General features: G+C 40.0%; 4 protein-coding genes across 6 annotated transcripts in view; all 4 read right to left on the bottom strand.

Annotated features, from left to right (window-relative positions):
- pde9ac (phosphodiesterase 9ac) overlaps positions 1-9,926 on the bottom strand; it is a 23,115-nt gene extending 13,189 nt beyond the window's left edge. Inside the window, exons 1-16 of the mRNA XM_078245251.1 lie at positions 9,028-9,926; positions 8,362-8,439; positions 7,970-8,013; positions 7,724-7,778; positions 7,372-7,442; positions 7,130-7,217; positions 6,954-7,032; positions 6,770-6,844; positions 6,581-6,667; positions 6,376-6,480; positions 6,059-6,141; positions 5,624-5,780; positions 5,312-5,425; positions 4,918-5,022; positions 4,646-4,774; positions 4,464-4,559 (exon numbers count right to left, since the gene is read on the bottom strand). Coding sequence (XP_078101377.1) covers positions 4,464-4,559; positions 4,646-4,774; positions 4,918-5,022; positions 5,312-5,425; positions 5,624-5,780; positions 6,059-6,141; positions 6,376-6,480; positions 6,581-6,667; positions 6,770-6,844; positions 6,954-7,032; positions 7,130-7,217; positions 7,372-7,442; positions 7,724-7,778; positions 7,970-8,013; positions 8,362-8,439; positions 9,028-9,305 — 1,644 coding nt within the window. The 5' untranslated portion in view covers positions 9,306-9,926. The remainder of the gene's footprint in view (positions 1-4,463; positions 4,560-4,645; positions 4,775-4,917; positions 5,023-5,311; positions 5,426-5,623; positions 5,781-6,058; positions 6,142-6,375; positions 6,481-6,580; positions 6,668-6,769; positions 6,845-6,953; positions 7,033-7,129; positions 7,218-7,371; positions 7,443-7,723; positions 7,779-7,969; positions 8,014-8,361; positions 8,440-9,027) is intronic.
- Positions 9,927-16,156: 6,230 nt separating this feature from the next.
- hepacama (hepatic and glial cell adhesion molecule a) lies at positions 16,157-24,653 on the bottom strand. The gene is made up of 7 exons (XM_078243815.1): positions 24,425-24,653; positions 20,303-20,650; positions 19,605-19,886; positions 18,252-18,342; positions 17,922-17,989; positions 17,676-17,746; positions 16,157-16,983 (listed from the first exon to the last, which is right to left on the bottom strand). Exons 1-7 carry the CDS (start codon positions 24,519-24,521, stop codon positions 16,621-16,623), a joined length of 1,320 nt encoding a protein of 439 aa, XP_078099941.1. The 5' UTR covers positions 24,522-24,653; the 3' UTR covers positions 16,157-16,620.
- A 4,926-nt stretch (positions 24,654-29,579) lies between these two features.
- On the bottom strand, positions 29,580-33,757 carry nrgnb (neurogranin (protein kinase C substrate, RC3) b). 2 transcript variants are annotated; one of them, XM_078243797.1, is made up of 3 exons: positions 33,584-33,757; positions 31,945-32,146; positions 29,580-30,557 (listed from the first exon to the last, which is right to left on the bottom strand). In XM_078243797.1, the coding sequence occupies exons 1-3, from the start codon at positions 33,596-33,598 to the stop codon at positions 30,502-30,504; spliced, it is 273 nt and encodes a 90-aa protein (XP_078099923.1). In that variant the 5' UTR covers positions 33,599-33,757; the 3' UTR covers positions 29,580-30,501. The 2 variants fall into 2 exon arrangements, with proteins under 2 accessions (XP_078099923.1, XP_078099929.1); XM_078243803.1 differs by having other exon boundaries at positions 31,991-32,146.
- Positions 33,758-40,187: 6,430 nt separating this feature from the next.
- Positions 40,188-43,643, bottom strand: LOC144512826 (uncharacterized). Of its 2 annotated transcripts, none has more exons than XM_078243778.1 (10): positions 43,505-43,643; positions 43,036-43,341; positions 42,842-42,895; positions 42,683-42,718; positions 42,465-42,605; positions 42,316-42,340; positions 42,171-42,211; positions 42,032-42,082; positions 41,801-41,913; positions 40,188-40,514 (listed from the first exon to the last, which is right to left on the bottom strand). In XM_078243778.1, the coding sequence occupies exons 1-10, from the start codon at positions 43,623-43,625 to the stop codon at positions 40,383-40,385; spliced, it is 1,020 nt and encodes a 339-aa protein (XP_078099904.1). In that variant the 5' UTR covers positions 43,626-43,643; the 3' UTR covers positions 40,188-40,382. The 2 variants fall into 2 exon arrangements, with proteins under 2 accessions (XP_078099904.1, XP_078099913.1); XM_078243787.1 differs by having other exon boundaries at positions 42,465-42,581.
- Positions 43,644-72,089: the final 28,446 nt, after the last annotated feature.

Genomic DNA, 72,089 nt, shown 5'->3' with positions numbered 1-72,089 from the left:
TACCTAATTTTGACATGCACAAACAAATAGTCTTTGGTGATTCATATTGTGTGCTACTCTGTGTTATTAATATGATTTCATCAGAGTTATGCAGGTGGTTTTCAGTGTGTGTGAGGTGAGGCCAACAGGTGAGGCAATAATTGCTCTGGAGTTATTGGCAACATGTTATAACACAGTAATAAAATCACTGTGGAGTAGCTGGAGGAAAACCACCCAGGTCTGATATGACTCAAAGGGAAGCTGTGGAGAGAGAAAGAGAGAGAGAGAGAGAGAGAGAGAGAGAGAGAGGGGGGGGGGCGTGGAGCGGGCTGAGATAAGTGGCACCTTTGGGTGGTACAGAACTGGATAACTAGTCATATTTCAACACGTTTCTAGCCCTTAAGTCTAAAATGGGACGATAAAGTATGTATAGATCATGCATTGTTACAGGTGGGGTCGTATAAAGCACCAGTCTTATGTCAAAAGGGAGAGGAAGTGAGTGAGGATGTGAAACAACAGAAATTAGTCTTTTTTTCAGGTGAAGTTATTAACTAAATCCAAAAATGTGAAATGTTACCACATTGATCGAAATATGCACTTGCTGTGGTGTGCTGTGACCTCTATGCAGTAACAGCTAGTAATCAACAGTAATATGACAATACAATCTTAACTACAGAGTTATTATGTAACTTTTTCCCGGATCTGGATATCACATTCTCTTTGTCAGAGACAAGAGGTTGCTTCATTGTAATGATGATGGATCTGCTGACAAGCAAGCATTGAGCATTTCAAAATGGATGAAAAGTGCAATGGATGAAATCATAACAGCTACTGAGCTCGCATGGCAACAGAAACATTCTCATGACATCTAAGCCATCTGGTGATGAAGATTGTGTGATACGACTGAAAGCTCCAGAGAGAGTTAGTTGAGATTATTTTGTCAAACTACTATTTCCAAGGTCAGGAAGGAAATTTGATCCACAGTGATACGTAACAAGTCACGTGAGAGATATAAAAAGCACAAATGAGGGGGTAATTTATGTCCATTAGTTGTGTAATAATTACAGCATTTTAACAGATATTTTCCCTTTTTGAAGTGCTCAGTCAGCAGGTCATTTTTTCACTTTACCAATGCTTCAACTCAAAGACAACTTGCTTCACTATGTGTGATCATTGTAAAGTTCATATCAGGCTTATTTAAATTATCCAAGTGTATTTTACTGTAAACTTTTCCTCTAACAAACTTTGGTCAACAATTGTTGTTTTTAAATATTTTCTATTAGATAAAGTGACTGACTTTAAACAGTCTGAAGACACTCCGTTAGGAAATGTTTGTTGTCTTACCTTTATATAGAAGGACTCACAGTATGTATCCTTTTTTAGGACACATTGTGTAACACCTTGGACATGTGCCACTATGTGGCTTTATTTGATTGAAAAGTGTTGAATGTAAGATAATAAAGATTTATGATGGTTTAATAAGGTGCACCAGATCAATCAAAAAAGGATTGCTACAGTGAGGTTAAAACATTCAGCTTTGGTGCATTTCATTCTTCTACTAAAAACAATTTGGAAAAAACTATCAAAAAATCAATAAATAAAATATCAATTATGTGGAAAAATTGTGGAAAATATTACTATTCTGTAGCCATTATATATGTATATTTTTTAAATTAATGGTTATTAATCTTAAAATACTGTAGCTTTGTTTTTGAAGAAATGTGTCCTTCACTATTGAGATGAAATAAAGTAAATAAATAAAATGAAATAAAAAACGTAAGTAGAGAGAACAACATAAACACCATACTATACAAAGAGGTCAGCAGGTCGCTCTCTGTTACATCCAGTGCAAAAGTCTAAGTCAAAGGTCAAGATTCCACCTTGACGCCTAAGTTTAGTTCATTATGTAGCCAAGCAGTCTCTTTTCTCTCCCTTCTGATCCTGATCCATCCGCCAACACAGCCGAACGTCTTCACCGAGGCCTCACTCGCATGTTTTAAAGTCTTTCCTGAGTGTAATCACAAAAGAAGACCCCTGCAATGAAAAAAGAGCTTAGATTAGGTAGAGAGAAACAGCACGGTGTTAAGGAGGAAAGCTGAAACTAAAACTAGGTTTAAAAACAAGAGAGCTGTGCCTATCAGCACAAACCAAGCTTGACCACCAACAATTTGGGTGGTCATCTTCCACCACAGATGAAGGCTATTGAACTGAACTTGCCTTAGAGAGCTGTGAGTGAGAACTGGCCTCCCTGTGTGGAAAGTCAGAACGTACTCATATGGTGTTTAAGATGAAAACAAATGAGCAACAACTTCACCACTTTGTTTTCAGCTGTGACAACAGCAACATGAATGGAGACGTATTCTGTGATGACATTACAGGAATCAAAAAGAATCAAAAATATGCTTATGTTTCTTACTTTTAAGCTATTGAACTTTTTGTTCTTACTTTTTTCTTTGTCGGCAGTTTAACTTCTATACAGCCTCGCTCTTGCCAATAATTTCTCATGCTGAACCAATTTAGCTTGAGCCGACTAAATGGGATGACCCCCTTGGTTTTCCTTTTTGTGAGTAAAATAATATAAACAAATTTAAAAGGCGAATCCAAAGTGGTGAAAGTGCTGCACATTCCTAAAGGTGTGGCTTTTGTAGATAGAGTTCAGAACAGAGGAGAGTTGCTGTGCAGAGAGGCCAGAGAGAGGCAGGGACAGAGCGCACTCATGACACTAACACTAAAGTAAAACCAAGGAGTCAGTAAAGTAAGTAAAAGCAACTTACACAGATACCATTGCACTCACTCACTGCAGAGCTTACTTCTTCTTCCCGCCTAATGACATATTTTCAGTTTTTTTCTTCTGTGCCTCATTGAACAAAAGACACACCTTTATGTTAGCAAGGGGTTTGTGTGTGTGTGTGTGTGTGTGTGTGTGTGTGTGTGTGTGTGTGTGTGTGTGTGCGAGACCTCATGTGACACAAATTTCATAACTGATAATTGAGTGTTTGGTAGCTCCAGGTGAAAAGCTTAAATGACACTGTGTTGATTGACTTGGATTTGTTTTCTACTTGCCTCCTCCTCACAGCAGGAAACCTGTATTGCTGCCATTTTTTTTTAGACCCTTACACTTTGATGACCGTGAGTACCTTCAAGGCTAGACTGACAGTGTACTACAAACCAAATTTAATTTAGAAAGGTTTTGATTGTGATCGCTGCATGTGTGTGCAGGCTCAAACCATTCCTATTCCTAACATTGTTCCCTGCATCCCCTGAGGTCACAATATGACATGTTCGCTATATGATTGTTGCCATAAAAATATCATAATAACTAAACGTAATATTCTGATATTGTTCTAATTTTGATAAAACCAAAAAGTAAGTATTGTATTCAAATAATTATTCCTGACATTGTTTATGGAGCAAAAAAAAAATTGTCGTTTTCGGAAATACGCTTATTTATGGAGCCCCTCCATAGGGGGAGAAAGAAGTAGATTTGTAGAAAAAAAAAGATAAATACTGTACTTTTTGTGTTCTCCTGAAAAACTTTTTCAGGTTGAGAAAAAAAAAAAGAAGAAAAAAGTCAATGTACTTCTAGGTCAGTTCGGCACCATGGAAACAACCACAACAATGGAACACACACACCCGTTGGAGAGGTTCATAAAACAGAAACCCCAGCGCTGGGGGGTCACAGTGTTGTTTTTTTTTATCCCAACTTGAAAAAGTTTTGATGGAACGCAAAAGTTTCTCGGGAGAATGCAAAAGTATTTCTCTTTTTTTTTCTACTTTATCTATTTTGTTTCTCCCCATCCCCACGTAGGTGCTCCATATTCATTTGCTTTCTGGCAGTTATTTCTTGGCTGGGACCAGTAACTTTCTGGAGTCTCTGCTGGAGGGCGTCGTATGCTCTACAGATTGTAAAGCGTTTGAGGCAAATTTGTGATTTGTAATTTTGGGCTATATAAATAAAATTGAACTTGATTTGATTTGCCTGCAACTGGTCAGAGCCAAGAAAGTATAGAGAGCCAAGACATATTACACTAAGTGTATTAAATAAGCATATTTCCCAAAATATCAAACTATTCCTTTAAATAATCATTTTTTCCTGTCAATTTTTTTCACATTGTGAAACATCTCTTACTAACAGAAACACTGATATTTCAACTCTCACTACAGTCTTACAATATCCAGACAATTACATGTAATAGCCACAGTAGACGGCAGGTAAATAAGAGGAGGTCAGAGAAAGTGTATGCATTGGAATAGCGTGTGTGTGTGTCTATACATGTGTGCTTGTATGTGTATGTGTTAGCAATCTGGCTCATATCACATCTCCATCACAGACTCTAGCTTTGCTACTCAACACCTACATTTTGATGTTATGTTACAAAGATAGATAGATAGATAGATAGATAGATAGATAGATAGATAGATAGATAGATAGATAGATGGATAGATGATTAGAATGGAATAGAATAACATAGAATAGGTTCTACCTCTGTCATAGCATCATCAATCTGTTTCAGCTCCTCATAGTGGTCACGAGAGTCTCTTAAAGGTTGAACCATGATCTCCTCAATCTGAGGGAAAAGCTGTTGGACACCACAGTGAGAGCAAAACTTGTTAATCAGTGAGTGTGTTTGTAAAGGAACACATCTGTACAAACACATGATCCTACCTTCATGACAGTCTCAAACATTGGGATGAGGACAAACTTGATGAATCCAATCTGAGCAGTGGGTTTGGTGACTTTATCTCTGTCCATGAAGGGAGCCACAGGGAGACCCTCAGACTTCTCCCTGTCACTCTGGGAAGCACATCCGTGGGAATATTGTCATTTAGCTATTGATTACAATGTAAAAAAAAAAAGTCTACATCTTGAGTTGACATGATGGATTTTGATAATGGATTTCCAAGAGTTATGTTACGTAAAGCTTAAGTTGAGGTCACCTGCATGAAGTACTCCTCCAGTAGGCAGTCCACCCATGGCTCAGCTACCTCAGTTGGCCTCACTTCGTTGGAAATGTCACAGCACTTGATTAAAACCATCTTCAGCTGAAGACACACGCACATGTACACAAACATACATGCAGCACATAAAAAAACACAGGATAAAGAAGCCTTTTCATCATCAGCACACATACAGCATCTACGGTATTTCTGTGACAACTTTCCCAATTACACTAATACAATCCATTTGGCCTCTGCTGATCACAGCACACTCATCAGCTAAAGGCCTGCATGACCGGCATCAGCTAGGTCATGTGTTGCATGTGCAGTACGGTAAACAGCTGATGTCAGGTGGAGTTGCAACATGATCTTATAAGGCATAATGTATACATACACATGTCACATGCTCTTCGTTGGTGAAATCAAAGTTGTCCACTTTTTGCTTAAAGGAGTCTAGTATCTCCCCGTGTCTGGCCATGTCGGTGGCCAGAATGAGGGTGATAATTGTCTGGAAATATAAGAACAAAACCAAAAGTCTGCTAGAAGATAGTTACATGACAATTGCTCACATTTAAAAAACAGAATAGTCTTCAGAAGAAGAATTAATCAATAATGTATATGTGAATATGTTACAAGACTGTGCAGGATTAAGATGAAACCTAGCATGCTTGTCATGAATAGTGAGGGTTTTACATGTGCATCTCACCTGTCGGATCTGTTTGAAGGCCTCAGGATCCACATTTGCAAAAATATTGCACTCAGGAAGAGAAAGGATCTGGAAGGCCACAGCACAGTGATGGTTCTCCAGCGGAGATATGTCATTGTAGCGCACTGCCAGCTCTGTGTGGGCATTGATTTGGTACCTGGTAGATGGATGACCAAGGTGAATGGATGGATTGATAGTATATTCCCATGAAGCTTCCCTGAAAAGATTGGTCCTTGCCCACCCAAAACTCCAACCAGAAACAACATGATAATCTGAACCAGTGTGTTTACATACCTGAACTCTCTCCATGCTGAACTAGTTTCACAGTTCATTGACAAAAGTGTTGTGCAGATGATGTCAAAACATACTGGGGTCAACGGGCATCTGCAGTGCTACATCTTTCAACACACCTACAGACGGAATAGGGAGTCTTACGTGTTGTTGTAGCCAGGGTGGTCCAGGTCATGACACACTGCAGCTGTCATTAGAATGCCCATATCTGTGAGAGTCAGCTTCTCCTGCACAACATAAATATAAATGTATAAGTATATAAGTGTTTAAGTATAAATGATTACAGATTGTCAAAAAAATGGCAAAATGTCTAGTCTTGGTCGGTATTTCAAACAAAAAAACGACTTGTAACACACACACACACACACACACACACACACACACACACACACACACACACACACACACACACACACACACACACACACACACACACACACACACACACACACGGACCATACCTGTAGGTTGCAGAGGTGAATCATGCCATACATCATCTGACTAACGCAGAAGCAGTGGCGAAAGTTGTGGAAAGGGTTGCTACGGTAGTTCTCCTGAATCGCCAACTAGAAGAGAATTATTCATTCAGCGACTGAACCAAAAATATTTCCAGCCTTGTACCATTTGAAAACAGTTTTGTAATGCCCTTTATTGCTCTAACTATACCAGCCAGCGTTTGAGTGTGATGGGGTTCATGTTGAATTCCTTCACCAGTCCCAAGTCATGGTACATATATTCCAAACAACTTAGCATCTGCAGTCACAAAGGAAGGGAAAACACATTCAGACCTCAGACACGTGGCTAACATAGAAAGGAAATGGCCTATTGAGTTCTGGAGCAGCAATGCCAACAAACCTCGTTATGTTCCCAGTGCCAGACATCGAATGTTGGCTTCTTGAGCGCCTCAACAGTCTCCTGAGACAGTGTGTACTGTATATGCCAAATAAACAACGCCATCAAAACTTCAAAAGAGGCTGTAGAGATCAATGAAATTAGCTTTGTCCAAAAGTAATGCAAGTAATAGTCCCAGTGGACATACCTTTGGGTAATTAGGGACATCTCGTCTAGGGGTTACCTTCTTCCCATCGTCAAAGTTGTATTTGCATGGACAGTTTACTCTGAATTTAAAAGGAAAGACATCCCAAAAAAGTTAAGTTCAAATTAATTTAACATGATTCTGTTGACATCTGTGAGTAAGATGGTCTAATGTCTAACCTGCCACCACCTCTTGAAGTCATCTCATCTCGTAGTTTTTTGAGATCATTTTTACACTTCTCAATCTCCACCACCTTCAAGCCCTCCACTGAAGCAAGATGACAAGAGGTATCACAGTTTGGCTTCAGCGCAGTTTAGCTGCATTTCATGTTTTATTTACATCTCAGGTTGTATTGCATTGGAAAAGAATTTTCTGGGGGACTCTTTTCTTTAAACTACCTACTATAAAATGAACCACTTACATTCCACTCTCTTCTCCAGCATTGCTAGCCTGTTGGTGACCTCAGTCTTCAACTCGTTGATGCGAAAGGCTCTGTGAGAGGAAAAAATAGAAAATGATAAGAGACTGACACATATTTCACATGGTCCATTGGTCATAATGAAAAAAATAAAACTGGAATGGGGCCTAAAAAATAAATGACAAAGGTGAAAGAACTGATTTAACTTGCCTCTACGGGTTGAAGCTCGTATTACCATAAGTACCTAGTGTCAGGTATGTGAGTTATGTGTCAGAGGGTGGGTGTGTGTTTGGGGGTGAGGGGATTGGGGGGGCAGGCTTCAGCCATGACATAATATAAACAACTGAGATGTTACCTGCTGAACTGATCAGCCACCTGGGACAATACGTTCTGAAACATGTCCTCCTTCTCTGCAGACATAAATGCAATCCTGATAAATCATTATGTTAATAAGTTTGGTATTTTCAAGCTCATTGTTACTTTCACAGTAGATGTGTTGCTGTTGATGCATGAATGTGTGTGTGTGTGTGTGTGTGTGTGTGTGTGTGTGTTAGTGTGTGTGTAGCGTGAAAGGGAAATGAAGCTGTTGCTGATAGCTTACCTCCAAGTTGACCAGTAGACAGAGGAACAACTTTATACAGAAAGCTGTGAAAAAAATCAGTGGAGCAGTAATTATTCCTAATTCATGGCATCAGCCTAATAATTTCTTCATATTGTTCTTATTTCCAAATATTGATCAGTCTGACCACAACGTTCATTAAGTAGCTGTTGAAGAAGCTGTTGTGTAGAAAACTCCGTAGCAGCTACTAAAAGAACCCTATGCTGAGATTGTTTTGTTAGCTACTGTTTCCAAGGTAAAACAATCTTTAAATCTTGACCTCGATTTTTAGAGTTTTTGTAAAAATGAAAATACATTTAGAAAAAGGATGACATAAGTAAAATGTAAAAATGTGATTTCTATACAAAAACAATATGATAATTCTGGTATGTTACTTTGGAGAGTTGGTGGGCATGGTTGGATCTATGGAGACCAAGGCTCCTTCTGGGTCCACCATCATGATGGCAGTGTTCCTGCAGTGAGAGGAAAATTAAGTAGATATACAGTGAGTTTTATTCACTCTCCTTAATATTTTTTTCTCAAACTAGAAAGTCTTTTGAAAATGTGGACTTTTTTTGCCCAGGGAGACTGTTAAATAGTGTTAGGGTTAAACAGAAATGATCCATACATTGTGTATACACAGAATGTTTGCTTTACAAAAAACTGTGTACATTTGACCTTGAATGTGTTTTTTCTTACAGTATGTTGAGTCAGTAAAGACTTGCTTGGCTTGCTGAATGAAAGAGAAAGAAGGCCAAATGGATGAAAAATGCATGTATGTATTTTCTTTCTTCAATAAAAGCAAAACAGAACTAAAGATAGACGGCGACTCCATATTACATTTATCATTTATCATTGTCTGCTTTGATGTGTATGGCTAATGCAGTGTGTCTGCCTGCCTATTGCATGCACATGCTCGTGTTCATGGCTGCTTTATGCTGCTTTGTGATAGTTCTAAGGTTTAAGGGCCATTTTCAAGTATACCAAGAGAGCCAGATAGGGAGTGGTGTGATCTACATGTGAAAAAAATAATTGAACAGTGAGAAAACAAAACAACAAACCTGGGAATGTGAGATGAGGAACACAGAAGCTCCTTGATGTCACAGGGGCTGCAGTGCCGACTGAACACCACCTGTGAGGTAAATGCATTTTGTATAAATTCATGTGATGGAAATGATGGCAGAAGACCACTACTATGTACATTGGATGAACATAGTAGTGGTAGCATGTTTAGGAGAAACCCTCTTCTGTGGCCCACATATCCAACACAATGCAATCTGTGTCTACATGGTTTCACAAGGCACACCTGCACACAGACAGCTGCTGTGGTTTTTGACATATGGGAACATAGAGTAAGCAGTCAGCAGAGAGACCAATGAGAGAAAGAAAAAGACAGCTGGAGTGTTGGTGTTCATGGAGCTATTGAAGATAGCAACAGTATCCATGCCTGTCATATAACCAGTCCAGTTTATAAAACTTAGTACAGTACATGCATAGAGATTACAAAATCTGTCTGTGGAGGGTTGATAGCAAAGAATGGGCGTGTAAACTGCGTGCAAAAACTGTGATCTCCCATCTTGAAGGGAGCAGGTGTAGCAGACAAACATTCAGCCTCAGGCTGTGGGCTCGGGGCTCTTGAACAGACATGTGTCATCGCCAGCTCTCTACTTGAAGCACTCTGCATCACCAGATCAACAAGTGTTTCATTTATCTGGCAGCATGTTTGCAACGCAGAAACATGAAACTCGAGGCTTACACCATTTGCCACGACTGTTTGAATGATTGCCGTTAAGACTAAAACTCAATGAACTAAATCAGTGCTACACTTTATTTTGCATTCTGTTTTTTTCTTTTCTTTTGTTTATCACCACTGTGTTTTGGCTTAATTGCTGCTTCTATAAAATGAAGCGTAAGGCAATAATCTAAATCCATATTTTCATTCATATACAACAGAGGTGTAAGGCAGCAGAAAAGAATGCTGCTGTGTGTAAGCTGTTAACAACAGGTGTTGTTTAAAGTTGGTTTTATAATTAAACCCATTATTAAATTCTCAATGTCTTATTGTAAAATTAAATAAATAAAAATGTAAATTTAGTGGATGAGTCCCAACTGCATGAATTTAAACATACTTTGGAATGTATTGCCAAAACATTAATTCAAGTATTTTTCATTGATTGATTTATTTGACTACAGTTAGATACCTAATGCCTAAAGATACTGTTCACGGTTTACAGTCAACATTTTTGGGTCATATTAAATCTATATTTGTTTGCATTTATTACCAATCCTATTTACAGTATATGACCAGTTTGCTGGCAAAAATACAATATGATAATATATATATATATATATATATATATATATATATATATATATATATATATATATATATACAGTGTTGGGAGTAACGCGTTACAAAAGTAACGCAATTACAGTAATGTATTCCTTTTTGTTGTAACGCAGTAATATAACGCATTACTAATTACATTTCAGTAATATTATACTCGTTACAATCTCAGTAACGCGAGTTACAACGCATTTAACGCCACATTTAGTGGTGCATTGTTTTTTTAAGAATTCACCAACACCGCGACACATTTCTTCACAGGAAAAAAAAAGCTGTATTATTTTCCTGTCGCTGTATACGATGGTTGAGATGACTGCAGAGACGGATACATTTGCGAGATGGATATTATTTTCAGGAGTTATTACGCTGCGTTGAAGTGAGCTGTCCTGTTTCTGTTCCCGTGGTCAGAGCCAGAACCAGAGACGGTACGGACAGCATGTATGTCCCAACAGGTGACGGTACGTCAGCGGCTGACAGATATAAACATGTCGGGAATTAATGTTGAGGCTTGCTACTCGTAAACATCATTGCATTTTATCAGCCGTGGAGAGTAACTATGCCTGTAGTGGAATGGCTTCGAATGACGACCAAAAACGCTTGTCTTTTACTGTGACCATTTACAGTTTTACAAACAAAAAAGTGAACAACTTGAGCCTGACGGACATGCTGCATCTCAGTAAGCTAGCAAGAGTAGGCTACACAACAGACAACTTCCGTGTAGCCTACTTCAAAATAAAAGCACTTCCTGTGACGGTTCGCAATAAAACTAAATTACTGTTAAATAAGGTTGTGTACCTTCTCCCAAATCAGCTGTAAATCAAGTACTGTAAATAATGTAAATAGTGAGTTTTAATCACACTATAATTGAACATTTCCTTTAGAGTGTTTTAAACTAAACAACATGAATTTCTTATTTAAGTGCTATAATCAAACATTTTACAACAATGCCATACTTTTAATTGAGTATTTTCATTTTCTCCTACTTGCCTATTGTACGTTTTACTTATGTATTTTTATAGCTTTAGTTACTTTGCATATTTATTTTAATTATACAAAATATGAATAATCTATGATGTATTAAAGTGGATAAAGAGGAGACTTTATTGATCCGGTGGTGAAATTCACAAGCTAGCTGCCAAACAAACTTCCCCTGTTATTTTGGTGAAAGTAACTCAAAAGTAATGCAAAAGTAGTGTAACGCATTACAATTCAGAGACAGTAATATTGTAATATAACTAATTGCTCTCAAATGACAGCCACTAGTAATCTATAATGTATTACATTTTGGAAGTAACTTGCCCAACACTGTATATATATATATATATATATATATATATATATATATATATATATATATATATATATATATATATATATATATAGTCAAACCAGCTCATTTCACACCGCATATATTTATTTATATTTGTTATATTTGTAACAAACAGGGGAGACTGTACATAATTTTACAATGTTAATAAACAAAAAACCCAGAAATACAGCCTTTTCACTGGAATTAGACCCACCTTTTGCACTTTCCCATCCACATCCAGGTAAATGGTTTTAGGGGCATAGGAGGAGGAGCTGGAACCCATGTTGACCTCCTTCTCCCTTCTCAAACGCCCGCAAAGATTCTGTCTCGAAGCCCTGATCGACAAACCTGATGAGCCATTAGAGATACTGGAGATATTAGATATATAGATATTCTTTTCTGTTATTTCGTGCAGAAACAGCTGAGTGTACCGTGAATGCCTTATAAAAACAGTAAATCATGACAAAAGAAGATAACAAAACATCAGCAACAGGTCCGTAACACATTTCTGTCAAATGTCTGTCATTTCATTTCAAATGACATAGTTCTCAAGTTTTTGCTGTTGCCATTCTCAAGTTTAAAAGAAAGAAAAAACAAATACAAATATAAAGGAAACCCAAAAAATTACCATGACAAATGTATAAAACAAAGTTTCACAATTCAATTAAATAGTAAGACGTTTTCTTTCAATGTAAAACAAAAAACATTTTCATCATACAATTATACAGTTTAAATAAATCACAGTCAAATTAATTGAACAAATGCAAGAGCACTCACAGTGTCAGCGATGCAGCTTTCCCTGTGGATATGAAAGGTAATGTCCCAGGTGCTGAGGATGCAGCTGACTCACATGAAGACACACAAATGCACATACACAAAGGGAGAGCTACAGGGGGGAGAGAGAAAGAGAGGATGTGAGTGATAGAGAAGATGAGAAAGGGGATGTGTAAGGGAGTAAGAGGGATATGGAGTAGTACGAAGATAACTGGCCCTCTTACTGGTTGCCAGGGGACAGTTACTATGGAAAAAAAAAAAAAGACAACCCTAATGTGTTAATTGTGTAGGGCTTTTACGTGCGCTGGTCACACACTTCTTTTCTGCATAGTCTGATTCACTGTGTCATATAGGGGGGGAAATACACCAAAGCATTACATCTTCATCAAATACTGAACATTACTTGTTAACTACACAGCTATCTGATTGAAACCTGGCTAAATAAATATATTTTACGCATGTGTTCTGTTGAATACAGCAATTATTACTGGCCTAAAAGGCACGCAGGCACAAAACATTGATTTTAGCACCCAACAATGGATGGAAAATTATATCATATCGGGGGGGGGGGGACCTCATTTCAAGCAATGCTTTGTTTTTCCTGTCAACCACTGAGTTGCATGAGTGCTGAATTGTATATACATGTGTGAATGTGTTTTATGTTGCACATGGCCTCCACCAAGAAGGTTAAGGTTTTAGTTTGGTTTGTTTGTTAGTTTTTTTGGTTTGTTTGTCTGTCAGCATGATAACTACTGGCCTGATTTTTTACTTAATTTGGTGGGAGGGTGTAGCATGGGCCAAGGAAGACCGAATTCAATTTTGGAGTATATCCGAAGCATGGGGCGGATATACAAATTATTTTTCACTTTTTGTTAACATTGCGAGCTAGAGCATTTGTGCTGCATTCATGTGGTGTCGGAATAATTGAAAAAATTTGTTCCCCACTGGGAAAATTCATACTGCATCAACATTCGAGTGCCCTTCTACAAACATAGTTTCATATGGATTTGTGTTTGTTTTAGGTGTGTGTGTGTGTGTGTGTGTGTGTGTGTGTGTGTGTGTGTGTGTGTGTGTGTGTTACCCTCCCCAGTCCACTCACCCACTTGTTGAGAACAGGTCTAGCAGATGGTTTTGTCAGACAAGTTCACTATAGCACTTGAGAAGATTTCGAAGTGAGGAATGACTTTTCTTTATGCATTTCATTTCATGTCATGTTGATTCTTCTTATTTTTATAGCCTAAAATCGCAACATCTCCCTCCATTTGTCTTGGGGGGCTTTATAATATGTAGCCTTCAACATTTGTCTTGATAACCTCGATTTGGATAAGGAAAACAGATGTATTGAGAAAAAAGAAAGACACCTTAGGAGGGGCAACAGAGGAGGGATCCCTCAACATCAGTGTGGAAGAAGTAATCTGGCCCATATAACTAATCTATTAATATATATTACAATAAAGTAATAATAATGATACTGGTGCATCAGTGTGTAAGAAGTGTTTTTCCTGTTGGAGCTTTTTTTAAACATGTTATATGCAGTTAGACAAGTATTAAAATACAGTGGTTCTCACCCTAGGGGTCGTTCTCCCTCCTGTGACACTAGATGAATGTAAAGGGTCGATAGATGACTAATGAAGTAGAAAAGAAGACTAAACTAAGGTACACAAATTTATATTTGTAATTATTTTGTATTTGGGTGTTTCTTCTGATCTTTGCTTTTTTTGTTGTGAAATATAGGACAATTTGACTTAAAACAGATATTTAAATGAAACTCTCTGAGGCGTTAAAAAAGGAAATGTCTCTTTGGTGGAACTGACAACAACTCATAGACATCTGAAACGTGACAAGGAACCCCAACTTTAAAAGATTGGGATCCACAGGTTTAATATTTAACAAGGCATTGCATTTCACATAATTATTATATGTTTTAATGTTTCAAAGTTCTAATCTGAAAAGTAACAAGCAACTATAGCTCTGAAATAAATGCAGTGTAGTAAAAAAGTGCAATATTTGCCTCTGAAATGTAGGAGAGTTAACATAAAAATACCCAAGCAAAGTGCATGACAGACAGTCAGACAGACAGACAGACAGTCAGACAGACAGACGGACAGACAGACGGACGGACAGACAGTCAGACAGAAGTAGCAATTGTAGAGTTGTAATATGGAAAAAAACTAATTGACAACATTAAATACATTAAGTAAAAGTACATAACATGTAATAAGCAAATATTAAGTGTTATAAGTTTTAAGAATTTTGGGGAAAAGGGATAGTAAGTAAAGACTGTGGATCAGAGAAGACACTGGTAGGACTCTTTTGTCCATTTCTTCTGTCCATTGAGCCAAATAAAGTAATGACTACTGCAGGTCGTGACACAAGACACACTAGATACAAGCTTTCCAACAATAAAGTCACCCTCCTATTCTGGGAAATTCATCACACATCAACAGGCTGGTATGAACAAGAACATTAGATGCAAGGCTCGACGAGGCAATAAAAGGAAAAAATTCATTAGAGATGCAGAGCATCATACATCAACTCTATTTAAGTCATAGGACACCTACTCTCCACACGCTTTCAGATACACAGAAACATGTGCTGTATGCATACAGATGTGATGATCCTGCTCCCCAGAGTCCAATTATTGCCTAGGCTTCCAAGCTCCTCTGCCACTCTGGAAGAGAGGTGGAACATGATAGGACAGACTGCATGGCTAATAAAACCATGACATCAAAACAGATTAAAAGCAATTTCCAAGCTCAATAAAAATCACCCACTATCATTTTCTGAGTAAATTTCATTTTCCATTTACTGTAAGGCACAAGCGATTATGCACATGTTTATGTGCTTGGTCTGTGCTTGTGTGTGCCCGCGATGCTGTATGTGTATTCATGAGTCTGTGTGCCAAGGAATAAATTGTTTTTCAAAAAGAACAAAGACGGCAAAACACAGATCAAAACAGGCGGATCTGATTTGCAACCACAAGACTCATCACACCTTCAGTACCGGAAGATACATTTCAGGATAAAAGCAATAAATCCTATCATGCAGATCTTAATGACAAAAGATGTGCAGCTGGACCTCTGAGGGGAACACATTGTCCTGATAATAGTAATCGACCAGGCCACTTTGTGCGTGCGTCTTTGTGCGCATTAGTACACCCTTTCACAAGTTTGTACCTCACAATCATTCAGTACTTCTTTTTATGCTTCCTGACAGTGTTTCTTGTGCAGTTGAAAAAAAGAACAACATGCAATATATTGGGGATAAAATAAACCCCATATTAAGTAATCATTACTCTAATGCATGGATTTCCAGGAACAGGTTTTCCATAATTAGTTAGTCAACCAGTTGAGCATGGATGTTGCTTTAGGTAAAGCAAAAGAGCAAAACACAAAATATACTCCAACATGGCATATGTCAACTGCTACATTTTATGGATTAAAAGTGGTAAAGGTAAAAAAAAAAATATAGAGTTAAATCTCTTCCTTACAAGTGTGCATTGAAATACAGTAGTTAAAGAAATGTGTGGGCGACACCTAATGTACTAGAAAGGAATTACGCTCACACTCAAGGATGGCAGAACTCATTCAGCTCCTCACAAAGACAAAAGAAAAGTTAAAGCATTTCTACTTTGTGGTATTACTTTGTTGAAACACTGATTAAAATACAATACAGTTCAGCCTAAAATGAATGGTTTTGTAGCAGAGTTGTGGTGAAATGTTTTTTACATAATTGATGACAAACTACAAAGTATTTAAACTTTTTTTATTACCTTAGGTTATACGATGACCTAATGTTGAATAAGAATACACTTTGTGGTTTAATTGTTTAAAAAAAAAAAATAAACCTGACCCAAAACTATTAACTTACATATGTACAGGTATTATCAAAAGTTCCCAGGGAAATTCAGAGTTCATCATGAAGCAAAACATATACCAGAGCTGGACATTCTTTACTGTCTCAGCATCATATACATTATATACTACATGCTGGTAGACAGAATATCATTTTTCATATGACAAGATAAAAGACTACAGAAATATTGTGCATAGCCGTAGAGAAATAAATGATAAATAATGGCATATGAAGAATTAGCTGAAAGTGAACTTATCTCTTAACCTAGTGCCTCAAATCCATTATCCTCGTGGATGGGTGAAACAGAAGACCAACAAACTACACATGTACTTTACATATCACAGAATGAAAACGTACATTAAGCCGTTGTCACTTCTGTGATGGACAGTGAGTCTGATCACAAGGGTCAAGACACTCTGCCTCTACAGGCAGGTGGCTAGTTGGGATGCCTACTGGTGGACGGGCTTTTCTAATCGGGCTGAAACTGCGTGGAGATGAACAAGGAGAGTGAGCAGGGGAGCGGACTGGGCGCAGGGGAGGACCTGGAAGGGGTTGTGGGAGAGGCTGTGCCAGTGGAGATGGGCAGCGGGGGTATCTGCGTGGGGCAGACCAGATAGGCAGCTCAGTTCTGTTGGAGGAGGGGGGAAGCACTGGAGCATAGGTAGCAGGGATATTCATTTCTGATTGGACGGCAACATTGCCAGAACATTCTTCCGAACGCTCCATAGTCTCCTGAAACAAGATGAAGATACACGGGTTACAATCATCATCAGCTGTGGGTTTCTCTATGATTCTCATTTTAATGAAGCCATAAGTTGTAAAACATTTAAACTGGTGCTCTGTGGATGTTGGTCCTGAAATATCGCAACAATTCATCAATTGCCATGACATTTTGTAGACAGACATTCATGATCCAACAGCAGGTTGGCATTTTTGATTTTAAGGAAATATTTTATTCTATATTCTATTGGATGCATCAGCACAATGTGATTGCAGCCATTAGTGGTACCCAGAGGATGAATCCTGAATGACTTTTGTGATCCCCTGATTTTTACACTTTTCCATGACATTTGGTACAGACAAATGTGCCTCTCCGGATGAATTGCAAAAACTTTGATGATTGTAGGACTTCGACTTCTTACATTTTTTATGACGGCATTTTCATCTACCTCAGCTGTACTTTGTGTTTATTGCAAACTGGCAAATGATAGCATGCTAACATGAGTAACTATAATAGCGAACATGGTATACATGTTACCATTGTTATTGTGTTAGCTCAAAGTACTGCTGTGCCTACAGTAAGTACAGCCTCACAGAGCTGCTAACATGGCTGTAGACTAAAGTATTGTTTTATTGTAAAGCTTTCAATGGCTCATATAATTTAGATGCTAGATGGAAATTTTGGTCATAAAAGTTTAACTTACATCTTCATTGAGAACATAAAGAGGCATGGGACTCCTTCGGCCAAGTGTAGTTGGTTTGGGAACAACATCAACTGCAAAACATATATATTTATTTTAGTATTGTTTGATATTCTACTGCCTAGTAAACACTTTAATGTGCAAAATTATTCTTGGGTATTGTGTGACATGTTTTAAAAGTTAAAACATTATTATATATATATATATTGTTTTAACTTTTAAAGATGTGTAACTGTAATTGTTGCTCACCATCATGGCCATGTTCACTCTGCTCCAAATAGATGGGAGCTCTTTGGGGGACAGGTCGATGTTTCTTTCTAAAGCAGGAAAAAAACCACATGGTAGTTAATAAAAGCTACAGGTCACTGAGTTTATTACTTTTTCACCAATTTGTCAGTGTATAGTGACACTTTTGAGCTACTTGAGATTCTAGTCACATGTCAAGTGCCATATCAAAGCCAATGAGAGAGGGAGGGAGAGAGAGGAAGTAAAAGAGAGAGAGAGAGAGAGAGAGAGAGAGAGAGAGAGAGAGAGAGATGAGGGGGGAAAAGAGGACAGAGAAGAAAGAGTAGCTCTCACTTGGATGGTTTCCAACAGGCACACACTGTCACCAGGGTGATTAGGAGGAATATGCCCCCGGTGGACAGGATGATGTATAGCGAGCTTCGTCCTAAACCAGAGTGATATACAGAGGTAGACAAAGACACAAAGGAAGAAAGAAGGAAAAAAAGAAAGAAAGTGGGAGAGGTTTGTGTCAATAACAGCAGGGCAATGGAGTTTCTCTCTCACTGAACTGCTTTGTACCTTTGCTTCACATATAACTTCAGAGCTTAACAAATATATTGCATGCAAAACGTCATGCCAATCTATTCCTGTTTTTCTCTTTGATAGTGGAAAAGTAAAGTTTACAGGATTAGATGAAGTTGTGTCTTTACTGGTATAAATGTGTCAATTTGGAACATCCTTTTTTCTTTCAAACTATGCATTTATGGAACAGGCATAACATTCTTTTGTTATTGTTTTATTACTCTTTTTTACTCACTTTACATTGCTTGCCAAATCTTTTAAGTGTGCTGGCATGAATAAGGTGCAGTGAAGTAGCACAATAGGGTAGTCTCTTTGAGACTTTGTGCCGTGCTGCTACGCATACAGAGGGAAAAGAGAGTAGTTTGAGGGCCTGTCTCTTAATGCAACACATCATAGTACAGTGATAATGAAGTCAGGATTACTGAAGTCCACTGAGGCAAAGCGTCCTCACCACCTGCCTTCTTTTCCTGTTCCCTCCTCATAAATAACTGTCCATTCATTGGATTAGACTGCCTTTCCCTCTCTCTCAGCGTGACATGTCGCCCTATGCTGGCGCCCAGTAACAGCCGCTGTGGGTCAACTCTCAGGCTCACAGCCTGGATTTGCACTTGTTGTAAACAACATTGTTGGAGAGACAGGCATGCATGTGTACGGGTTGGCATGAGATGATAATTGCTTCTGCTAGCTACTGAAAATGGATGGTTGGTGAACAATGAGATATAATATATCTAGTTTCCATACTCATTTTTACATTGGTTGGTATTTATTAGACCTAGAAACCAGTGTTGGAATGTAAGTAACTACATTTACTCAAGTACTGTGCTTTTTACTGTACATTAAAATGCTTACACATTACATTACACAATTTGTAACAATTTAACACCAACAGGGTAATTCTGCATCTCATTTGACATTGTAAGTACATTTGGCTGATTCTGTACGTTTATTTAACATTTTGTACGCAGAACTTTTACTTGTTGTGAAGTGTTTGCTATTTTTTATTTAAGTAAAAGATCTGAATACTTCTTCCTCCCCTGCCCATTTGATGTTACTATACCATCATTTCTTCATCCTAAATGTAAACTTGTATAACTTGAGATCCTACCGGTGTAACATGCCACCTACTGTAGACAGTGAGCCTGACAGGTGTGCTCTTCATGCTGCTGATGGGGTTCTCCACTGTGCAGGCGTAAATGTCATCATCTGACATCACAACGCGTGAGATGGTCAGCACTTTTTGGTCATGTGAAAGCAGCAGACGTGTGTCATTGGTCAGCACCTTGCCTCCCTTCAGCCAACCGTAGATGGGCTTTGTGCCGTTATTGTGGGAACAGTGGAGGTTAAACTGCTCGCTCCACTCCAGGACGGACGAGGCTATCATCTGGATGTAAGGTTTGGACACGGCGACTGAGACAGGGAGACAGGACAAAAACAGGGGGGCTTGAGATTGAATATTCAAAGATACGAGAGGGTGGTTGAGATCTAGTTATATATATATATATATATATATATATATATATATATATATATATATATATATATATATATATATATATATATATATATATATAAGAATATAATAAGTGGAATCCTAGTTAGTGCCTCAAAAAGAACACTACCAACTCAGTGAATCACTGCGTATCATGTTCTGAAAAAACTAAACTCCAGTATTACAACTACACTGTCTTGGGCCAGATAAGGTATTTTCAACTTGTATTGATTTTCTTTTAGCTTCATAACTCCTCTTCCGTGTTCTGCTCAGACTCACATATTTTGAAATAAGAGAGAACCCAGCTCTTTGAAAGCAAGGTCATTCTGCATACCATCCACAGTGAGCTCAATGTAGTGCTCTCCAGTGAAGGTGTCATCTGTGATGGAGATCTCAACTTCGTACGCCCCTTCGTCTGACAGCTGCAGGTTGTGAAGCAGCAGTGACCCATTCTCAAACACCACAATACGGTTGCGGTACTCTGGCCTCAGGTTCCCTATGATGTCTGTTCCTATGGACTGCACAACAGTGATAGGTTTCTCTTTGTCCCTCTTTAGCTGCCACTTAATCACAGGCTTGTCTGAGCTGCTGCTGGAGTAGCTGACTGACAAGAGGGCCTCTTTGCCCACGATGCCCCTCACCACCTGGGTTTGGCTGGTCACATTCACTCCAGACACCTCACCTGGAAAAAATCAAAGAGAAGATAGTGAGGTCTTGAACTGAGTAGCAAATAGATATGAATACAGGGATACAAAGGGGTTGTTTGGGGTAATACAAGGTCTGTCACTTTGCAGCCTTTGATGCTCACACGCAGTGAAACAAGAGAGGACTTGTGCAAAAACACTAATTACTACAATAACTAGAACAAACAGAAATGAAAAATAACAGTAGCAAAGGGGCATGGATACTATGATCGTGTACAATAATAACATACATTCACACAGTGTAAGTACAATATTACGGTACTTTGATTTTACGTGAATATTCCTATTTTTTAGTGTCAATAGTTTTCACCAGTGTTGTATTATGTATTAGAAATTTAATTGTACTTTTTACTCTATTTATTTGATTTCTGTAGTGACTTGTTCATTTGCAGTATTGGTTTTATCTTATTGTACGACAAGCCCTCACAAGTGTTACGATGTTAGAGCTTGAACTTCCCATCACTATGTTGTTTTAGCTGTTTTAAATAGTGAAACCACTTGAAACATTAAAATACATCTTACACGGTGATGCATTCATAACCTTAGAAACCAATGTTATTTTATTGTTAATTGCTGGTTTTACTTGTTGTTAATTGCCATTTTTGACAAGATCACCAGCTCACAACGCAAGAGGGTTTCAAACGTGGAGAAAAAAGACTCTGCACACCCTGGTCCAATGCAAGTATCCAATTTTTAAATCTATTTTTTAAATAAAGACTTGCATTCAACCTAAAGTGCAGAGGCTGCCTTTGTCCACATGTTATTGGTAATTGAAATTAGAAAAATTATGAATAGTTTTCCATTATGCCAATATTGCTTTTCCAGTACTTTTTCCCGCCACTGCTAAAAGATGTATGTATGTACAATTCACTTTTTAACCAATTTTACATTCCATCCTATTTACTTTGAATAGTTTAGATTAGGTGTAAGTAGGTAGGCCTATACATACATAATATTTTCATATTCCTAACTGCAAGAAATGCACTTAATTTGGATGCAATAAAACATTAAAAAAATTCTGACTTTTATTTTAAGCAGCTTAAGTTCAATTTCATGTAATACCATGATAATGTCACAAAGTGCTTTTATTCTTTAGGCTTTCACCCAAGATGTTTTTTTCTTGGTTGCAGACTTGACATTTTTTTTAAACATGATCAAAGACATGGTTATCACTAGGTTTTTGGATATGCGCACACATCACTAAGCTGACCTTTTCAAGAAGCTGGTTGAAGGAATGAAAGAAACGCTGTGTTCGCACGGTCCAACAAGTCCGCCGCCGCTGGTGAACTTAGAAAAAATCATATTTTGCACGGCTACATATAAACGTGAATATTGGTGGAACATTCACTTTCATTAGCCATGTTTAGCTTAGTCGGAATATCGTCTTTTTAGGAACAAGGGCAAAAACCGGAATATTATGTGCATGTAAACGTAGTTACTGATGCAAGTCTCACATAGCCAGACATTACTCCACAGCGCAGCCGATTAACGTTAGATGCTGTCATAAAAGCCTGTGCTCATTCTGCCTCAATTTTGGCAAGAAACGCTGAAAACACCAATACCTTGCTGTCCTCTCTACCCGACTGATACTTTCTCTGCTTAAAATTACGGCAAAACCACTAAAAACACTACTACCTCGCTGTCCTCTCCACCCAACTGACAGACACTTTCTTTCCATAAAAGCGGAGAGCTCAGCTTAAAATTATGGCAACAATCACTAAACTCACGGTCCTCTCTACCCAACTGACAGACACACTTTCTTGGCTTAAAATTACTCACCGTTGGTTGGCTACGGCCGCTGAATGGGCTACACGGTTGTTAAGCCAAAGTTAAATTGCATGTTTCCATTATGAGGAAGTCCATAGTTTCTGTCATAAGTCTGTCAAGGTGGTTGTAAACAGCCGTGGCCCGCTTGCCTGATCCTCTGGTAACATTAGCAGTTATCGCGTGTTAGCATGGCGGAGTTAGCTAGGACCAGTCGGGATCACTTCACTGGTGTATCACATTGTAAATAATGGTATAAGAGGTATAAGAATTGTTTTTGCGAGTAAACAACTTGAGTACTCTATATAATTCAATGTGAGTACACAAATGTTAAAATGACTGAAAATGGCTGTCCCTAGTAGTCGTGATAAATTAGCCTGAATCTTAATGCTTACCTGTTCAGAAGAAAATTAGCTAACTCTGCATCCTTTTGGGCTTTAAGCTGTCTCCATTTTCCAAATACATCTCTAATATTTACTTGGGTTTTGTCTCTGGTCACGCAACTGTTAGAAACACTGAGGTTTTTTAGGTCGGGTAGAGTCTATCTCCTTTGATCCCGTTCGTTTGTTTGCTGCTTCCATGGCGTTTTTACAGGTATATCTGGCAACCCGGCCCGGTTGTCAAAATGGGAGGTTGATACCAACACACAGGCCAAAACACAAACACACATTCTGTCATGGATTAGAAATTTCAAAGGAGAAAATACTGGCTGCATTGTTGTCAGAAAAATATGTTTCCTTAATATCTGATGACATATTGTGGTCATTTTTGGATTTAATACAGTAAATATATTAGGCCTACATATTGCACCTTTAAAACAGCCATTAGTCAGCTTATGTGTATGCTACCCACACAAACAAACTCATATGCACACATGTTGCTTTTCACTAATCACTGGTCTGTTCCTCAGAAACTCCTCCCAGGAATTCCTCATGACCCCTCGTAGTGAACAAGTATGCTCTAATTCTGATTTGTGCTCCCCAATTATCCTCCACCTCCCACAGTGATAAGGTATTACAGTGTGAGCCACATTGCTTCCTTTATAGAAGAGCCCTGTCTTGGAAACCAAACACAGCAAAGCTATTATGTTCATAGCGGAGATTCCTATAACTCAGCTGCGGCTGAACATACGGAGGTCTAAACATTGGCTGCGGGCCTGTGAGGGGCATCCTACTGTTAGAGCCTCAGTGATGGAAAGATCAACCTAGAAGAGAGGGAGGAGAAAGAGTGTGCACTGTTCACTATTCTTTTGCAGTGAGGCAGTTAGCAGGGCATCGCCTTATTACCGTGGTAACCATTTGGTTCGCCTGACAGGGGTTGCTGAGGCGATAAGACAAAGGGCATGATTGTTGGAACTAGTTTCCTCCCTTGAAAAGAGTGAGAGAGCGTTAGAGAGGGAGAGAAAGAGAGAGAGAGAGTAGGTCTTTGTCACTGGTGAAGTTGGAGATAGACACTGGATCCAGTGATTCTACCAAAACTGGGTAAACTGGGCCCATAGGGTCATGAAATTAAATCACACATTTTAAAAACTAAACTCTCCACATACTAAACTTTTGACATCGCTTTAGCCCTCAAATGAATTCCTCTAAAGCTTCCCACACTCAAAAAAGCAGGCCCTGCCCTATTCACCAGCTCTGCTCACCCACTCAGCCGTTGGAATACACGGATAATAAAAAACAATCAGCAACTAAATTAACCTGGATTAACTTCACTTCAAAAGGAGCAAGGATTTGAGTTTTGATCTGGTTTTCAAGTGACACAAAGAAAGTAACAGACTGTAAAATAAGACAATTCTAAAAATGTGTTAACTGAAATGATAATTACTGATAATGGGCCCAGACAGGTTTTTCTTTGCTTGTTTATAAACTGTCAGAATATAACAATTTAATAACTATCAATTTGCTTGGTTGGTTGTCATCTGAAAGATAGCACAGTCTGGGTAGATTGTCTTCTAATCTCTTGATAGCATAACAATTGTTTGAGCTTACCTGTGAAGAGAAGGAGGAGGAGGCCAAAGATCGTCAGTAGTGGAGGAATGTCAGTAAAACTGTCGCCTGTAGAAGAGGTCTTCCTCTCCACCTTCATCTTGTGTCCTGGGCAGAGTCTTTCTCCCACTTAGTGAGCATGGTTTATCCACTCTGGGCACGTCTCTGCGGCTCAACACTTTCTCCACTGCCTGCCTGCCTGCAACACTGGCCTCTGCCTGGTCACACTGAGCCCCACTCTCCTCACAGCACCCCAGTCACAACCAACAACAGCCAACTGTGTGTGTGTGTGTGTGTGTGTGTGTGTGTGTGTGTGTGTGTGTGTGTGTGTGTGTGTGCGTGTGTGTGTGTGTGTGTGTGTGTGTGTGTGTGTGTGTGTGTGTGTGTGAGACAGAGACATAGTGTATATGAGCTCCTCTCTTCCACTCCATGTTGCTCTTTCTGAAAGGAGCGCAAAGAAAACAGTGTTTGTTTTTTAAAGCTTCCTGTAAAAAACAAGTGCTGTCTTTTTTCTACATTAAAACCCATTAACGGGCTAAATCCAATTTTGAGTTCAGCTACTTTGCAAGAATTCCTACTGAGAAGAATTACTGTACTTCAGCTCTAAGAGGAACACACTTAAAGCTCTGAAATGTCTGAGTTTGAAAAACAACTCACTCCCCCATTTTTTTGGCCCACTTTTGTCACATTGTGCAAACTCCTCTCTGGACTGGAGCCTCACAATAGACTCACAATTTGTCACTGGGCAACCAACCCTGCTGTTGACCCACACACAAGCACATGCAGCCTTGAAGCATTTTGCTGCTAGTTGCTACAGTACCTGGCGGGTGCATGATCCTTGGTACTATATTCGGAGCTGAGAACTACAAGATAATAAGAGCTACACATGAAGGAAACTCATAAAAAAGAACGTTGTTGTACCTACCGTGTCTCCTAGGTGGTGTAAAAGCTACAATACGGCAGTGAACTGATGCATCTTTGGCAGTTTACATCCATGGCAGTTTATCAACAGTGTTGGCCATGATTTTACATTAAAGTTGTGGCTGTTTTACTACACTCTTGCTCTCTTTGTTTCCTGTTATTTAAATGTCCAACACGCCTGTGTAAAACAAAAAAGGGTCAAAAGTTGTATGTGAAACTAAAGGAAAACATCAGGCTCTCTTCAAGAAGGGAAGTCTGACAATTAAAACAATGTCTACAAAAAGTCAAAATACAGTAGATTGAATTAACTGTTGTATTTATATTGCTTTAGATCTCTCTTCTGACGTCCAATCTACCATCCTGCTCAGAAACACTTTTAATAACCATCACTAATAAATGGTAAAGTGATAGTTAATTAAACCTATGCTTGGAGCCTATGTTATTTTACTGTTAACAAACAATGGAATGATAATTAAAAACTCTTATTAATTATTAGCAGTGCTATAATTTGTGTTATTTTACCAGTTTATTCATATATTATATTATGTATGCGTTAATGATTACCAAATGATTTGCAAACCTTTAAGAAATCATGTGCAAACTGTCTATAAACATTATCAGGAAGGCCTTTATACAGTAACAATTGATGATTATATTACCTTGTTAATAATAAATACTTTGTAAAGCATCTATATACATTATTTAGACAGCTATTATTAGTGCACTAATAATCAAATAACCGTCTCTTTTATAGCCATCAAGATTGAATGGGGCCAAATTAATTATACTTAATGCTTTGTAAACAATTTGTTAATCATTAAATGATCATGCTAAGCATTAGTTGCAACTTTATAATAGCATCCAAATAATGTTTATAGATGGTTTAGAAAACAATTATTAATAAGTCTCTAAAAGTAGAATGGGAGCCAGAGCCTTCAGCTACCAGGCTCCTCTCCTGTGGAACCAGCTCCCAGTCTGGGTTCAGGGGGACACTGTCACCACATTTAAGAATAAACTGAAAACCCTCCTCTTTGATAAAGCATATAGTTATGGAGTGAAGAGATCCAGAAATGCTTGTTACTAACCCAGCTCTGGGGAGTTTACTCGCCGGAGTCCTTATGTTTCTTTTTCAATTCAATTTCAATTCAATTCAATTCAATTGTATTTATAGTATCAAATCATAACAAGAGTTATCTCGAGACACTTTACAGATAGAGTAGGTCTAGACCACACTCTATAATTTACAAAGACCCAACAATTCCAGTAATTCCCCCAAGAGCAAGCATTAGCAGTGGCTAATGCGACAGTGGCGAGGAAAAACTCCCTTTTAGGAAGAAACCTCGGCCAGACCAGCATATTTCCTTAGATTAGGATGGCACCAAGATCTTGGCTGCAGCTGTCGCCATGGTCCTGCTTCACTACACCCTACTACGTTCAGCTTTGCCCTGCTGTGCCACGCTACATACCGTAACGCCCTGCAGTGCCCTGCTATGACATGAACTACTACGACTACCATTTTTTCGTCACTGTTTCATTATCTTTATTGTGACTGTTATTGCCACTGTTCATCACATCCCCAACCGGCACCGTCAGACACCGCCTACCAAGAGCCTGGGTCTGCCGAGGTTTCTTCCTAAAAGGGAGTTTTTCCTTGCCACTGTCGCACTGTCACACTATGCTTGCTCTTGGGGGAATTACTGGAATTGTTGGGACTTTATAAATTATAGAGTGTGGTCTAGACCTACTCTATCTGTAAAGTGTCTCGAGATAACTCTTATGATTTGATACTATAAATAAAATTGAATTGAATTGAAATTGAACAAGTGACAGTAGAAATTATCGGTATAAACTAATTATTTAATATTTCACTAAAATAATGATAAAATAACATAAATTATAACATTACTAATAATTAGTAAACAATATAAATCATCATTTCATTGGTTGGGTTATTAACAGTAAAATAATTATTAAGCAAAGTTTTATTAACTATCACCTTACTATTTATTAATGATGGTTATATTAATGATGGCTATTATAGAGTGTTACCTCTAATTCTAATTTCTTGTAAACAGGACTGTCAGATTGTATTACATGAGACAGTATGGGCCCCTATGTGTTACCTCAGTCATTTGATCTGTGTTCCACTGTTTTCTGGAAATTGTTTGTATGCATTAATGAGTCAATTGCATTATAAGTAATCTCTCCCACTTTAGGAAAGCAGTCTTTTTTTTTTGCATTTTGTTTGACAACAAAGGGAGGTTTTATGCAGAGGAGGAATCATGGTTAATAGAAACCTCCAGGAATGTGGGAGCAGCTGCTGTTCACCACCACTCCCCCAGAGTCCAGACTCCTGTGTAGTGGCCCATCAAAGCCAAACCTCTCCCCTCCACCTCTGCCCTCGATAAAAGAAGAACCTCCCTCTTCCTCTCATCTTCTGACACACTGTGAATCAATGGGGACTCTTTCCACTCAATACAGGAAGCGAGAGGAGCACAGCCGGGGCCTGTGTGTCTAAGTCAGTTTGGGTGCTTATGTAATGACAGAAACCATTATCACGTTTGATCCACAACAAGGCTGATGTCATCCCATGTGACTCAGATATACACATTTGACAAAATGTATCTTTACAACGTGATACACCATGATGCCGATATCACATCTTTTGACTGTGATTCCTTTATCTTACAGTGTAACTGATGGTGATCTATCAGGTGTTGTTTACACAGCTGTGGCATTTAAGTCCTCTCATTACTGCTAAACTGTGTAACCTACTTGGTATTAAAGATACTGTATCTCCGAAGATGGTGATGCCAGTGGCCAGTGGCACAACCACTGGAAAGCAGATAATTGCGCCCCCTGCTGTTTTCTTTTGGCTCATTCATATCTAATTATCACCCAGGAGACCAGAAAGATCTTTTCTCTCTGACAAGCTGTCTGAGATACAGCACAAACCAAGCAAGCAGATCTTGCACATGCTCTACTCCTAAAATAGTCCATGTTCAGCTTTAAAGAGACAGTGCTATCAATTTCTGCTTCACCGTGGCAAGTTTAAGGCTGCGCTTCACAAACTCGCACCCGCTCACATGACTCACATAAGGATCTATTAAGATTGATTAACATGATTTTCAGGCTGTTTTTGTTTGTTTGTGGAAACCTGTCTTTTTCCTCACTCTCAGAATTCAATCTACAACACAAAGTGGGTGTTGTGCTATGTTTGGAGGTGTGCAGAATATTGATTGTTCACCCACAGTCATTAAAGAGACAGGAGAACGTGGCCATGGCACCTCTGGGACTGAGTAGGAGAAAAAAGAGAATCGGTCCATATAAAACCCATAGAGGAATGCAGAGGAGGAATGTCAGCCTGAGAAGGAAGTGGTTTGCACTCTGTGTTTCCAAAAACCACTGAGAGCAAGACTCATGTTGGTTGTCCTATCTCTACAGCTGGTGACACAATCAACAACGCCTGTGTATGTGTGCGCGAGAGAGAATGAGTGACTTGAGTGGGCTCTGCATACTAAACTATGGGTTGTGTTTTTCCTGTGTGAGAATGCATGTGCAGTTTGAATTTGTGCAGAGTGCTGTATGGCTCAGATGTGTGTAGGTGGGCTGAGTGGGAGCACTGGGAGACTGAAGATGCTCTAGCCTGTTTCTCATGAAGCGAAATAAGACGAAGCACAAATTGTGTTGTGTCTTTTGTGATTTAAACAGCCTTATTGCAATAAAGATAGATAAATAAAAAAGCATTGCCAAATATCCAACAGGTGCACACATCACTCAGTGGTGTAGCTGTTCATAACAATGCACTGTTGATAGGATGAAAACATTTTATAAATTTAATGCATCCAGGCTTTGCGTACAATCTAATTATTTAAACAGCCCTATCTAATAGCTAATAGTATGTGTAAAACCCCAACTAATTTGTCTAGTGTAATTGGCAGTTGTAAAATGAAAAATGCACAGTTTTATGTAATGAATTATTCATGAGATTCCTCATGCAAGAGAGCCACACGGGACACAATACAGCTTCATGGAAACTGCTCTCTCTAATTAGCAGCCTTGCTTATGTTGCAGTGACAAAAGAAAAAAGGGCAGCTTTGGCTGCTGTAATGTTGTACAAAAACCTCAACTTTACCATTGAGGAATAGAAATGGAAGGGACAGATGACATAAAAGGTTTCTTTGAAACAAACCTTACTTAACCTGATTGAATTAAGTTTAAAACAGACATTTCACTGTGTATTTAAGGTGGATTTATTAGTGTAATGACATGACTCTACAGCAAAGTTCCGCAAGGTACTATTCATTTAGTTAGCATGACGACTCTGCAAACTATGATAATACATTTCACACACCTGATTTAACACACGTGAAACAAGTCAAATCCACCAACACAACAACAGAGCATATTGAAGTAATGTCTCAAAGGAAAGCTGTACCAAATGCATCTGCAGCAGAAAAAAAAAGTGTAATCACTGCATGCTTACTGTTCTGGAAGATCAGATTTATAGAAAATGCTTGAATAGGTGAAAAGAGAACATACTTATCATGTGATCAAAAAGAAAATTGAGGTGCAATCTGAATTAAGTAACTTAGAATAAATAGAACATACATAGCTACTTCTCTTCTCTGTGTTTTAATAATTTTTGTAAGCAAGTCAAATAGGTAAATAAAAGTCAAGATACAAGCACATCATTAACAATGCAAAATAAATAATTTAAGCCACTAAATACGCAAAGTCTAAAGCGGATGCTTACAAGGTTTATACACAGATGGTATGAACTGAGCCATCCAACAATAAGCCCTGTTTAGCATTTAGAGAACATTCATTTATCACATTCACAGATCATCATCTAAAAACTAGCACACTACCAGAAGTTTCACAAGTACATGCAGTGAGTTGCAAATTCTGGGTCAAAGACATCCGTACTGATGAGACTGCTGAAGAAGCAGAAAAGGAGTGTTAAAGTTCACAAAAATTCACATAACACACCCTCAAAACTGTCGGTTCATTCTCTACTGCTAATTTGTGTTGAAGAAGAAAAAAAAGACTCCTGGGGTAAAAAGGTGTGCCTGAAAGCCAGCCCAGCCAGCTTATGTCAGCCATCTCTCGCTACCTTGCTTCCCCTCTTTCTCTTCATCCAGGTCAGGACAGAGGCGTCACTGCTCTGGCACAGATGTGTCGTCTCTCTCTACTGCCCCCGATCCTCCTGTCTCTAAAAACAGAAACAGGCAAGGCGTAGTTAAATACAGAGCCTGGAAAAAAAACTGTTTCTGTTTATGCTCTTATCGTCAAGGTTAAAGGCTCTAATGCATGGTCACAAACTGTACGGATACTTGTTGGTGGATCTATTATAAAACACACACTTGAAGAAAACTTGATATTGAGTTGCTGCTTAAGGAGAATTCATTTTCAAAGGAGGTGGAACTTTCCATCACGCAAATATCTGTTTGTACAATTAATTTCTAAGTTTTGACGCATTTTGTAATGCTGAGAACGTGGCTTACATGACAGATAAGCTCAAAAACCCAATTTTATTGTGAAAAGGGGGTCTCCCCCAATGGGAGGGAATGCATGGTTCCAGTCCGACAGGTCCATTAATTCTGCTTGGCCCTCTGAAGCATATACTGTACCTAATGCACCTGGAGCTATAAATACATATCCTACATAAGGATGCAAGGGAGCCAGCAACTGGGTTAAGGAGAATCATTGAAGAGCATCCCTTGTTTCAGCCACATCCCAAAGAAAATGCTGCTTTGTCTTATAGGAAAAGGTGACATTTTGAGGGCTGGGAATCTAAAGCTTTGTCTTACTTCTTAGTACAATTTTATACTACAATGACTTTGTTTTCTTTTGTCCTTTTCAGAGATAAAAAGTAAATAAAGCATACAATCAAATTGAAGTGTTTGCTTGAAACTAAAAACTAAAAACTGAATTCTGAAACCATTTTCTCGTCCACAGTTGTATAAAATACAAACTAGAAAAACATGTTTACCGTTGTGAGAATGTAACTTGACATTTTCCAGGAGAACTGAACACTGACATACATCTTATCGCTCTAGCGATTTAACAGCACATCTACCAAGAGATTCATTTATAACCCCTTTAACAGAGTAATTAATTGAGAGATTACATCATCTGCTGCCGGAGACAGTATGGGGTAATTAAATGAGTCACTCAGTTATGTATTGCAGTCATGACACTTGGGAAAACCCATAAGGGCCTCTAATAGGTGTATTTAATTACGTATAGCTTTTAAATGGTCCTAGTGTGTATAATGTTAAATCAGTTTGACAGTTTCCCTCGAACGTCTTATTATGGGACACCTGAAGAAATCTTATGCTCAACCAACACCATGCAGAACATCAAACTATGCTATAATAATAGCTAAATAAAAGATATTTTATTTATATAGAATCTTGAATTGTTCTAACTAGGTCTGTTTACGGTAAGCAACTTATGCTCTCCATCGCTTACCTTCCGTCACCTACTGTGGTTACAGCTCCGGATGGGAGACTCTGTTACCATCCTTACAGTCACCAGCCATAATGCCCTCTTTCACGGCATTATGTGACCTTATCGCATGGTTCTACACCACTGACCTGTGCCCCCCTCGCTGCCGTTGAGCACATCCCCAGTGCTGCTCACCTCCTCCCCTTCTGCTTTGTCCTCTGGCTTCATCTTCTTACGGGTCATGTGTCCACGGAAGCCAGCCTGGATTTTGGCAGCAGCCCTGTTGGCCTCGGGGTCATCAAGGGGGATGTCCATGATGTCCTCCTCCTCCTGGGGCCGGCTGCACTCCTCCTGCAGAGAGGACCAGAAGTCTATCACAGAAGGGTAGCATATTACATGATCATATGAGGATGTTTTTTTTCCCCTGGGACATGGGTGGAAGAATCTAACCCTCAACAGATTGCGATACCATATTTTGTTAACTGTATATGCCACAACACTACCTATTAGACGGAAAGGAATGTGCGCTTGTTGCATAGTGGCTCACCCTTATTACATGACTTCAACAGGGCTCTCAGGAGGTCACTAACCCACATTGCCTCCTTTTTTCTCTCCCCTTCTCCTCTTGTCATATAATTCACTGATGTCTGAGTCAGCCTGTTTTGTAATGAATCATCATTGTCTGCTGTGTTTCTTCTCTTTTTACCATGGAAACTGTTTTTAAAAAAAAGCCATAAAACTGCACATTTAGATGACATATGGATTCCCAAACTGAGCAACAGTCAATGATTATAAGATCATTGATCATCGTTCATTACACAAAATAAACCAATCTGCTTTTTATTTGGATAAGAAACAAGGTTGGTGTAAAAATGTGCACAAAATAACTTCTTTCTCTGCAACCTGGGCCGAAAAAGGACGATCCAGCAAAAATGCTACTGTAGTCAACACCAGCAGCTCATTTAGTGACTGAAAGTACAGCATCCACTGTCCCAAAGGAAACATGGGGGTGTGCGGAAGAGAAATTCTGGCTTGTCATAAAGTGTCAGGAGAAAAGTGCCAAGGCTGTCGACAAGTTATGTAAATACCAATTCAAATTCTGTGGCAAACACATATCAGCTACACCCCGTGCTTTGCTTATAGAAACAGATTGACATTTCATACAAAGGCAACCCACAGAAAGAGCCCACTGTCATCCCACTGCCTTGGTGAAGCAGTGCATCATGTCTCCAGTGAAACCCCTCCAGTGTAGGAGTGTGACCACCCACCTGTTCAGCCAGCATTCATTAGCCTCTCTGTCTGACTGCTCACTGTGCAGCCAGAATCCAGTTTTTTTTTGCAGCAGCAGCAGAGATACAGGAGTGCTGCACTGAAATTGGCTGGCTACACACCTTCTCAGGTCTTATTGTTTTTATTGCCTCAGGGTCTTTAGACTTGTGCTGACACAAATTGATTTGAAACATTCTGATGCAAATCTCTAATATTATCCACTTATAATAAAAATAACTTGAAAACTGTGCAACATACGACTTTATGTTGTCCTTTTTTGTGAAGAATGTACCATGTGTGAATCACACTTATTCAAATGGCTAACATAATATATTTTACTCCAGTAAAAGGGGGAAAAAAACACACATGGCAGTATGCAATTCCAGGGCAACCAAACACTAGTAAATACCATAAGTAACTACCAAACTGTATTACCCAATTAACCAAACTGATGAGTGGTTAAAAATAAAAATAAAATGAATTTATTAAAAAAAAAGTTAATCTGAAGCTTCTACTTACATTGTGACAGTCCATTTCTTACTCTCAGAGACGACTTCAGTCTTCAGGTGAGCTGAACTAGTCTGACTTGAATGCCTCGATTTCTATGTGGACCAAGCAAAGCTCTCTTTAAATGTGTCTCCGGTACAATACAGATGCCTCACTGGCTCTTACTAACAATCACTGTATGTTCAGAAACACACGCTCACGCACAGAGTGAGAGAGAGACATAAAGTCAGAGTGAGAGGAAGAGAACAAGAGGGAGGGAGGGAAAGAGAGACCTCCTACAAACATGGCAGCAGGCATTCCATCTTTTCAGTCCCATTAAGGCTGCTGACCTACCGTGTTCACGTTAACATTCACCGAGCACAGCCTAAAGACTTCAGAAAAGTAACTGAAACATGCTAAATATGTAGATTAGTTCAGTGATTTCAAGTTTGACTGTTTTGAAACACGTGCAAATGATGAACTATACAGTCTGGATGTAAATTAGGAAACCTAACTTGTGACTATCACATGCACTGAGCATCATAACAATTCACAAGTTGCAGTGTTACAACACTAAACTCCACAAATAAAAACAGATGACCAACTTAGAAATACTGTGTAAAAAGCCAGATGGTCATAAACAATAAATTCTGACTTTAAATTCTACTAATAGCATGAAAATAAAACATAAGCATCTTGGACTGTTTTACACTCAGAGGTGTTATACATTTATTAGAGGCAGAGTGAGCTAACAACCCTCTCCATCCCTCTGATCCCAGCTGGTATGGCCGCCCACACTCCTTTGCCAGCCTCAGAGACAAGACGGAGAGGGAAACAGAAAACATCCATTTATCTGAGTTATATATCTGACATTAACGGTCTCTATGTTAAGTTATCCTCACGCTTAATTTCACAATGCTGACTTGCTTTATCGATCAATTCACTGTTAATCTGAAGGAACGATCACCACTGTGTAATTCAGTTTACTGTAATCAGTCATGGTAGTTAGTCTGCTCATATTAGCCTAATCATTAATGTATCTAATAGTATTTATTCTCCAACGAGGATAAGGGTATAGGAACATCATTGCAGGCACTAGTAAACAGTGAATTAAAGACATAGAAATTAAAATAAAAAGAATAGACAAAGCATCTAAGATACAGCAGCTAGGTCACTGTTAGAATAGATGGCCTATATATTGTACTGTTTTGTGGTAGCTTTTTTTCAGCTGAAACCACTTCTGCCACTGTATGTTTTGTACATAAAAACACACAAAGTGCTGTTTTACTGTTTAATCAGTCAGTTAAAAACTGCTATTAAGGTAGATTGCTGATAGAGATGGTGCCTAGCAACTATCAGCATCACTATCTCCTATTAATTCCATGACAGCACTAAGAGGGAGCAGGATGGTAAGGGGTTACCATGGAAACACTCTTAGTACCCCTTCCTACACTCCCCTCCGTGTGTGTTTAGAGCCCTGTTGGTCCAGACAAATCCGACAAGGCTAACTGTGACAGCAGTAAAAATGTTAAAGGCCTTAATTCACAAGACAAATTGTCCAGTCGGTCTTATATGATGACGCTGTAGTGGCTCCCATGAGGAGATTGGAACTGGAAGCAGTATTACAGTAGCCTGGATGCCAGCCGAACTTAGCCCCGCCCACAACATTCAAGGTCGGGAAGTTCTGACTTGAATCTGAGTATGACGATGTCAGGCTAGTATTACAGTTTTATGAACATGCGGCAGAGCAAAGGCCTCACACAGCATCTGGAACACGCCCCTATGAACAAAGACACAGATTATGGTGAACTTTGAGACTGAAACTACCATTTCTGCACATTTCAGTTAAGATGATTTTGATTGTGAACTTCTCAATGACATTTAAAGTTTATCGGAGCTACCGCCATCCAGAAAATGAACTATTTTCAATCACCTATCCCTGGAGGGTCCACGGAAAAAAAGAGGGGCACTGTTGATCAGACTTGTCCTTGAAGGGTATATTTATATAGGCTACCTGAGACAGGAATGGGAGCAGAGCAGACTGTAGCTAAAGACACCTCTGTCTGAAACTGTAAGATTTATTCTCAGCCTGCTGACACATGTGGAGATGTGGTGAGTTGCAATAGCCTCTATTATATTTAAATCATACAAGTTATGGCCATGAATGGTAAACTATCAGGGCTATTTTCTCATTGCAAACATATTCATCTATGATGTTAAGGTGTATAAAATTGTACAATTATATGAAATATGAGGCATTACTGATGCATATATTGGATTATTATATTCTGTATTGAGAAGAAGCATCACATTTTACCTTGTCACCACTCTTGCCTTCAGGCTCTGTGGAGTCCTTTCCAGACCCAAGTGGCCTCTCCTCTCCTTGGTGATCTGCAGCCGGCCAACCTACACTTTCAGCGGGGCTGATGCTTCCCTCTTCACACACTGCATCGCTCTTCTCTTGTATTTCAACCTTTCCTTCTTCTACACATTCCTCTGCTTCTAAACTTCTCTCCTTTGATGTGACCTCTTTTTCTATCACTGTATCCTCTGGCTGTGACTCTACAGGTGTTCTCTGACTCGCCTCGTTCTCCTTTGGTAGATGTTGTGCACTCTCCCTCTCCATTGCAGCAGTTGATATATTTGACTGGGTCACTTGTGATGAGGGATTTTCCACACCACCATCATCAATTTGTTGATCCTCCACCTTACTATATCCTTCTGCATGTATGTCCTCTTTGTCTCCTCCAACCGTGTCTGTTGTCTCATCTTCTTTGAAGTTAGGGTTGTTTAATTTTGCCTCTTTTTCAGAATCCTCATTCTGGTGAAATTCGCCGTCACTTATCTTCTCATTATCTTCATTTTCGTGATCCGTTTCATCCTCTGGGTTCTCTTCGTCTGTCTCGTTGGTGGGCTGATGTGATGCTGAGCTGATGGTTTTAACACCTTCGTGCTTCTCATCATCATCACTATCATTTAAATTAGAATCATTTGTGTCCACCAGCTCCGTCATTATATCAGATGCTTCGTGCTGACTTTTCATTTCCCCCTCTTCAGAGTTAACTTCCTTTTCAACTCCAATCATTTCAGCTTCATCATGGTCTAGTGTACTAGATATGTTTTGGTCTGTTGCCAATGCAGTAGGCTCTTTCCACTCTTCCTCCTGTTGCGTTTCTAATACCACCTCTACTGAGCCCTCTTCCTCTAGCTGTTTCTCCTCAACCTCTTGAATCTGCTGAACATCTGGAACATCTTCAAAGCTAATCTCAACCAATGAATCCTCCTTTGCTATAACATTACTGTCTAAACCACCCTCTACATGAGCTAAACGTTCATGTATTCCCCCAGAAGAAGCCTCAGTCTCTGGTCCTTCCTCCTCCTTAGTGTTTCCTATCTGATCTTCTGCTTCTTGTTGATTGCCCTCATGGGTTTTAGATTGAGACAATGATTGTGCAAAAGTTTCCTCAGGTTGGGGTTTTGAGCTGTCCTCATTAATGACATGTGTATCATCTTCAGCAGTGGCTCCTTCCATTGTTCTTTCTGTTCCTCTGAGCTCTGTAGCACACACATTAACATCAGAATATGGAAAGACCTCTACAGGTTCTTCAACGTCAGCATTTTCCTCTTCTTCTGAGACTACAATCTCCTCATCTACAACTACAATCTCCTGTTCATCACCTCCCTCATCTTCTGCCATTCCTAACTCCTGAGCACACACATCTAAATTAGAAATCCCTCTGAAAGATAACAAGTCAGTGGGCTCTATCTCAGACTGAGGTATATCTTGGTCTGGAGAAGAGCTGCTATCCATTCTATTAGCTGCCCTATCAACTTGATCACATGTCGTTATTGTTGGGTCTTTCTCCTCCTCTGTCCCACTCAGCTCATCTGGCTGTACATCTGCAGCTGGGATCAAGTTGACTGATTTGTCTTCTGAATGTCCCTTTCCCACTGAAATAACACCTTTCTCTGTAATATCATGTTTTTCTTCTTCTTCTTCATTTTCATCTTCTCCATCATCATCATCATCATCATCATCTTCTTCTTCTTCTTCTTCATCATCTGTGCTTTCAGTTAAATCAACCTCTTCAGAGACATTAGGTTGTGTGGTGGAAACATTTGAAGGTTCTGCTGAATGACTGGATTCATCTTCAGGTTGAGACTCATATGATTTTTCTCTAAAAAAGTACCAATCAAAATGAAAGACTTAAGGTGATGAATGTTCAATATGACTGGAAGAATTTAAGTGATAATGGTGATTTAAGAGATTCTTCTTGAAAACAATGCAAAGTCATAATGCTACTGTTACTGTCGTCCTGCAGCTGTTGGCCTCTTGTCCTTTACTCCTGCCCTTTCTTCTCACACTTGACACTGCTAACCTGAAAGTGCTATCAATACCGAGGTGACCTTTACATATGTATGATTCATTTCAAGCATTTAAAAATAACACCTTTCATGAGTTTTGGACAATGCATTGTCCCAACCCCATTGCAGGCTGAGCTGTTGAGTGACTGTGCTATAATAATGCTTAAAGGGACAGTTCACCCAGCATGAAATGAAAAAAAAAGAAGAAAAATACATATTTTTCCTCTTACCTTTGGTGCTATTAAACAATCTAGATTGTTTTGGTGTGAGTTGCCCAGTGTTGGAGAAATAGAGATATCTGCCTTGTCTCGAATATAATGGAACCAGATGGAACTCGGTTTGTGGTTTTTTAAAGCGCCAGAAATCATGACCCGGTTACTCAAGATATTGCATAGACCTGGTTGTGAGCAGTTTCATGTATGAACTATTTTCTTTCTAGTGAACTACAACCGCCAACCGTACCACCATGTAGAAGACCTTTGTGGTTTAACATTGCTTGGTTGGGGAGATTAGTTTATAGCTTAGTTTATAACTGATGCTGCTAGCTCACCTGAGCTAACTAACATTACAGCTCTGCCGAAGAGAATGCCATTGTTTACATCTTGTGCTGTCATGAGCATGAGCCTCTCTTTCATGAGTATGCTTCCTACGCAAGGTGATACTGTGGATTATCTTGAGTAATGTTAACTGGGTCATGATTTTTGGAAAGACACATTGCTGTTTGAGTTTTTTTTAAATGTATTATTTTGGCGCTTGGAGCACCACAAGCCGCGTACCATCTAGTTCCATTATATTGGAGAGAAGGCAGACATCTCTAGTGCTGATATCTCCAACACTGGGCAACTCACACCACAACAATCTAGTTTGATAAATAGCGTTACATTTAGAGGAACAATATGTATTTTTGATTTTAGTGTGAACTGTCCCTTTAAGATTGTGCAAATTTTTTCTTCCAAATTCTATTTCCTATGTTCCTAATCAGGACAAACAAACAAACAAACAAACAACAACAACAACAACCACGTCTACAGAATACCTCACACAGCAACTCCAGATGTACACCTTGAAGTATTAAACATAAAAAAATATATTTTATTTTAATAAAATAATTTTAATCCATTACTTCTTCTCTTATTTTAATTCTCATTACTTCTTCGCTTGTCACTTGTTCTTCTACTATTCTTTCCCTCATGCCCATCCTCTCCCTCTCCTGCTGATCTTCCTGGCTGTTGATAGCACAATAAGATGAGACTCACTTGGAAATGGTCACCTCTGTTGCAGGCTCTTTTTCAGGACTTGGCTGTAGGGGGGAAAGAAGGTGTGATGGTAAATAAACTTAGTGACAAACAGAAGAAAGATTTATAGGTGTGATGAGAGTTGTGACTTTGATTTAGTACCCCAGTATCCTTGAATGCATGGTTGTTATAGAATCTATCTTCCAGTTTAGCAGCCCAGTCAGCAGGGTCCATGCCACTAGCTACAAGAAAGAACAACAATCAATTATTCAATTATATCAATCAATTATATCAATTAATTACAGCAGTTAAATGGCATTGGCCTCATTTTTACCACGTTTAGTTGTAAGTTGCAGTTACCTTCTCTTTGTTTGAGAAGAGCATCGAAGTACTGTGCAGCATATTTAGGGATGTCTTCAGGCTGGTCTCGCAGAACTTCTCTGGCCAGCCCCTCCAGGATGGTACCAAATCCTCGCGGGACCCGGAGGTGAGTGTTGGAAAAAGGTACTGACATTTTGTTGTTGTTGGATACACTGAGACAGACAACTAGGGATAACCGACCAGGAGAAGTTGAAGGGTTTCTCAGTTATTTACTTTCTTCCTGATGTGTAGCGTAGAAGAGGAGAGAAACTAGGTAACACTGGGAACTTTCCACAGAATATAACGTTAAGCTATAAGCGTTTGTGACGTTAGTTATAACTTATAACGTTAGCTAGCTAGTTAAATAGAGTAACGTTAGCTAGGTAGTCGTCACACACCACCTAAATCGCTAAAAAATATATATTTAGTAAGATTTAGAACATGTCAAAACATTAATAGTTAGTTAGACCTGTTACCTGAAATGACTCGCACTTCGTATCCACCTTTAACGTTACTTATGAATGTTTTAGCTAACATTAGTTGGCTTTTACCATCATAGACAGTAAAAGGTTACCATAGACAGTAAAAGAACGTTACTGTGTTTTGTTGATAACTGTTTCTAGGCAACGGTTGTAACATTATCTACGGACACTGACGAGGCTCAAATGTCATGAAACTCACAGAAAAGAATGGCTTTATTGGATAAAAAATGCGGGTCCATTACAAACATAGAACACGTCACAACAAAAAGGCGAACGTTACATATAAAAAGGCATTACTGAAATAAAAAAGACTGATAAAATGTAGCATGTAAAACTAAAAACAGACGTGTTTTTCTTCTCCCTCTCCTTTTCCAGCAGCAACGAGCCCAGTCAGGCATATGTGATGACTGCATACTCAGAGTTGGTGCTCATCTTGCGGCTGACCTCTCTGGGCTGGGGGACATGCAGTCTGTCAGCTGAACGTGAGGCCTGCAGGTGAGACCTTGATTCATCTCCCCACCACTGGAGGAAAAGCAGAGAAAAATTCATATAACTTTAGCATGTTGAGAATAATGAATGTTGCAAGACTTTTTTTTTTGGGGGGGGGGCTCCCCTAGTTAGGCTCTGTAGCACCATGGAGGAATGTCTGGCAAAGCGAGACTAGGCCCTGTATTAATATTATCATTGATAGGTCTACTGAAAGACAAAAGTGGTTGTATTATATGGTGTATTTCAAAGTGACAGTAACACATGCATTCTAAGCAACCACTTGTTTTACTCCAAAATAATTTATTAGGTTTACATATACGTATATTAACCTTGCAATCTGCAGATGTGTAAACCAACATTGAAATCAATGACAATAATAAAGTAAACTAACTTGGTAGAATTTAAACAATATATCTATTTAGTTGCCAGGATATTAGGAAGACCTAGCTAACTAAACTAATACAATCTAATTCAGCACCTCTGCAATAAACCATACCTTCATGAAGGTTATAATCAGTTTTTAGAGAGGTGTTGATTAAAGTTCATGGTCATTTTGTTTGTTGTGCTGTTGAATTGTATTGTGCTATACTAAGAGATGTGTCTGCCTCCTTGTAAACCAACAGCAGTAAACTATAAGAGATCACCATAACATACTGTAGGCGTCTGGCTTGCTGCCTCTGTATAGCGGTGTTCTGTTCTCTCTCTCTCTTTCTGTTTGTCTTAATTGCAAGGGTGGAGCCAGTTGTGAGGGAGTCAGGTGTCCATCTTCTTCTCATCAGCCACAATCAACCTCTGCTTCATACACCTGTTCTCCTTTGCACTCAGTAAGCTTTCACATTTTGTTTCGTTCCAGACAACTTTTGTTAGTTAGTTCTATAGCCCTATGTTTCAAACTCTAATCCTGTTTCTTTTGTCATCAGCTTGCCGTTTGAACCTGACTCCTGCCACCACTCCACTCGTGCCAAGGACCCGTATTGGATTCCCTCAAGGCCAGAAATCACATTCCCGCCACCAGCTTGCTCCGCCTTGCTTCTTCTCGATCTGCCCCCCCTGGGAATCTGGACTTTGCACACTTGAGTACATTCTAATAAACCTTGTTATCATTTACTCTCCTGGCTCTTAAGTACTGTCTACTGTCTGAATTTGGGTTCTAATAGTCATTCCCACCTAATAGACATTATTTACCTGTTTTAGATTCATACGTGATCTACAGTTGCAAAGAGTTGCTCTTAGAACAGAGGAGACTAAGCTGTCCTAGGACTTTGGGATTCAGTAAGTTAAAAGTGACCAACATATTGACTCTGAAGTCCAGCCCTCACCTCTTTTTGATCTCCAGGAGTCAAGTAGCCAACCTGAGTGAGCTCTGGTGTACTGACGCCTCGGACAGTGATCATTATGTCAGCATATGGAACCTCAGTGTCACTCTCATTATCTGGGCCAAAGAAAATATTCAATATATCAGTTATTGTCAATCTTTTTATTGCAGACAGTGATGCTGGATCACTTAGAAAACAAATGTGGCAGTACTGCTGATCCAGAGATAATCTCACCTGTTGTAGGAATCCTCAAAGTCACTCTTTCACTTTGTGTTGACAATGACCCTGGGGAATATGACGGCTATGAATGGCAGGACTGCATTTGGAGACTATATTTTTGCATTTTATTTTATTAATATTTTAAACTCTTTACCCTTCACTGGTGAGGGGACAGCGTGGGCAGGTAGTGGTGACCTGAAACAAGCGCATATAAATAAAGAATTTAGCAAAATCATATATTTTTTTGAAGGTAATTAAACACAGATTTACCCAAATAGTCATTCTTAAATTGTACTCACCCTGACCTTGACACAACAGGCTCCCCTGGAATGTATGACAATATTAACACAATGTTATAGAGATGAAGTTGTGTGCATTTTCTTATTCACAAAAGTCTTACTTTTTTTTGCAGCCAATGTATGTTTATAGTGTAATATTTTGTGATCACCTTTATCATTCCGACTCTGTCTGTTCCGGTTCAGACATAGGTAAACGGCCAATGCTGCAAGCACTGTGGCCACAGCAACGGTAACTGTTGCTAAAACCTTAATTCCAGTAAATTCTCCTGTTAACATGGAAACAACATTAACTTGGATTGTATTGTTATTATTACTATTGATATCATTATCTACCTTCATAAACTTAATATTATATACTGCATCTCACCCCCACTGGAATCTTTTGGCTGAACAGGAAGAGATGCTGAGAAATGTAGAATATAGTGTATATATAAATAAAAATCTATAAACATAATGCAATGTTACAATTGTAAAATATCTTAATATCAGACATTTTAATTAAAAAAATAACATTCAAGGTCCTCACCATTTTTTGTTTTACTCTTTGGGGTAATCGTCCAGTTTGGGGCACTTGTTTGAGCTGAAAAAAATGGCACACAAAAAAAACATTAAAAAACACGAAAGTAAATCTAGTACGGGCTTTGTAACATGTTTACTTGTTGCTTTCTTAAAGAATTGTCAAAGACAAGATATAGCTTATATTAATTTTCATACAATAACCTTTAAGTTGCAGTAAAACAATGCGCTCTGTTTTCTGTTGAAGTTGAGGGTCCTCTGTATCTTGTGTGTAGCAAGTGTAGTTCTTCTTGAGATCTTCACTGGACACATTTGATAGATGAAAGGACATCGTGCACAAGCTGCCTTTGATTAATGTCCAGTGACAGCCAGAGTTGTCGGATGATTTACTCCAACAGCCACGAACAAATCCATTTGAGCAATTGTAGGTGCAGTTCAATGTTAGAGAGTCGCCTAACGCTACAGCCACGGAATCAACGGGCATCTTCTTATTAATACAGCTCACAAAAACTGCAAAAAGAGGACATATTAACATTACAGAAATAAACATATTACATTAAATACAGAGCACATTTTTTATAGATGCATGAATTATGGAATACATGCCCATATATTTAACACACTTAATTGCTAAAGTCTAGTCCATTGACAGAGTATATAGACTATACTTTACCTTGTGTCACCCAAAAAAAGAGCAAAGTAAAGTGGACTGAGATCATCATTGTTATTCTGATTACTGCTGCCTCAAAACATGCAATCAAATATCTTGTGCTTATGCAGTTTGGTTGGTGCATGCACCTGCAGAAAAATGCTGAAATACCCACACATATGTTCCAACCCTTTAGTAAGGGTACAGGAAGTGGTATACGACAGGATTCAGAGCTGTGTAAAAAATAATTCATAACTTTCCATGTATTGCACCTGACTTCCTGCAAAGTAAAAACAAAATGTATTCTCAAACATGAAGATACACAAATTACACAATAACATATTGAATCAAACAAGTTTTAATCATGTATTAATAGTGCAAAGCTTACATTTTGAAAAAAACCAAAACACAATGTGGTTTGCATCTGCAGATGCACCATTGTAGCTTGCTCTCTGCTCAAACAGAGGATGTGTCTTGACATTAATTTTCCACTAACATTAAATAATTCATTTAGAAATCCTCATACTTTAAACACAAAAGGGGTCTTTGTGATAAAGCTTTCAACGTTAGCGTGTGGATTCATTTGATTCCAGAAACCCATCCGATTTTCATATCTGTCCCATATTTTCTTCTCTTTATAACCTCTAATTGAATTACAGAGGTAACATAAATAATTGAAGTGATCCACTCACAGAGACCAAATCTAGGTTAGCCTTAGCACATACTCATGCATTATGGAAGTGGAAGGTACAGTTACAGAACATCATCGCACACCATTATCAGCTAGAGCAATCACATGGGACTCACATTTCATGCTCTTGTTTCACTTTCAGTGACTGAGGGCCTCTCACTTTCATGCCTTTAAACAATCTGTCCTGTAGGCTCAGACCAAACAGTCTTGAATGGAAATACACACAATAAAAAAGAACCAGTGTGGACTTCAGTGATAATGTGTTCATGGAAAGTAATGCACCTTTTCTGTTTTTCAGCTTCATGGATTTTTCTGCTGCGGACACAATCTGGACTTGCCTCAGGTAAGAGCAATTGACTGTTACAAGTTATATAGTTGTTTTTTGACAGTATATTTAAAAATGTAGCTTATTTAAGAAGAAACAAAACCATATTGACTAGACGGTCAAACATACATATTAACTAATGACTGATATTGATTTATGTATGTAAGAATCATCTGAAGGCAGTGCAGACCTCCCCCTCTTTGAAGAGACAGACATTGCTCAGTGTCCAGAGGGAAAATACTTCTCCCACCAGCTTTGTTTGGAGTGTCCCTCTGGTCATTTGTAAGTCATTAACCATTTTTGAAATGACTAATCTGTGTAATTTTACTGTTTACAGTACACTATGAAAATACATCAATGCAACCTTAATATAAAAACACATTATTTGCTCCTTTTAATCACATGTTATCGTTTGAAATAAGATTTAAAAAAATGAAATGTTTGAAGACATTTAACTGTAATATAGATACTACATTACTATATTTTGTTTTATTTGTTGTATAGTTGTCCTGGCAATGTATCTGCACCTCATAGATGTCCAGGAGTAACATTCAACCTCTACACGGGGAAAAGTAGTATCAGTGACTGCAAGGTAAGAGGCAGCTGTGGATAACAACCCATCATCATACAACAAACCTTTCCTTTATGCCCTTCTTTGAAAGCCAAAGAAATATTGCATATGTTATATGCTTACTATATATAGTTTTTCGAGCAATGAACCCGATTGATAGGCGTTTTTGTCATAGCAGGAAAAAACTAAGCACAGGTAGAAGTAATAACATTAATAAGGACTTCAACTTAAGCTTTACTTTACATGTTTCTCCTCAGTGTGTACGTTTATATCTACATACCTCAAATATTGTCCCTGATGCAGTGTGACAGGAGGTCATACTGTTGTCTTTACTCATTTCTGTATGTTTACAGCCTTGTTTTCCAGGTCTGATCAGTGCAGTGGACAAAGTGGACTGTAGGCTGTGTCCTGCAGGTTTCTCATGTGATCCAGCCAATGGGACTCTCTCTTTATGCCCCCCAGGACAGCATTCCCCAGAGGGGGTCCTACAGTGTCTGACATGCCCTGTAGATTCTGTCTGCACATCTGGATTTCCTATTAAGGTAACTACAGCAGACTTTTTCAATTCCAAATCCTTTGTCTTAAAATGTGTTTTATCTAAGAGAGAAGAATGTCTAGTTTGCCATTATGAATTGTTGGTGAAGTGTGCCTAAAAATTGGAATTAATCAAAGTCATATGCTTTATCTCCTTTGTCTTTTATTCATCTCTTATATGTGCTTATAGTGTGGGCCTGGCAAAGAGCCCAACGTAGATCACACTGTGTGTAATGACTGTCCTCCGGGCTTCTACTCCACTGTGTGCACTGTCCAGTGCCTGCAGTGTCCAGCAGGTAGTTCAGTTATAAATTAGCATTATCTAATTTACTCTTAATACAGTGTTTTGATATATAAGTGTGTCATCTGCCTGCCATAGGAAGTTACTGTCCAGATAGTGGGATGTCACAGCCGCTCCCCTGTCCTCCTACTTGGTCTTCCACACCTGGGCAGACTTACTGCCGTAGCTGTAATGATACGTCTTTGCTGTGTGGGGGAGCTGTGGCCCCCCGCTGGAGCCAGCATGTCCACAGGTCCGGTCAAACGATCACCTGTCGACCAGGAACATACAAAGACACGAGGGAAGAGTTAGAGTGTGTGGTCTGTCCAATAGGTGAGTGTTTATCACTGCATACTGACATTTATATTGCTGTCATCCTGGAAGAAGCCTGATATGTATTTGTACATGTTTTTCTTCACCCCAGGTCATTACTGTGTGGGAGGTGTAGCTGTACCCTGTCCTGCAGGGACTTATGGTCCAAAAGAAGGTCTGCAGAGGCTGAGAGACTGCACAATCTGTCCTGCAGGTAGAGTATAGATTGATATTGGCAAACCTTCTAAATTGTTATTCTCACAGTTTCACAGCCAAAGACTGCAATATATGTAATCATATCAGTATCATTTTGTATACCCCTAAACTTACCGACTCAGTTAAATTGTTTCATTTTACTTAGCTAACTGTTTTGCATGTCTTTACCATATATTATATAATATCCTGTAAAAAAGATATATATAATATAATCTTTTTTTTTCTTTCTGATGAACTTGTCTATAAATACTTTTCTCTAGGGTTTTACTGTCTGGAAGGCAGCTCACTGAGACCCACCTCCCAGTTCCTGTGCCCACAGGGCTATTACTGTGAAGAGGGCACTGCCACCCATCATGGGTCACCTTGCCCTGCTGGTACAGCGGGGGAACAACTGGGTCAGACAAGTAGGGCAGCCTGCAAGAGATGTAGAGAAGGACGCTTCTGTCCTGCAGGTAAGTCTTTGCACTAATAAACTGACTTCAATTGAGCAACAAATACTGAAATACTAAAATAAACTGTCACAGCAAGTAACTACAGCAATACATACAGAAAAAAAACATAAAAGGAAGATTGTTCGATTTAAAAGTGTGTGTGTGTGTGTGTGTGTGTGTGTGTGTGTGTGTGTGTGTGTGTGTGTGTGTGTGTGTGTGTGTGTGTGTGTCACAGGCTCATCGGGTCCTGGCTTGCCCTGTGCTCGGGGGAGATACTGTCCTGCTGGCACCTTAGAAGAAGTGATATGTCCTCGAGGCACCTTCACCCCTCATCAAGGAGCAATAAGTTAATTTATATGCTGTATTATTACTGTTTTATACTCTTCACTTATTAAATCATATATACAGTCATATATATATATACCCCCCCCCCTGCATACTGAGTATGAGGCTCTGGCTTGCTGATAATTTATAAGTGAAATTATTATTTGGGAATTGCCCTATAGTTCCTCAGCATCTCAGCTTAAACTAATATAGTGCTATAGCAGTCTATCACAGCAAAACTCAGTGATTATATAAAGATCTGTGTTCTTTAGTGTCCATGATGAACCGGAATATATGGATGAGAAATTATAACAGATGGATGCCAAGAGGGCAAAGAGATGCGTCTAATTTAGCAGTAAAAAATAAATAAAATGTTGATGGCAAGCCGGAGCTGTGAAGCCAGTAATGGATAACTGTCAAAGAAAACCTAACTATGAGCTATGTGCTAGATAAGCAGGGCCCATAAAATGCAAAATTCATTTTTGCATTTTTTAACTTATCCCTCCAGGTGTAAAGGACTGTCTTAAATGCCCGGCTGGTTTTTACTGTCCCGAGGGGAGAAGTGACCCTGTGCCCTGTCCACCGGGCTCCTTTAACCCCTTAGAGGGCCAGGATGAGTTGGCTGATTGTAGGGAGTGCTATGCAGGGAAGGCCTGCACACAGGTAGCTCTGAGAGCCCCCGATGTGGAATGCATGCAAGGGCAAGTAACCTCTTCAAATTCAAGAAAAGGTTTTCTGTGAAGCATGCTTCAGTGAAACAGTCAACTTGTGTTTTGATACGTCATGTCAGGTTTGAAGGAGTATCTCTTACAAAGGATTTTGTGTAATATTGCCTGTAATCTAATCCTGCCTTTAAATTGTTACCCTATCAGTTTAATGGATTTGCCTTAATCTTGATAGGTTTGTGTGCCCCCCTGGTTCTTCTAAACTCAATGCGCCGACCAATGCCTGCCCACCAGGGACAATGAGCAATCGCACTGACCTCACTGACCGCTCCCAGTGTCAGCAGTGCCCAGCGCGATATGCCTGTCTTCGAGGTGCCACTTATCTTTCACACATATACGTGTTCAGCTGGCCTTTAAAAGTACTGTTTAATATTTCATAGTATCAGAAGCAATTTATTTAGTTGCCTCTGTCACATAAAACTGGGTGATATATCAATAAAATATCTATTTTGTGATATGAGTCAACATGTTGATAAAGCTTTAATGTGTCCTACACCTAAAGGGTGCATTAAGGATATAATCTACACATTTTTGAGTTAACTTGACTGCTCTACAGAAAAGAAATTAACAATGAATGCCTCTACTAATTTTATCACTATATCCACGTTGATAATTTACTTAACATTAACATTTACTTATTGAATTTTTCTTGTGTGTAAGTTCTAAAAGCTATAATAGTAATTCTCAAAATATTGTCAAACTATGTCACCATTGGGGTCCTAGGTTGAAAATATAGCGATATTTGATTGTTTCAGTACCACCTAAACCTACTTTATATCAAAATCTATAGCTTGCAGCTTGTTTGCAAGTTTTCCTACCTTGATGACTGTATTATTTATGCTTTATCAGGAACTGGTGGTATCCAGAGACCACCACTCTTCTGCTTTGCAGGGCATTATTGTCCCCCTGGAACTATGTTCCCCACCCAGTATAAATGTCCTGTGGGGACATGGAGTGGTCACAGTGGATTAGAAGCTGAAAGTGAGTGCCGGCCATGCCCGCAGGGCTGGTACTGTTTGGCTGGATCTGGAGCTCCGTCAGGTCGATGCAGCTCTGGACACTACTGTCCTGAAGGTACACATGAGTGTGACATAAGTGGTAATATAGGTAGTATCTAAATTAAATAAATACATGTGTTACTGCTGTAGTTAAAAAAATCTAAATACAGCTTTCTATATGAAATCGATTTCATAAAATAAGATTTGTTTTCTCTTTAAGAGCTGTAATCATGAGTCATTCATGTGGATATAACTATTTCTATGTCCCCACCAGGGACTGCATATGGCACCCAGTTTCCTTGCCCTGCAGGCACCTACAGCATCCAAATGGGCAACAGATACAGACAAGACTGCCTGATTTGTCCTGAAGGCTCTTTCTGTCAAAAGGGCACCTCCAAACCTTCACCCTGCCCAGCGTAAGCAGTCATTGTGTGTTCATTTGCTATATAGGGTAGGGATTAAGCTGGTATAAATAGTAGGATTTAGTGTATCCACTCTGTTCTGTCTTTCTTTAGCTCCACATTTCGCCATCTGAAAGGAGGTTGGAGGCTAGAGGACTGCTCTGCTTGCCCTGCTGGCTATTTTTGTCCCCACTCATCCACTGTCAACCCCAGAGTGTGCGGAACTGGCAGCTACTCTGTAAGGCCACATCTATAACACAGTCCACTGTGACTGATTAAATGACGGAACCAGTGGAAACCAGAGCTGGCTTATTATTCTTGTCCTTCCATAAACCATTCTGTTTGTCCTATTTTTAGATTAGCATTTTCCACCCACAGTGATTGTTTTACATTACACACCATGTATGTACATCTGTAAATGTCTGCAAGATGAATAGTTAAAGTCTAATTGTACTTTTTTTGCTCTCAATATTAAAGAAATAGTCTGTTATTACTGCGTCTTGCAAGTTCGATTCTCTTTTCCGTTGTGTTTTCAGTCTGTATTTTCACTCCCCCATACTGGTTGATATTTAACTTCAACTCTCTGAATCTTCCTTCACATTCTCTTGTGTGTAGGACGAGGGCTCTGTGGAGTGTTCTCCATGCCTGCAGGGCCACTACTGCAGTAATGAGACCACTAGTGAGGAAGCCATGTTAAGCGTCATGGTGTGCCCCCCAGGCTTTCTCTGCTCTCAAGGTTTGGCACGAGACCCCCAGCGCTCAGCCACCCTCTGTCCTCGAGGTTTCTACTGCCTTGGAGGAGGCATTGTGAGTCAAAGAATGATATATACAGCAAAGGAATACTGTATATTAATGAATTCATATGGTCTGCTTTTCACATGTCTAAAGCACTTTTGGTCCATTAAACTACCTGCAAATGTGATTTCCCTCATAGGATCCTAACCCCATTCCTTGCCCCAATGGTACGTACAGTGAATCTCCTGGTCTGCGTGATGCCAGCGAGTGTATCCAGTGTCCAGAGGGGAAGTACTGTTATTCCCAGCAGCCTCAGGAGCAACCTATTACCAGGCCTGTAAGATGCCAAATAAATGAGATATACAGTATTTAAGACAAATACAGTAAAGTATCCAACTTTTTATTGATGTTATTTTTAGTGATTATACATAGTTATATAGTTAAATACTAAGCAAAACATTTTTTTCACATGGTGATTTTTGATTGTAGATGAAGAATGATGTTATAACAAAATAAGTGATACATTTATTATGTATGCTGTAATATTTCAGACAGGTGTGTGTCCTCATGGGCACTATTGCCCCAGAGGGACTGGCTACCCCCACACCTACCCCTGTCAGGCTGGCCAATATAGGAACAATACACTTGGTCACAGGGGAGAGGCGTGTGTTTTATGTCCATCCAGGCATTACTGTGACAGATTGGGAACTCACATGCCCTTAGTCTGTCCTCAGGTAGGAATATACAGCATTTTGAAAAACTGTTTTGCCACATAGTCAGACAGTGCTTGTGAAACATTTTTCTCTCTGTCACTCTATTAATAGGGCTTTTACTGTCCAGAGGGCACTTCTACTCCTAAACCTTGTCCTGAAGGAACCTACAGCATACGTTCAGCTCTCAGTGATGGGTCTGAGTGCTCCTCTTGTGGTGGAGGCCAGTATTGCACCAGTGTGGGACTAACGGAGCCCTCTGGAAGCTGCAAAGAGCGCTTCTACTGTAGAGAGGGAGCCAAGTCTGCAGTATGAAAATGCTATTTCAATTATTTATTAAATAGAAGTTGCTAGTCTTTAATGCTTTATTCTTGTCTTTATATATTAAAGATCAGTGACATATGTCACATTAAGACATTTTACACTTTTAGATTTTCAATGTGGTGATGAAATTATGAAACATTACGTTGCTGTGTATTTACATACAATTCCCTGGAACGGGCCTCAGGAATGAAATGACTTCCCTGCAGTACATTTTGGCTTCTATTTACTGTACATGCATGTGCTGTGACTATGCCTAGACTCCTGTGGATGGGCCGACAGGCGGTTTGTGTCCAGCAGGAAGTTACTGTCCTCTAGCTTCTTCCTCTCCCCTCCCCTGTCCCCCCGGCACCTTCAGCAACAGCACTGGCCTCAGCAGACCTGAGGAATGTATCAGCTGTCCGCCAAGGTAATGCCACTCATACTCACTCACTGTTCTTCCTTATAATATGACTATTCAGGACCATGTAAAATACAAACCTCTATTCTTTGTGTCAAATGTTTCTCTCCTTGTCAGTTTCTATTGTTTAGGTTCCAACAACACCTCACCTTCGGGTCCTTGTTTTCCTGGTTTCTACTGTACCGGCGGCTCAGCTACGCCTGTTCAGAATGAAGCAGAGGAGGGTTATTATACCTTGGAGGGGGCAGCCAGGCCACAACCATGTCCTCTTGGCACTTTTCAGTCGGTAGGGAATAATCCATACAGAATTCCAAGTGCTGTTCTACTGAGGGTACTGTTAAAATTAGACAATGACATTAAGCCATATTCAAGGTCATTCCCTTGTTTATAAATCCTCCACAGCGTCGAGGTGCACAGTCATGTGTGGAGTGTCAGGGAGGCAGACTGTGTAACAAGACAGGCTTGTCCCAGCCAACACTGTGTCCCACAGGACACTACTGTCCTCCGCGGTCATCTGTTGCTCGACCCTGTCCTCCAGTCAGTATTAGTGTGTTGTTATGCCTGTAGTGTGGTGTGTGTGTGTGTGTGTGTGTGTGAATGACTGTTCTTTCTTGTCTTCTTAGGCGTGTTGGCTGTATTTCTTACTTTTGCACTAAAGGTTCATGAATTTGATTTACCCTCATTCAAATTCACAAAATGTATATTGTATAATGATACTATCTTATTATTCAGGGCTCTTACTCTGACCAGCCTGGTGGCGACGCTGTGCATCACTGCCGGCCATGCGAGGCTGGTTGGTTCTGCAGCCGAGCCGGTCTCTCTGAACCTCAAGGTCTCTGTGACCCGGGACACTACTGCACCTCTGGAGCCTCCACTGCCTCTCCAGTAAGAAGTAATGAATAAAGACTTTGATACTGCAGCTCGGCTTCCAGCAGCTTATCCATAAAGACCTGATGTTTTAGGAAAAATTTAATTATATGAAATTGAAAAAGAAATCTAATATATAATACATAAAAACATTTTAAGAAGTAGTTTTAAACATTCCTAAAGTTGGAGTTTTTTGGGACAGTGTAACAAAAGGTAGTTACTCTCATGGCAGTCTCTTCTAGATATAAAGTGCCGCTGCCAGTGTATCTGAGGTTGTGCACAGAGAATGAGAGAATTAAAACAATCACTTCATTCTATAGATATTGAAAGGAATTAAATTGACTATGTTTTGATGTCATATGACCAAATTGTTGTTTAAATTAATTTTTTGTTCACTCTATTGATATGTTTCATATGCAGTGATGTAGTAAGGAACCTAACACTATGCCTTTCATGTTTATCATGTTAAACTCTGAATGATATATGATGATGGTGAAGGTCTGACATTTTGTCTGTTATGTGCTTGTGGTGAGGCAATCCTGTATTTTGCTAGCAAGTCACAGTATATGAGCCAGAGCGAAGGAGCACCGCCAATGAAAAATTGTCCACTTTAAAGTGGTGGAATGATCCGGTCTTTAAGTTGAATATTTTTGCTTTCTAAGATGAACCTGTGTAGTTGATTTGATGGCAGCTATTCAGTTCCCACTCGCTTTGACTGCTAAAGTGTTTTCTGTCATTTGATATGAATAAGAATTTAGAAAGAAAGAAGAATTTAGAGACATGTTTAGTTCAGGTTTGCATTAGGCAAATAAAAAAATGTTTTTCAGCAGTGTTTTTTGGATAAGCTGTTGATATTGCGTGGGAAATGAATGACAGCTTCCAACACAAACTGCCCACAGCTTTAACTTTTGAAGTTCTTACTATAACTGAACGCCAAAATGATTCAACTTTGTCATACTGATGATTATTCCAACATTCCCACAGGTGGCCGTGGCCTCTGGAGGGGTATGTTCTGCAGGCTATGTCTGTCCACGAGGGACCATGTACCCCCAGCAGCACCCCTGCCCTGTTGGAACATGGAGCAGCACTGTGGGAGCCCAGAACCTGTCCTCCTGCTGGCCCTGCCCTCCAGGACTCTACTGCAACAGTACTGGACTCAGCCAGCCCTCAGGAATCTGTTATGCAGGTATGGGAATTATTTATGTGGTACAAAGTGGGAAAAAGCTATATAATGTTTCAAAACATTGTTTTATGATTTTTAACAGTTAAACGTTTGATAGAATAACATTTGAACATTTTGATTTTTTTTTTTGTCTACTGACCATTTCAAACTATTATTTAATGGGTAAGTGAAGATGCCTGTCTTTTGTTTTCTTACTTTATGTCCATACATTATTTTTGTATACTGATTTATAGGGTATTACTGTTCAGGAGGGGCCGTGTCTTCAATGCCTTCAGATGGTGTGACAGGACACATTTGTCCAATTGGACACTACTGTCCCACGGGCTCAAGGTCTCCTGTACTCTGCCCTGATGGGACGTACTCGAACACTACAGGTATAGAAAATTAATTTCATGGAACTGCATGACATATCAAGCGGTGCAAATTTTTTTTTCTCCGAATTACGGCAGCTCTTTGCACTATTTTTCAACCCATATGATAATAGAAAGCTTAAAAATCTGTACATAATTTGGGAAAAACATGATACAGTACAGGTACAAAGAAAAAAATCATCCTGTAGAGCCGACATCTTATTTCGTAACTGATTGTTCTCCAACTGTCTTCGTCATTCTGAAACCAGAACGCAACAAATGTTGAGGATGACTCATTTTCACTCCTGCCACCTAAAGAGAGGCAAACATTGCTGTTACTATTTTTAAGTTACATAGCATAGGTAGGGCAGGAATTTGGCGTAAACAGCATTACTAATCTTGAAACCTGTTTTTGTTATACTATGCTGGAGTCACGTTCACAGGATGAATGTTTGACAAATCTACATTTTAATCCGTCCTATAATAATCTGGGCTGCTCTAACTGCAATACACTTAGGAAAGCGAAACATCCTCTGAATTCACTATAGGTCTCAAGTCAGTGGTTGTAAAGTTTCATGAGGCCGGGATTATCCTCGAGGTCACAACAGGTCATTTTATACATTAACATCAAGTTTCACAAAATGGTCTCACTACAATGAAATGGCTACTATGGGGACTAACATAACACATAAATACAAATGGGCTCATTGAATTCACAAGAGTCTCAGATTTCCAGTCATACCAAATGTATGCAGTTCTAGGACTGTTTAGGGACCTCAGTATGCAGAAATATTCAAATACACCATTTTAGAATACACATTTATACTGCATAAAAAAAACGACATGATTTTTGCCCCACACTGCATGGGATTATCATGAAGTGGGCATATCTGTAAAGGGGATAATTGCAGGTACCCATAGAAACCATTGTCATTCAGATATCTTGAGGTGAGAGGTCAAGGGACCCCTTCGAAAATGGCCGTGCTAGTTTTTCCCTTGCCACGATTTAGCCTAGGTTTGGAGCGTTTTTTAGCCCCCTTCCTGATAAGCTAGCATGACGTAGTTGGTACTGCTGGATTCCTTAGGTTGTCTAGTTTCATATGATACCCATTTATTCAGCGGCTGGAGCCCCAGTAGCCACCCACCCGCTCTGCCCCTTATATCAAGTATTACGATTTAAAATATAAAATGCAGGCAATACTTTATTATGTTATTCGTTCTTTTTTTGGATGAAGGTGCGGAAGAGTGTGATGACTGCCTCTCAGGGACCTACTGTCTGTCAGGAGAAGGTGTCCAGCCCTGTCCAGCAGGACACTACTGTCTTGGTGGCGGTGTTGAGGGTATCCTGCCCTGCCCTCCTGGCACATACAGTCCTCACTTTGGCCTCAGCCAAGTGGAGCAGTGCCTCATTTGTCCAGCAGGTGAGAGTATTGTCACATGGTTGTCTTCATTGCTCTGCACTGGAAAATCTTTCAGTAAATGTTGAATCAGATTTTAATTGATCAATTTCTTCATGTGGTAGACATGTTGAAACTAATTGATCAAGATAAAAGATAAATAGAATGTTTTATCACATTTAATTAACTAAAGGAGGAATATTATTTTATGATGCAATGGGATTAACCATCAACACCGAGGATTTCCATGCCTTTCTGTTACTGCAGTGGTGTTTTTTAAATTGTTCATGCTGTGCTAACAGGGTTCTACTGTGAGGACTGGGGTCTGTTTGAACCTACTGGACCCTGTCAAGCTGGTTACTACTGCATAGCGGGTACACTACACGTATGATACTAGCGCAGTTGTGACAATGGCAATATTACCATTTATCATTGTGATCTAACTAAATACCTGCTACTGTAGAAAAAGAGCCAGTGTGCTGCTAAACTGAATTGGAAAACTAAACTTATCGTAAATGTGCAACTTCTCAAGGTGTGAACTTTCCGAACCCAGATGGTAACTTCAGCACAGGAGTGGGAGGAGCATGTCCAAGGGGGCGGTACTGTCCTGAGGGCACCAGTCTCCCACTGTCCTGTCCACCAGGAACCTACTCTGACAGGTGGACCCAAATATTACTCGTACACACTTGTAAGCAGATAATCTGTTTTGCTTTACTATGTAACTGTATATGTTTGTGTGTGCTTACGTGTTTACACACATATGGTTGCAGTCTTCACCTGACAGACACCCGTGACTGTAGTCCATGTCCAGCGGGTCAATTCTGTGGCACTGCAGGTCTCACTCGTCCATCTGGACTGTGTCAGGCAGGATTTTACTGTCCAGGGGGAGACAGAAAAGCTACAGGTAGAATGGCAAAATATTAAGTTTTTATTTTATTCATGACAAGTTCATTTAATGTGTGCTTTTTTCTGAAGGATAAACCTAGTTCGAGCACTTTAAAAAAAATCAACACAATGATTTCACTGTTATTTAAACAACACTTAATAATGAATGTAGTTCATACATATCATACATAATTAAAAAAAGTGGAGGGCAGAGCTAATATACAATGTGTGGAGATAAATCGTATGAATAAGCATCAGAAGAGAAACAGATGCTGATAAATGCAGGAAATCTGAATGTGTGAGGGTGTTTTGTTATGAACGAATGAAGAATTACTGAATTAATCAGGGTTTATCACATGATTCATCACATTAAGGGCTTAGCAGTCATAATCTCAGTAATTCACCACATCTAATTGTTTTTTTTTTCTCCAGGCTCAGAAGGAGGTCTCTGCCCACCAGCTCATTACTGCCCTGAGGGTAGTGCGAGCTCAGTGCCCTGCCCAGCTGGGGCATACACCAACCTCACAGGCCAGTCAGTGTGTTCACGCTGCCCTGCTGGCTACTACTGTCCAGAAAAGACTGGCAACTTCAACAAGTTCCCCTGTCCCCCTGGCTTCTACTGCCCTGATGGTAAGACTCCACCCAAATACTATGCTTGCGTTTCTTAATGAATTTATTGACAGTAATACCACTATCTAGGATTTTCTTGTTGTACTGCTTTGATAAACGATTCCCCTCAGCTTTTACAATACAAGCAAAAATCTATAGTAATTAAATGGCACGTCGCACTCATTTGAAAACAAATTGTTATATGCATAGGTACAAGGCATGCCACCCAGTTTCCCTGTCCTCGTGGATACTACAACCCAGAGCCTATGACTCAGAGTCTGGACAGCTGCCTGCCATGTCCTCCAGGACACTACTGTGAGAAGGAGAGGCTGACCAAAGTGTCTGGAAAATGCAAGGCTGGTCAGTAACAGCGTCTTTGTTTATTTCTACCGAAGACACAATCACAGCCATACAGCCTGCTCTTTCAGTGTCAGTACTTTGTCCTCTGTGTCAGCCTTTGTCTCTAGGGGTTGGCAAGCCAGTCTAAAGCAGTCTGGAAGATTGCGGGAAGGTAACAAAGAGTGCACATTAAGCACGAAACATCGCCAGCACCCGCCACATCAGTCATTATTTTACTTCTCCTCTCTTTACAGTTTTATTCTAGCATTCCAGCAACAACAGCAGCTTTTAGATAATTCCTTGTATGTATAATTTATGTGCAAAGGCGCCAAACAGCCTCGCTCCATATGCCAACCTAATGCGCACAAGTCTCAGGCTGAATTTTTAAACAATGTCCACCTGGTTTATTAAGCCTTTTTTTCTTTCACCTTGCTCTGAATTGCTGTGTTCCTCCTCTGTGAAGCGTCTTTTTTTCCCCCCCTGTGCTGAGAAAGTTATCATGTGATGTGACATCTACACTGATTCTACTTTATGCCACCAGCAGGAGTGTTTGTATGTCACAGAGATAGACAGCAGTCAAAACATCAGTACATCATCTTCATTGTCTCCCACTATGTCTTTTGCTGCACTGTTCCTCTCAGGTTGGTTCTGTGTGTCAGCAGCATGGAACTCCCAGCCTTTTGACCTGGACAATTACACCAATGCCAACTGTCTTTGTCCAGCTACATCAACAGGGGGGCGCTGCCAGGTGGGCTTTTACTGCCCCTTAGGTAGCTCAGAGCCTGTGCCTTGTCCACCGGGAACCTTCTGTAACATCTCAGGTATTTGGACACTGATAATCACAAACCTACTCATGCACACTAGCCACCAGTTCACCGTCAGCAGGTCAGTGGTCTATGGCACTGGTTCTTCATGTCGGGCCCCAAGACGTATATATTGGTTTTTATTTTAACCTTTTTAACCAAACACATGCATCTAATATAATGACTAGGTTGTCACTTAGAACTTTAAACAGTGAAACCAAACAGTAAACATATTGTAGTGTCTTGTTTGTAAAGTCTTAAGGCAACTTATACATATGTTTTTGGGGTATATAAAATACAAATAAAAAATGTACTTATGTTGTTCAATAGGTTTGGCTCTGCCGATGGGTCCCTGCTTCCCTGGGTATTACTGTGTAGGAGGAGCCACTGAGGCCAGACCAACAGATGGAGAAACAGGCAGCATCTGTCCACCTGGGGCATACTGTGGTAAGCCGTGCTTTACTGCATTCGAACGGTTGTATTACTAACTTGCCAACAAAGTTTTTAAGCCTATTAATGAAGTGAAGTGAAATACTTGATTTTGATGATTTATAATTGAGTTTGCTAGGAAAAAATATTTACTTACTGTACTTAGATTAGCTGTTGGTGTCTGCAATTTTGAATTTAAGAGCAAAAAGAGGGTTAATCCATGTCTGTTTACAAGCATCTCTAGGCCTATAAATATTCTTCTCTTCTATTCACAAGTCATCTTGTGTCTATTTTTCTTAGCCTGTCGATAAACTGTTGGCCCGTGTAAGGTGTCTCCAAACTTTCTGCCCAATGTAACCTGTTATAACCTTTAGTGCCCTACAGCCCAGAGTAGGTATTGGCATGTAAAGGCAATGAATGAATGGCTGAATACATGACTACTTTAACTATTTCTCTCTTCAGTTGAGGGCTCAGGAGTGCCAGAGTTGTGTCCAGCTGGTACTTTCTCCTCAGTGCCAGGTCTAGTCAGTGAGGCTGGCTGTCAGCCCTGTACCGCAGGTTTCTACTGCAGAGGAGCAGGTCTCAGGGCTCCGACTGGACCATGTAGCCAAGGTAAGTCCATACGCTGTGTCATGATTTATTGGTATTCTACAACTTAAGTAGAAGTTTTTGGTAGTTGCCTGTGCCATAAAGATATGTTACATATTATACATTTGTTCTGCTCCAACCGACTTCCCTTCCTTGCACTCTACAGTAAAGTATTGTCTCTTGTCACCTTGATAGGCTATTGGTGTCCACCTGGTCAGACTGTGGCTACAGCTTTGTCATGTCCCCCAGGCCACTTCTGCTCACAGGGTAGTGCAGCCCCAGAGCCCTGCCCACCAGGAACCTACCAGGACAGAGAGGAACAGGCAGCCTGCGCTGTCTGTGAAGAAGGTACAGTAGGAGACCTCTTTACTCTTTTTACCTTCTCAGCAGAAGCATATATATTACTTTTTTAAACACTGTTTGGTGTTGTGCCATTTTTGTTTTGCTGAACAGACTGTAATGAAAACAGCTCTCAAGCTCCCCAGCAAGTGTTTTATTTATTAAAGTTGATTGCTTGTATCATATGCATCTGTTCTATTTATTATACTGCACTTTTCAAGTTTGTTGAAAGAAGTGTTTCATTTTCCATAATCATATTTTCAGTACTTTCACAAATTGACAGTGCTATTTAATTTTTTTTTACATTTCTCTTCTTTCAAGGTTACTACTGTGATTTGAGACTAGCAAATGCCTCTTTTCTGAGGCCCTGCCCTAAAGGACACTACTGCCCTGCAGGTACAGCCCTGCCCAACCAACACCCCTGCCCCATAGGCTCCTTCAACCCGAGACAGCGGACACACAGCCTTGCAGGCTGCATGCCATGTGCTGCTGGACAGTACTGTCCTTCTGTAGGAATGTCAGAGCCTGCAGGTGAGAAATAGTTCTCTTCTTTTTTTCCTCAAAGACTGGTATCTTTAAAGCTAATTTGTGTGATCCAGTTGTGTACTGCGGGGCTGTAGATGCATCTATATTACTGTATGATGATTATGTGTTGTGATACTCTTCTTCCTATAGGACCGTGCCATGCTGGTTATTGGTGCAGAGAGGGAGCATCCTCTCTCAGCCCGCTGGATGGACTCTCAGGTTCCCGGTGTCCACCTGGTCATTACTGCCCCTCAGGTTACTGGGTTGTCCTCCGTTAATAAGCAATCAGCCAGCAGCTGCTTCAGTGCTGCTATTTGGTGCCTGAAATGTATCAAGTTGCAGACGATCCATATTTTCAAAATAATGTTTTTTGTAATCCAACACTTATGCAGCTTTTTTCATAGGCTAGTGCAAGCAAATTTATACTGTGTGAGGCTATTGACATTTTACCCCATTATATTCAAGGGCTACAATGTTTTATTCATGCTAATTACCATTTGGTGTCCTACAGAAAGTACTGAGTACTTTACACTTGTTCCTTCTGACATGGGACACTTAGCCATGCTTAAATAATGCTGCTGTAGGGTAAACTCTGCCTTTTTTCTGGGTTGCTCAACTCTGTACACACACAAACCAATGGGTGCTTAAGTGTCTCACGTATTTAGTTGCACTTAAATTAGGCTTACATTATGTGAAAAAAATTGTTGCAGTACAGTATATTGTATTGCCAAACCCAATGGCTGCATTGTTCTTGTCATCTTTGAATAGTCTTTGAATAGTTTTCTGCATACTCCTCTGTTTAATGTGAGTTAATGTTTGTGTCATCTTTATAGGCACCACAGCTCCTGTGGCCTGCCCTGAAGGAAGCTGGTCAAACAGCTCAGGCCTGCGTACCCAGGAGGACTGCAAACCCTGTCTGGGGGGATTTTACTGCGACTCTGCCGGCCTCACTAAACCTAGTGGACCCTGCACTGGGGGGTACACCAGACTCTGATGAACTTAAGAAATAAACGTTATTTGTTCTTTTTCTTATAGAAGACCTACTCATAAAAAAGTGCTTTTCATCCTGTTATAGAGTAATGCTCTAATGTTTCTTATGCAGATATTACTGTATAAAGGGAGCCGTCACATCTACCCCCACTGATGGAATTACAGGGGGACCTTGTCCTGAGGGTTACTACTGCCCAGAGGGAACTGTTCAACCTGTGCCCTGTGATCCAGGGACATATGTTGCTGTTACACATGCTACTCAGTGTGAGCCCTGTGTGCCAGGCTGGTACTGTGTGTCTGGCTCTCTTTACTTGTGTGCTTCAGGTGTGTAGTTTGCTGTTTTGTATGCCCTTAAAACCATTTAAAAGCAAAAAAAATCGCTAAAACACTGAAACAAACAACAATGATCAGTGAAAAGGCTGATGCTGATGCTAACAATTTAACTATAATTTTTGTATCCTTCATATTTATGCATTTCCTTGTGTTTGCTCTGTGGCCCGCAGGCTTTTACTGCCCTGAAGGAACTGGATTTGACTTGAGAGGCTGTCCAGAGGGAACGTACGGTCCTGACCCCGGCTACTGGTCTATCTCTCAGTGCAGGCAGTGTGATGGCGGCCATTACTGCTCTTCCAGAAATCGCACAGCTGTCACTGGACCATGTCAGGAAGGATATTACTGCGCACATGGAAACACCTCTCCACAACCTCTCTCACAGGCTGCAGGTAAACAAACATATTTATCATGTGGGCTACTGCATGTTCAGGACATGCAGTGCAGTATAGTCTGATAATAGCACATTTTATCTTACTAATATGTGATCAAATGTAATTGTCAGCCTTGTAATTCTCTGAGTTAGTGGTTCTCCATCAGTATTCCTGATTTGAGATGGTTGACAAATGTCAGCTTTGTTCTGTGTCTCTCACCAGAAGAGGGAGGGCCATGTCCTGCCGGTCATTACTGCCCCCAGGCCACCATACATCCTCTGCCCTGTCCACGTGGAACATTCTCTAATCTCACCAAATTAGTCTCCCAGGTCACTTTGACTCAATCACACACACACACACACACACACACACACACACACACACACACACACACACACATGTCTCCTTGACAACAATTGAGAGAGTCTCTCCCCTCAAAGTTGCAACAGGATGTAATTTTGCTTGGAATTGTCAAATTTGGTTTCCTTTTTGTTTTGTTAATTATGAATATTTGTATATGGATAACACAAATATGCAACAACTACATATGATTTTTTTTCTCTGCATAATTCAAGCTGTTTTGTGATTTACAGCATAAGACATACAATACAAATATAAACATATGAATATAAATGCAGACAAAATGTGAGTTTTAAAAATGTATAATTTCACAATTTTACTGTTATATATTGTGTCTGTATTTATGTTTATATTATTTATGTTATTTATTTCATGTCATGTCTGTTTGCTTCATTTCTCATCTGTATTTCATTATTTAATATTATTCAGTATTGAACACTGTCAGATGTCTAAAACACTACAAAGCATGTTTATGGTCCTGCCACAGTACACAGACCTATACAGTTTATACACTAACTTACAGTGTTTTCTCTGTCTTTCATTGTGACAGCCAATCAATATCTAATCCCAAATCAATGTTGCAAGAGAGGCACTTTCTATAATTCATTTTCTCACAGTCTCTCTCTCTCTCTCTTCCTCTCTTCCTCTTATTACCCTCTCTCTTTGTCTCTCTCATTTCCTCTCTCAGGATGATTGCCAGCCATGTCTCCCCGGTTACTATTGTGATGCTGCGGGGCTCTCAGCGCCGTCAGGAGAATGCTGGGAAGGTTTCTTCTGTCTGGGGGGTGCAGATCGCCCTGACCCTCCTTTAAGAGACAGTCGGGGAGGACCGTGCCCGAAAGGTGATCAGCTCCCTCCAGATTTTAGACATCTGTATCTAATTTTTCAAAAAAAATGGGAGCGAAAAGTGTCAAAACAAAATGCATGAAGCCAGTTAATAGAAAACACATGGTGATAATGTGATGATGTTTTTATTCTTTAGACAGCTGAAAGCTATACTTTGCATGGCATTGTATGTAATACCAAAGAAATTGCATTTACATAATCCCAGAGCCAGTTTACTGAACAGGTAAACAAAACCTTCTTTCAAGTTTTAAGTTAATTGGGCTAAACATAAGTAGCTGCTGTGTTGACAGTGAAAATCAAACCCAGTCCCCTGTGGATTATGCATGTCTCTGTGTGTGCACTTGAATGTGTATCTCTTTCATGACTCTTGCCTTCACACAACCAGGTTATTACTGTTCTGAGGGCTCTGTGGCTCCTCAGCAGTGCCCCGTGGGAACCATCAGTGTAGAAGACGGCAGAGCCAGCTGCAGTGCCTGTCCCCAGGGGTAAACTCGCTTATCAGCCACACAGTCACTCTGCACAGTAACCATATAGACATTCTCACATATAAACATGATGGATTATGAAATAACTAACTATACAGTAAAGACACCAGTATAGCCATGCCTCATTGCCTCCGTCAACAGCCGAGAACTAAATTATTCTATCCTTGTTTTTTGTCTGGATAGTTTTTATTGTCCTGGCAGACATAATGGCTCTCTGTTGAGGACTTATGAGTGTCCAGTGGGTCATTACTGCCCGTCCGGGACCTGGTCCAAACACCAGTACCCGTGTCCAGCTGGATCCATCAACCCCCACACTCGGATGGCACAACCCCAGAACTGCTTGCCGTGCCCTCCAGGTCACACATCATTTACTGCTAATTATGAGTTTCCTCAAGGATGAGTAGTTGACTCAGAGTTTAGGACAAACTTGATCATAAATGGAAATTAAACACTATATTAACAAAATAAGTAAACTTTAAAAAAGGCAGCTGTTATTTAAAAACTGTACTCAAAAACAGAAAGTAATCACACAATAATATTGCAACTGGGATTAATACAGTATGCAGTGCCTGTTCTACATTTTCTATTTAGCAGGGTAATTCAGGGTCATTTTTCACTCAATTTCACTCTCTTTTTTTCCCCCCTATCAAACCAGGCTCCTTCTGTTCGTCCCCTGGGAAGGGTGTTGCATCAGGCCAGTGTGCTGCGGGGTACTACTGCGTCTCTGGAGCCTGGTCACCCACACCAGAGGATAGAGGGACGACAGGTGACAGATGTCCTGAAGGTCATTACTGTCCCCAGGGCTCGTCAGCGCCACTGCCTTGTCCCATAGGACATTACAGCAACAAAACCAGAAACAGTTATCTCTCCGACTGCCTGCCTTGTCCTCCAGGTTGGAACTAATTTATGTTGCGCACATTAGCGTTTAATTGTGTCATTTATCTGCCAGAAGATTAAGCTTCTATTACGTAACTTGATTTATTGCGGAATAATCCCTCCAGTGTTCCTTTTGTTTTGTAGGTTTCCTGTGTGTCACCAGAGGGCTCTCTTTTCCTTCTCATATCTGTCCAGCTGGCTCTTACTGTCCAGGCAGGGAAAACGGCAGCCAGTGGGCCGCTATACTCTGCTCACCTGGAAACATGTGCCCACCTAGATCTGATAGACAGATACCCTGCTTGCCAGGGACCTATCAGGGTTTACCTGGACAGGTGAGGAAGATGAGGATAAACAGTCTGCTAATATTCTGACATATCCTACAGTCCAAAAGGCAAGGTGCACCTACTACTGTATATAATGCAATCAGAATAACCTTCAGTAACTGCACTGCTGTCTTAAGAAGTATATGGCTTGATATACTGGACTGAAAAATATGTTTTGCTCTAAAACTGGATCCAAAATAGTGCTATTGACCAACTGTATATGACCTATAAAAGATGGATTTTTAACATATCGTAGCTTTATTCTGGGGAAAGTTATAGCTCTCCCGAAAGCATCTTCCCCATCTGTGTGCACTGTATACAGTTTTTAGTTTAGCTTTTATCATCTCCAATACAAGCATCAAAAGTGTTCATGTCTGTTGATATTCGTGAACATCTGTAGTCATAATTTTGTATTAAGTCTGTGTAGAAAAAATGATGTGCGCAATGTACCCCTCCACAGGCAGAGTGTGTTAAATGTCCAGTAGGATTTTACTGTGCAGGCTCAGTGGATGCTGACACTAGGCATGTGTCTGGTACTCACACCCCCACGCTGTGTCCTAAAGGACACTATTGCCCACCAGGTAGGATACAATAGTCCAGCTATTCTTACACACTCTTGACAAATGTACAATGTTACGAGATCATTTTATCAGATATAAATGGAAGTGGAACACAAATGATGCTGCAGACTCAGTGAGATTGATTAATTAACTAAAATGTGTTGTATTGCATGCACAATGTTGTTGAATATTGCTCTTGTTATGTGTGTACTCCTGATTAAGTGGCTGTAGCAGTAAATGGCCTTCTAATTATGCAAATGGCCATTATAGGGCATAATCAAGATAAGGACGGCCTTCACAAACTGTTCTGTGATGGTAAGTCCTGGACCATCTGTAGATATTATGCGCTATCTGTCTACAGGAACGCAGTCTGGTGTAGCATACCCCTGCCCAGCTGGTACCTTCAGCAGGCAGATGGGGTTGTCCAATAAGTTGGGCTGCGAGCTCTGCCCTCCAGGGAGATATTGCAGCTCCTCTGGACTGGCTGCTCCCACTGGGATCTGTTCTCCTGGGTAAACACATGCTACTGAACACATCCTTCATCATGTTCACACTCATGTAGACTATGAAAGATATGACATCCTGTTTCAGTTTAATTCTGTCTCCCTTCTCTATAATTAAACCTCCCTTATGCTTTGTCTCCCTCTGTCTTTCTCATCTATCACTTCCTACATCCTGTATCCCCTTCCCCATTGTCTCTGTCTACATCATTTCGCTGCCCCTAGTTACCTCTGTATCCACGGTTCTGTTTCTGCCCAGCCAGAGGAGGGCCCAACAGGGGGACGCTGCTCTGCAGGGTCCTATTGCCCTCAGGGTACAAGCTATATGGTTCCTTGCCCTGCAGGCACCTTCAGCTCCGTAGACGGTGACAGACAACACTGAATAATTACACTATACACTGTTGCTGACATTTGAACATAATGGGCTAACTTAACTGGAGTTATTGGCAATGTTGGTGGACATTTTTGAAATCAATGAAATAATTTGCCACCCTCCTCCATCAGAAAACAATTACTGAAGTGAAGTGGAGTTATTTCACTTGACCCATATTCATTCACTTTTTTATCATTTAGATCAAACATATGAGTTCTATTTCTGTTGTTCCAGGGGCAATTTCTATAGAAGTATGTCAGCCCTGTTTGCCTGGCCATTACTGCGCTGAGGTTGGCCTCTCCTCCCCATCTGGGCTCTGCAACCCAGGCTTCTACTGCGTAGAGGGATCCAGAATGGCCACACCTTGGGGTAATACCACAGGTAACAGGCTGATTCGTCTTGCCCCTGACATAGTGTTAATAAATGCATGGTAACATGCAGATTGGTTAAATGGTATTTGTAATGTATAAAAACAGGGTACTCTGACACAAGCTTGAAAAACACTCTGCTGTGGACCATTTTCTCTCAATGCACTTCTGCTTGTATTTAACATTTTCATGACCTTTGACTCCACAGTGCTGGAGAGGTCTCCACTGAACATTTACCAGTCCCCATTGCTTTCTCTTTATAGTATTTCTCTTCCTGGGATTGCAGAAAATGGCTCTGGCCTTTTAGTTCACTCACTAACCTAATGAGTAATGACATCCAATAAAGGTCTATTGTCTCTGTTACAGGAGATATCACATCGCCATCCCCACTTCCTGGCAATTCAACCCTGGGTCAGTCCCATGGTGATGTGTGTCCGGCAGGCCACTATTGTCCTAGAGGGAGTGCAAATCCAAGCCCCTGTCCTCCAGGTAGAAAACCAACATAGCCAGACAGAGCTCTGTAAGAAGTGGAAATTATTTCTGTTAGCATGTATTATGAACATGTTGCTACACAGACTATTTAAATGTCCTGTCATTTCCCTGATTCAGCCGTTGGTCTGACCTCTTGCTTTTTATTACATTGCCTCCAAAGGTAGCGTACAGTGCAATAAAGCCCTCAGAGGTACAATATAATGACTTAATCCAACCAAAACTTTAGAGGTTGTGTAAAACCTAATGGGAGCCCAAAAATCATAATGGTCAGCTACAGGGTTCATACGTTTTGAAAAAACCTGGAAAAGTTATGGAATTAAAAAAATTCCAGGCATGGAAAGGTTTTGTAAACATAAAAAGACCTAGAAAGTTTTGGAAAAGTCATGGAATTTTTTTTTTAACACAGCATAATAATATGTGATTAATAAATGTATTTCACGTCATCCTAACCTCAACGTTCTATTCGGGGCGCGATATTACGAATCCCGCTGTGGACCACATAAATTGTTATTCATTTTATTGTTAAACCTCTGAGGGTAAACTTTAACACAGATTTTTATTTTTATTGTATAACGTCGACTGACATTTTCAGGAATACATAGTCATGGAAATTTGCCAAAAAGTCATGGAAAAGTATTGGTTAAAATGCATATGAACCCTGCAGCTAGCTACTTAACCAAGTGAGAAAATTGAGCTATCTATGGTGCGCATACATGACACTATTATGCCTTGCTATTTATTTTTCTCTCTGTGTATGTCTGTGTGTGAGAAAAACAATAACAGTGTACATTATTTTTACTCTTATGGTAATTTGTCTCCTTAATATAGGCACTTTCTTGGGGAGGTCTGGGGCTGAGTCGGAGGCTGACTGTGGAGCTTGTTACCCGGGTTCTTACTGCCCCGCATTGGCTCAGACCTCTGTCAACCTCCTCTGTCCCCCGGGGTGGTTCTGTCCACCAGGATCTGTGTCTGGACATCAGCCAGGTACAGTACACATCATCAGAGGTCAGCTAAGGTTTAACCACGGTAGTATCTGCACTTCATCATTTTCTTTTTTATCACAATGTCTGATCACGTACTGTAAGTCTGGTTTCCAAATAGTTACGCTCACATAAGTTGGATCATAAGCTTTACTTACCTTATTTACTGTAAAAGGTTGTACCGTAGTGCAACTTTACATATTAATTATATTGCACACACTCTCATTCTCACTTAAAGTGGATGGACAAACACTCCACACTTTGAAGTAAACTGAATCAAATTATGCCCATTACATAATATCAGATTGCATGGCAATAATATGGAGCAATGTCAACATGCTCCATATTGCATTTGTCCTGTGAAAACCATGTATCTCCGAAATGAAGCTATGTAAGACAGCACTGTTCAGGTTAGTGACAATGTATTGTCTAATAATCCAGTTGTTCTGTACCTCGTGTAGAAACTGGTTCTGTGGATATGTAGCAGAACTCATCAATTACTTTACAAATCATACTCTATATGTAAGGTAATTATATGCCTTAGATGGGCCTTCCTCCTGCTCTTATTACATGCATGCCTAGAGATTCTTTGAAAGGCATCTGACCTGTTTTTGCCTTTCATTGAGAAGATGTTGCTAATTTGAGCATGAAATGGCCCAGAACCTATCAAGAGAGTCAGGGTACCTGCTGCTAAGTCGGCCTTCTCTTCTCTTTGCCTCCCACATGATTTTTCATACAGGACGAATACTGCTCATAGACACTAGACTCTTTTTCATTCCTTTATTTCCATGGCACCACATGTGTCATGGTGAAATACAGCAGCCGTGGTTTTTTTCATGGATAATTGCCACATAATGTATTTAAAATATATATTACATTAGTACAGTATTCTATATTCACATTACTCTTGTTTTCATATTAAACCAGGAGGGACAAGATGACAACTTTTCTTTATCTGATTGTGTTGCAGGATGTCAGTGCCCGCCTGGCCATGCATGCCCACATGGTAGTGCTGAGCCGACCATCTGTAGCCCTGGCACTTTTCAGTCTTCATCTGGACAGTCCACTTGTAACATTTGCCCACCAGGTAATTAAAAAAAAAAACGAACAAGTGTACTCCCATGTATAAACTATACGTAAAGAGTACAAAGTAAACTGAAGCTCATAATGACATGCACCACCTTGGCCAGGTTTTTACTGTATGGAGCGTTCATCTGTGCCATCTCCGTGTCCGATGGGAAGTGTCAGTCCATCAGCAGGCAGTTCGTCCCTAACTGACTGCTCCCCCTGCCCCTCTGGCTCCTTCTGTAACAGCACTGCTCTGACAGAGCCGTCTGGACCATGCAGCCCAGGTCTGACAGTCCAGCATCACAAGGGGAAATGGTGTCAGAGAATTGAGCTATGAGTGTCTTTTCCTGTTTCCTGTATTTCTGCACTGTATTAAGCCACAGTTTCCTCTCAATGTTGCCTTGTTGTCATTACGATGTCTAATCGTATTGTCTACCGCAGGACATTTTTGTTCCCTGGGGTCCACTGAGCCTTCTCCTGTCTCCCAGCCTTATGGAGATGTTTGTCCCATGGGACACTTCTGTCCGCGGGGTACTGGGTCACCCAAACCCTGTCCTGTTGGCAGCTTCCTCTCAGGGCCTGGAGCTTCCTCCCCCTCCCAATGCCACCATTGCCCCCCAGGGAAATACTGCCTCAGTCCTGGAGGCTCACAGCCCACAGGTGGGGGATTTTACCAGGTTTCCATTAGTCAAGGACAATCAGGCTTATCATGAGTATAGAGTGCCAATTTTGTAAAATCCATACACAACTAATTACAGCTTCAGGTTCTAGACACCTGAATTGCTGCCCACATCAACAATTCTTTCTCTGGATTAAAATGATAAATAATGAAGTCAATAATCATTCCATGCTTGTTTTCTAAAACCTCCTTGTGTTAGGTATGTGCTTTGCAGGTTTCTTCTGCTCTGGAGGTGCAGATATCCCTACACCTCGAGCCCACTCCTCTTTGTTCAGCTGTCTTTGTGAAATACTGGAGGTTTATACCACAAAGACAGATGCCGCCCCCTGGATTCACAATCTGCCCTGCCTCAATAACTCCAGTAAGTCTGGTAAACTATGTTTTTTTTCAGTTTGTACTAAAAAATAAATGCTTCCTTTGAAAGGGCAGTACATCAATTTATTCAAACTATTCAACTAGAGTGCAAAGCCTCACATGTTGTGATAAATGTCCCACAAAGCAGTAGCTTTACAGCTTGACCTTTCCCTCAAGTAATCTACAATTAATCATTGCATTGCAGTGTTACATTTTAAAAAGATGTTGGCAGTCTAAACTGTTAAATCACAATTTAAAAAGAGAAAAGTGGCTCCTTTTTGGTTTCCTACCTACAAGACAAAGATCTTGACTTGACATCTTTCATGCTTTATCTGCCATGTTCTATTATAGGGAGAGACGCTAGCTGGATCGAAGCGGTAACGCCGCCACAGGCAGATTCAGACCATATTGTGACTCAGTCACCATCATGTCTCGAGAGTCCACATTATGCCTGCTCCAACTACAGAGGAGATATATGCCCTAAGGGTGGGTAAATCCTGACAGTGAACTTGTGTGAACTTGTGTGAACTTGTGTGAACATGCTCAATGTGATACTTAATTCATTCCCCCAGGCGCACACGTCATCTTTGTTGCTCATGACATGGGTATCCCATTTACTTAAGTTGCTGTGACATATGACTGATTTCATCTGATTTGTCCAGTCTGTGCAGCATATTCTAGCTTTAATACCACTTAATCTTGGTTTTATTTGAACACTCACCCTTTAAAAATGATGACTGAAGTGTTAAATCGGGACATGGTGAAGAATGAACTTTTTTCTTTCACCGTTAGTTTTTTATTTTTTATTTAAGTCAATGACTACAGAAAAGACTTTGTCAGTTACACCCCTTAATGAAATTATCTTCTCGATACAGTAACTCGGTGAAGGCAGCGCAAGATAAATGCTGATGGTTATTCAAATCGAATACCTACCGCACAAGAACCTCACTCTTGATGGTTCATATTCCCCTATAAGAAGACCTGAAAGCCTAAGTGCTGGAGTTGGACTTCCCTCTTGAGGAAATGCAGATGGTTGGGTGATGGTGCGCATAAAACAGCTGCACTGAAAAAACAGCTTATGTCAGACCAGCAAGAAACTGATTTAAATTCCTGCAACAAAGTAATTACTGCCCACTGGAACATAAAAAAATCTGTTGGATTACATTTAACTTAAAATAAGAGTGTGGGAATGAAAAGTTCAGAGTTTGAAAGAATCCTCTATCTTTAGAGGAAGTGTGTGTGCATAAGAACAGTAATCCTCCTGATTGTGTAGCTGAAGTTGATTTATTTCAGTGATACTTTTTGTGGCTATTTTTCAGGTTTCTATTGTCCTTTGGGCTCTGCCTACCCCCAGCCCTGTGAGGCTGGCTCTTACTGCAACCAGACTGGTCTAGATGCCCCAGCAGGGCTCTGTGCTGCAGGATATCACTGCCCTAAAGGCTCTTTAAACCCCCATGCCATGCCTTGCCCCACAGGACACTACTGTCCCCCTGGAACTTCTCTTCCTCTGCCCTGCCCTGTTGGAACCATAAAAAGTGAGATATTGCTCTTTTGTAATATATCTGTAATTGTTAGATATATCTAATAATCTTGTTGATTTAATTATCAAAAGAAACTGTGTGTGAGATGTATTTTCTCTTTATTTGAGAAGAGGAACAATTCGTAACAAGTCAGTAATCCCCTGCCCTTTTTTGGTCATGAATGAATGATGAATATGAGTAATAAGACACAATACTAAACTGAGAAATACAACAGCTAATCCTCTTTGTTGTACACATTGTCAGTTTTTCCCCGCTAATGTCCTTACATGAACTGGTGTCTATCTTTGCACTTCAGTGATGCGGAGAACTATGAAAACTTCCATTGAAGCCTTTTTTTCTCTCCCTTGGGCGCCTATGAATAATTTCAGTAACAAAGTGGTTTAATCGTGTAATTGTATTCTTGTCTCGAGGCAGACAACTAAAATCCTATTAAAATGTGCCTTAGCTCCTTTGAATGGTTATGAATTAGAAACTGATGAATAGGTATGTACTTTGCATCAAATTAACATTGGTATCTATTCTAATGCTTTCATTTCATAAATTTTGTTTGCAAGTCAACAAACGCTGTGTACACAATGAATGTATAGATAAAACACCAAACAATTCAACACTTTTTAAAGTATATTAATTTATGAATTCATTTATAATTGATATGCGTATTGTGTGCTATCCATCAGGTTCCCTTGGTGGGTCTACAGTCGAGGCTTGCCTGCAGTGTCCTCCCGGTCACTACTGCCACCAGAGAGGAATAGCTGAGCCAAGTGGCCAGTGTGCAGAAGGCTACTACTGTCCTGAGGGACAGAGCTCTGAGAGACCACAACA

Source organism: Sander vitreus, chromosome 3 (genome assembly GCF_031162955.1).
Source record: "Sander vitreus isolate 19-12246 chromosome 3, sanVit1, whole genome shotgun sequence".
Lineage (NCBI taxonomy): Eukaryota > Metazoa > Chordata > Actinopteri > Perciformes > Percidae > Sander > Sander vitreus.
The sequence above is the reverse complement of the archived record's forward strand: the minus strand, read 5'-3'. Positions and strand labels throughout refer to the sequence as shown.

Bases quoted from the DNA above. Each gene is read 5' to 3' on its own strand.
- hepacama (XM_078243815.1), bottom strand. From the start codon at position 24,521: ATGAAGGTGGAGAGGAAGACCTCTTCTACAGGCGACAGTTTTACTGAC. The intron at 17,990-18,251 runs GTGAGAGCTACT...TTCCTGCTTTAG, and splicing joins GCCTGTTGGAAACCATCCAA to AAAGAAACATCGACCTGTCC. The intron at 16,984-17,675 runs GTAAGTTAAACT...ATCTTGTTTCAG, and splicing joins TTTATGTTCTCAATGAAGAT to GAGACTATGGAGCGTTCGGA.
- nrgnb (XM_078243797.1), bottom strand. The intron at 30,558-31,944 runs GTCAGTGGTGTA...TTCTGTTTTTAG, and splicing joins CGGCAGCGAGGGGGGCACAG to AGACAGGAGGATCGGGGGCA.
- LOC144512826 (XM_078243778.1), bottom strand. From the start codon at position 43,625: ATGCACCAACCAAACTGCATAAGCACAAGATATTTGATTGCATGTTTT. The intron at 42,341-42,464 runs GTGATCACAAAA...CATACATTCCAG, and splicing joins ACAGAGTCGGAATGATAAAG to GGGAGCCTGTTGTGTCAAGG. The intron at 41,914-42,031 runs GTGAGATTATCT...TCTTTGGCCCAG, and splicing joins TTTGAGGATTCCTACAACAG to ATAATGAGAGTGACACTGAG.